We start from the raw sequence: 72,089 nt of genomic DNA, 5'->3' as shown, positions 1-72,089 counted from the left end.
AAAAATTTTGCAGATATTTTATCAGTGCCTCATTTCCTTTTTTCCAGGTGAGCAGTGCAAACTTTAAATAATCATATAGCTTCTTGAGAAGTGAAAACTGAATAATGTGTGCTTCTACCCAATATAAAATACCAAAATATATTTTTAGTGTAGTGATAACTTTATTATAAATGCTGGTGACAGTTACAATACTGAAAGAATGCTAAGTTATGGATGTGAAGTTATGCTTTCCAGATATTAAAATCAGTAATCATCTCAGGGAAATAAGTTCTGTTCTACCTCAAATTAATGGGTGCACCATTGTTTTCCCACTCCCAGTACACTTCCAAACACAGACACTATGTGTTTAATAACAAACAAATGGTCCCGGCATTGTGTATGAGAATTGCATCTGGTCCCAGGAGAAATCTAAACCTTTTTGTCAAAGTTTCTCTTTGATTTCACTGTTGCCAAGTTCTCCTTAAATAAATGAGGGGCTTCCTTACTGTCCAGAATGCCAAGGATAACTAAGTTAGAAACCCAAGGGATGTTTAACAAGTTCTTCCCTTGGGATACAAACTGCAGACTAAAGTGCTTGTAATTTCCTCTGTTCAATTATTTAATTAAAACTTTTTAATTGTTGTATTGTAGCTCTCTAACAAGTCCCCTGGCACACACAAGACAGAGGTTTAACTGGCAGGGATCCTGGCTCCTCTGGGAACTTACTAAAAAAAAACAAAACAAACAAACAAACAAAAAAACAAAGCTGCTTTCAATTCCCCACTCTCTCCTTCTTTTGTTTTCTGTGAGAGACAATTTAAATCTTTGCTAAGTCCCTGTGCTTTTCAAATGCCCCTATTTTAATTAAAAAAGCCTCACTGGCAGGCCAAGTGATGGATCAAGTTAGATAAACTAACCTACCTCAGGGGAATATCTCTGTGATGAATAGAACAAAGCTCTCACACTTTGAATTACCATTACTGAGTAATACTGATGCTTTTTCTATGTTCTCACAAAAATTTCTTTGTTTTTGTTGTTGCTGTTTTTCATATACACCTTAACTCACCTTTATGAAACAGAACAGAATACAACACAGAGTTCCCCATTAATAGAACAACTTCAGGAGAAAAGATGCTAACATTTATCTTTTTTTTTTTTTTTTGATGCTAACATTTATCAACCACCACTAGAAAACCCATTTTGATCTTATCTAATTCAAAAACGCATATTCCTCTTCTCTTTCATATCCTCCTCTTACCCACCCCCTCAAACAAACAAGGACTGGTTACTAGAGTCAGACTAAAATACTTAGTAACTGATTACTAGTCAGATCATGAATACAAATAGGATTTAACATCTGGCCAATCAGTGCACATGAAGAAATGATTGGTGTCTGCAACTTTATAACAGTCACAACACAGAGTGTTCCTTGTGATTATTGATATCTCTCTAGGGGTGTCTAAGTTTACCCTTTTTTTTTATAACCCCCATTTCCATTTGGTCTTTATATGTTGGTTTTGAGAATGTTATGTTTTTAAAAATCTATTTTTTTCATGATACACACACATATGATATGACTTATATATGTGTGTATATAATCAGAAGTAAAGGGCCAGCCCTGTGGCTCACTCAGGAGAGTGTGGTGCTGGGAGCGCCGAGGCTGCAGGTTCAGATCCTACATAGGGATGGCCAGTGCGCTCACTGCCTGAGCGTGGTGCAGACCACACTGTGCCAGGGTTGCCATCCCCTTACCGGTCCAAAAAAAAAAAAAAAAAAAAAAGAAAGAAGTAAAACTATTTCTTATTTGGACAGTTTTAGTGCACCGTGCTTCAATATTTTTAACTAAAAGTTGGTATCTTGCATTTCACCTTTCTTTTAGGTTCACAAGCAAGTCCAATTCTGAGACTTGCTTTCCATAGCTTATTTCTTCACTTGTTATTTATAAAATGTGATATTGTCATCACAATCATACTGGTTGTCTCCACCTGGATTAAAATATTTCATAATGTAGATCTTACATGAGCTGTTACTTCAAAGAAGGTAAAAAACACATATTTAAAAATAGTCATTACGGATAGAGATGCAAAGGCCAAAGGGACCTTTATCACCTCAAACTGTTTGAAATTGTTGGGGCTCAGAAAACAATACACCAAAGTACCCTGTAATATGCAGAAATATAACCTTATATCCTTTTAAATCTATTTGTATATTTATATATAATAAAATTTACATATATAACTAAAGTAATACATTATATATTTGTTACTTTTATTTATATATTATTTATATATGATTGGTCCGGAATTGCAGTCACATGACACGAGGCAGCATTGATGATAGAGGCATGTATTGCTATAGGCCTGCTCCTGCAATGAATTGATCTGACTGAAACCCCAGAAGGCCCTCATCAGTCCTAGCTGAGTGCATGTGAACACGGAGAAGAGCCTGAGAACCAGTGGGAAAATGACAAAGGGGTACAACATGGTGACAGTAGTTAATAAGAATGTATCATATTCTTGGAAATTGCTAGCAGAGTAGATTTTAAGTGTTCTCACCACAAAAACAAAACAAAACATAAGAATGTGAGATAACACATCTGCTAATTAACTCAATTCAGCCATTCCACAATGCATACATATTTCAAAACAACATGTTGTACATGACAAATACATACAACTTTTTATTTGTAAATTAAAATAAATAAATAAAATGTTAAAAAATGACAAGAGGAAGCACATTGCTGAATTGCTTATCATTTATTAAATCATGTAGTATTAAGTAACTAGATGGCCATCATATCCCATGATCTCAAGCAGGACTGCTTTGATTACAATCTCAGCAAAATATGATACTCATAAAAACTACATTCTTGGGCATTTTATCAAGGACTCCATGTGCTAACCCATGAGGGATCTCAAGTTAAGAAACGTGTGGAATTTAGATACCGCTATCCAAAAGGCTATTGATCAGTTAGAATTTTTTTAAGGGGAAAAAATGTGTCTCCAGTTCCTTAGCAAGGAGCAGCTTGAATAACTGAATTTGGTTTATATGGTCCGTTCACTTCTTACCTTACAAACGATGTAATTTGTGTAAACATTGTTTTAAAAGGCTATTTAAATAAATTTATTTTTACCTCAGTATTCTTTGGGACTACCATGGGGCATTCTATCCAAGTCTCTGAGAACAAACTCCACTATATTTATGCATCTAATCTTAACTTTAATAATCAATGCACAATGCCTGACAGATTTCAAATTTTAGTACCAGTAAATGACCATGATTAGAAAGCTGTTTCTGCCCCTAATATTTTATAAATATTATGAATATTATCACTTTTTATTTTACTTATTTGATGCTATTAATTTCTACATTTAAAAATATATACACTCTATAGAAATATAAACTATATCAGTTCTTCATAATTCTCTCCACTCTTCTTAGACCTTTGCCTTTCCTTAAGAATCTATTTCTCAATTAAAAAAAAAATGCTGAAATTTTGGTTAGGATGGCATTAAATCTATAGACAATTTGGATGGAGATTTCCGGTCTTCTGATATACAATTATGGTTCGTATTTCCATTTATCTTCTTGAATGTCTCTCAATTATATTTTCAAGTTTTCATTGTATACATTATTTGATGCAATTATAAATTATATTTTTAATCTCAGTTTTATTTTCTATTTATTTCTTTCTCACTTGTAGAAACAATTGATTTTGATTATATTGTATGCAGCAACCTTACTAAATTTGCTTATTAACCCTCATAGTTTATCTGTAGATTCTTTTAGAATTTCTGTATGTCAATTTGTGTTCTTGTTACCAACAGACCAGGCTCGGTTTGCCCTCTCGCATTAAACAAATGACTCTAAAGTCCAGATGTTGTGGCAAGAATTAGAAGGTTTATTCAGATAACCGGCATCTGGGGGATGACCAAGCTAAAGTCACCCACCTTCTGAGGCCTGTTCTCGGGTACATAAAGGGGAAGAAGTAGGAAGATGAGGTAAGGGTCTTTGTTCTAAGAAAAAGTGGAGGAAGGGTCTGGGAATAGCAGGTGGTTTGAGTCAAATGTTAGGATCCCATGATAGATCGGAAACTTCAGCATCACAGAGTCTGTGGTCAGCTTCCAGTCCTTGATGTCACCTCGAGTTTGGAGTCCTTATCTCCTAGGGAGAGCTCAAGGATAACAACCTTAGTCAGACATCATACAAATACCTGACTTGGATTTCTAATTAGCATGAATGCAGTTTTCCTTTAAGTAAGAGTGGGAGTTTACAGCCAGCTAGGCTGTCTGCCTCTCTCTTATTCTCCTTTTGGTAAGAAAAACAAGAAACCCAGTTTCAGTCCTTAATTGTAGGTGCAACCCTCCTCTGAAGAAAATAAACATAGTGATGTCATCTGCGGGCAGTCTCTCAATTCTTCTGCTAACCTCAAGGAATTGATAATTATCAGTTTCCAAGTTAAAGTCTGGCTAAAAATGTTCTGCGTGGTCTTAGTTATCCCAAAGATGCTTGTTTTTTTCTAGCCAAGGTCCCTTTCATTCTTTATAAATAGTAATGACTCATTTTCTTCCTTTTAAATTCTGAGCCCTTTTAGTTCTTATTCCTGCTTTACTGCAATTGCTTCAACCTCCAGCACATCTTGAATAAGATTAGAGGCAGTGGATATTTGCATTTTTTTTTCTTAAAGTTTGGGAGAAAATGTTAAAATATTTCAGCATAATCTATGTTAGCTCTAGGTTTTCTGAAGGTATTCTTTATATACTAGGAAGATTTCCATTACTTTGCTGTCCATCACTAATGAGTGTTCAGCTTTTGCATTATGCTCTTAAGAGATATTGGAGTATGATTTTACTTTCTTAAATATCTTTGTTAAGTTTGAATATTAGGGTTATTTTGGTTTTATAAAAAAAGCTGGAAATTATTCCCATATTTTTATATTCTTTCTATATGAAATAGAGATATCTTTCTTTCTTTGTGCTTGGAATAATTCATGAAGGACGCCATCTGGCCTTGGGATTTTAAAAAATTAATGGATTCACTATTTTATACAGCTATCAGAGAATTCAAATTTTCTATTACCTCTTTTATAGTTTTAATAATTTTTGTTTTTGAAAAATTGATCCATGTTATCTAAATTGTCAATTTTATTATCAGAGGGTTTTTAAATAACGTTTTTTCATTATGTTTTTGCTAACTATAAGTTCTTTAGTAATGTTCCTTTTTTTTGGTTGTGTTGTTACTTGGGTTTTTCTCTATCTTTGTTAACATTATTATTGAGTTTTATCAGTTCTATTAATATTCTAATGGAGTCCAACTCTGGTTTTGTTGACATTCTTTATTGTTAATCAGTGTTTTACTTATTTTTTCCTTTTCCTTTTTCTACTTTTTTGCATTCTTTAGGTTTGGTTTGCTATTCTTTTCTAGTTTCTGCTGCACCTCCTAAGTTAGAAGTTTTACATTGTTATAACAATTCAAGTAAATATATTTATGATTTTCCTTTTTTGATTTGGTGATTATTTGAAAGTATCTTGTGTAGTTTCCAAACAGTTGAATATTTAGAAGATTATTTTCTCACTTATTTCTAGCTTAATTTCATTGTGGTCATAAATATGCTTTCGGAAGTATTTTACATTTTGGAATGTGTTGAGGTGTGCTTTATGGCCCTATGGATTGTTCATTTTACACTTCAAAAAATTTTGGAATCAGTTCTTATTGGTTACAGTGTTCAATATGTATCAGTTAAGTCTATTTTCTTAATTAGCATGCAAATTTTATTTATCCTTATTGATTTCTTGTCTGTTTATTCTATCATATGTTTAAAAGTTTAATTCTCACATTATAACTGTAAATTTATTTTTTTAATTTCTTTTCTTAGCTGTCTTCATTTTTCTTTGATAGATTTGGAAGCTTTATTATGCACATACAAATTTAGTACTCTGATATCTTTTTGATAGAATGAGAATTAGTATAATTATGACATGTTCATTTTGCCTTAAAGACTTTTTCAGATAGTATTAAAGCCTTATATAGCACTTTTTTGCATAATATTTCTTTGGTCTGTCTTTCTCCATTCTTTGTTTCTTTTTAGTTCTATTTTATTTTTTATTGACACATAATAATTGTACATATTTATGAGGTACACTGTGATGTTTCAATATATGTATACATTGTATGATGACGAAATCAGGGTAATTAGTACTAGTATACTCATCAGCTCAAACATTTATTATTATATGTGGTAAGAACATTTAAAATCCTCTCTTTTAGCAATTTTAAAATGTGCCATACATTATTATTAACTATGGTCAGCCTTTGTTGCAATAAAACAGAGAACATATTCCTCCTACTCTAACATTTACCCATTGACCAACCTGTCACTCTTCTCCCTCCCTCCTACCCTCCTCAGCCTCTGGTATCCACTATTCTGCTCTTTATTTTTCTGAGATTAACTTTTTTAGATTCCACATATGAGTGAGAAAATATGGTATTTGTCCTTCTGTGCCTGGATTATTTCAATTAACCTAATGTCCACCACTTTCATCTATCTCATAGCGAATGGCAAAAATTCATTACTTTCCAACATGTATACTATTCTATTGTGTAGATATACAAAATTTTTAAATTTATTTATCTGTTGGACACATAAATTGATTTTGTATCTTGGCTTTTGTGAATAGTCTTGCAATAAACATGGGGTTGGAGATATCTCAAACTGATTTTCTTTCTTTGGGATACAAACCCAATTATGGAATTGCTAGATCATATGGTAGTTCTATTTTTAATTTTTTGAAGAACCCCCACACTGTTGTTTATAATGGCTTTACTAATTTACATTTCCACCAGTAGTATATAAGAATTCCCCTTTCTCCACATACTCACCAGTATTTATTATTATTATTATTATTTGGGGGGGGGGTCTTTTTGAAAATAGCCATTCTAACTATGGTGAGATATCTCAGTGTGGTTCTGATTTAAATTTTGCTGATGATTAGTGGTGTTGAACATTTGTCATATAACTGCTGGCCATTTCTTTGTCCTTTTTAAGAAATGTCTATTCACTTCTTTTACCCATTTTTTCATCAAATTCTTTGTGATTTTTTTGTTTGTTGGCTTTTGCTATTCAGTTGCTTGAATTCCTTATATATTGTGGATATTAACCCCATGTCAGATGCATAGTTTGCAAATATTTTCTACCATACTGTAGGACATCTCTTTGATCTGGTGATTGTTTTATTTGCACTGTAGACACTTTTTAGTTTGATGTAATCGCATTTGTCCATTTTTGCTTTTGTTGCCTGTGATTTTCGGTCTTATACAAAGAATCCTGGCCCAGAACAAGTCATGAATTATTTTCCCTATGTTTGCTTCTAGTAGTTTTATAGTTTCAGCTTTTTACATGACGGTTTAATCCACATTGAGCTTATGTGGTGAGGGATGGGGGGGTCTAGTTTTATTCTTTATTCTTCTTCATGTGGATATCCAGTTTCCTTACCAACATTTATTGAAGAGATTTTCCTTTCTGTAATGTCTTTTCTTGGTGCCTTGTCAAAAATCAGTTGGCTGGAAATATGTGGATTTATTTCTGAGTTCTCTATTTCATTCCACTTGTTCATGTGTCTGTTTTTATGCCAGTACCATGCTGTTTTAGTTATTATAACTCTGTAGTATATTTTTATTGGTTATGAATATTCATGGAAAAAGCTGATTGTCACCACCCATGCCCAAGATGTGATGGCCAGATTCATACTGGCAGCATGCCCATTACCACAAATTGTGATTATACCCCATGTCTCCCACCCCATTATCTCCAACCTCCCTCCCCATCCCCCTTTCTGCACTCCACTCTGTATCCCTAGGTATGCTTTCTCCCTCTGCAAGTCCAGTGCACCACCATGGTCTTTCTTTCCTTCCTTCTTTCTCTTTTAGCTCTCACTTATGAGTGAGTACATGCAGTATTTATCCCTCTGTGCTTTGCTTATTTCACTCAACATAAGTTTCTCCAAGCTCATTGTAGTATATTTTGAAGTCACGTAATATGAGGTCTCTAGCTTAGTTCTTTTTGGTCAAGATTGCTTTGGCTACTCAGGTTCCTTTGTGGTTCCACACAAATTTTAGGATTTCTTTTTCCTATTTTTGTGAAGAATGTTATTGGTATTTTGGTAGGGATTGAATTGAATCTGTAGATCACTTTGAATAGTATATGCATTTTCACAATATTAATTTTTCAGTCAATAAATATGGGATATCTTTTTCTTCATTTGTGTTTTCTTCCATTTCTTTTATTGATGTTTTATATTTTGTATTACAGAGATATTTTACCTTCTTGGTTAAATTTATTTAAATTATTTTTGTAGCCACTGTAAATGGGATTGTTTTCTTAATTTTTTTCAGATCATATGCTATTAGCAACATGGAAATGCTCCTAATTTTGTATGTTGATTTTGTATCCTGCAACTCTACTGAATTCATTTATTAGTTCTTATAGTTGTGTGTGTGTGTGTGTGTGTGTGTGTGTGTGTGTGTGTGTGTGTGTGTGTGTGTGTGTAGTTGTTAGGGTTTTTTTATATATAAGTTCATGTCATCTGCAAAAGAACAATTTGATTTCCACCTTTCCAAATTAGATGGCCTTCATTTCTTTCTCTTGCCTAATTATTCTGGCTATGACTTCTTCTACTCTGTTGAATGAAAGTGATGAAATTGGCATCCTTGTCTTGTTCCACATCTTAGTGGAAAAACTTTCAATGTTTCATCATTCAGTATAATGCTAGCTATAGGTTTCTTATACATGGCTTTTATTGTGTTGAGGAATTTTCTTTCTCTATGGAATTTGTTGAGAGTTTTTGTCATAAAAGGATGTTGAATTTTGTCAAATGTTTTTTTCGGAATCTATTAAAATGATCATATTACTTTTGTCCTTTATGCTGTTAATGTGATGTATCACATTTATTGATTGGTGCATGTTGAACTATTCTTGCATCCCTGGGATGAATCCTACTTGATCATGGTGAATGATTTTTCATGTGCTGTTGAATTTGCTTTGGTAGTATTTTTGTTGAGGATTTTTGCATCTATGTTCATCAAAGATATTGGCCTGTAGTTTTTTTGTTGTGTCATTTGGTTTTGGTATCAGGATAATGCTGGCCTCCAAGAAAGAGTTTAAAAGAATTCTTTCCCCTTCAATTTTTTAGAATAGTTTGAAAGTAATTGGTATTAGTTCTACTTAAAATGTCCTGTAGAACTTAACACTGAAGCCATCAGATCTTGGGGTTTTCTTTGTTGGAAGACTTTTTATTACTGTTTCAGTCTCGTTAATTGTTATTGGTCTGTTTAAGTTTTCTAGTTCTTCATGATTCAACCTTGGTAAGTTGTATGTGTCCAGAAATGTATCCATTTCTTCTAGGTTTTCCACTTTGTTCACATATAGTTGTTCATAGTAGTCTCTTATGGTCTTTTGTATTTCTGTGGTATCAGTTATAATGTCTGCTTTTGCATTTCTGATTTAACTTGAATCTTCTCTTTTTTTCTTAGTTAACTAAAGTTAGACAATTTTCTTTATCTTTTCAAAAAAACAACTCTTTGTTTCATTGATCTTTTGTATTTTATTTTTTTAATCTCTTTTTGCTCATTTCTACTCGGATCTTTATTTATTTTCCTGATACTAATTTTGGGTTTAGTTTCTTCCTGTATGTTTTTTTTTCCTTCAGGTTTTTAGAGGTGACATTTTAGGGGTTTTTTGAATTTTTAATTTTTTAAAAATATTATTATTAAATCATATTGATTATACACATCTGTGGGTACAGATTGAATATCAATACAAGTATACAATATGTGATTATCAAATCAGCATGATTAGCATATTCATCATAACAAAATAAATCATCTCTTCATGATAAGTATATTCAATATCGTCTCTTCTAGCTATTTGATAACATGCAGTAAATTATTGTTAAGTATAGATGACCAGCTGGACTATATAGCTATTTTGTTTCCATTAACCACCCTTTCACTACTCCACCTTCCCCACCCCATTCTTGCTTCTAGTAACTACAGTTCTGCTCACTTATCCTGAAATTTCAACTTATTATTATTATTATTATTATTATTATTATTATTATTATTATTATTATTATTATGTTTCTTTCTTAATTAGGTTATTTACTTGAGACCTTTCTCTTTTTTGATGCAGGACGTTATTACTATAAACTTTCCTCTTAGAACTGTTTTTGCTGTATTTCATAGATTTTGGTACTTCGTGCCTTAATTTTTATTTGTCTCAAGAAATGTTTTAATTTCCTTTTTAATTTTTTCAATGACCCATTTGTTGTTCGGGAGCATGTTTCTAATTTTCATGTGTTTGTGAATTTTTCTAGTTTCCTTGTGTTACTAATTTCTGGTTTTATACAATTATAGTCCAAAACAAACACTTGATAAGGTTTTGCTCTTCTCAAAGTTGTTAATACTTGTTTTTTGACCTAACATATAATCTGTCTTAGCGAATGTTCTATGTGCATTTCAAACAAATGTGTATTCTTCAGCTTTTGGATGAATGTTCTGTAAATATCTGTTAGGTCTAGACTGCAGTTTCAGATCAATGTTTCTCTGTTTATTTTCTATCTGAATGATTGGTCCATTGCTGTAAGTGGTATGTTGAAGCTCCTAAGTATTACTGTATTTCAGTCTGTCTCTCCCTTTAAATATTTTTTTCTCTTTCATTTTAAAAAAATTGAAACATAATTGATTGCACATATCTGTGGAGTACCATGTTGAATATCAATACCTGTGTGCAATATGTGATACTCAAATCAGGATAATAAGTATATTCAACCTTACACAATATAATAATTTTTTGTGGCCCTTTAACAATTTCTCACTAAACCCACCTCCACCTCCCCCTTTCCCACATCTGGTATCCTCAGTTCTGTACTCTCCTTTGGGAAGTTCAATGAATTATTGTGATTGTTGTATCTTTCCTTCTTTTTTATTTTATTTGTTTATTTGTTGACGTTTTTTATTGAAACATAATTGATCATACATATTTGTGGGGTGCAAATTTGAATATCAATGCCTGTGTACAATATATGGTGATCAAATCAGAATAATTAGTATACTCAGATTTACAAAATATAGTCAATCTTTGTGACTGTTAACCAATTTCTCAATAATCCACTCCCCATCCCCCATTTATTGAAAGTTCTAAGTATTATTTTGATTGTGCTTTCTTTCTCTCTCTCTCTTTCTTTCTTTTTTCAGCTCTCACTTATGAATGAGGACATGGCAGCATGTCTCTTTCAGTGCCTGACTTATTTTGCTTAACATAGTTTTCTCTAAGTTCATCCATATTGCTGTTATTTTTCATGGCAGAGTAGTATTTCATTGAATATGTACACTACATTTTTTTCTCTAGTGATCTGTCAGTGGACATTTATGTTGGTTCCGCATTTTGGCTTTTGTAAACACAGCCATGATGAACATGGGAATGCAGGTATCCCTTTGACATGATGATTTCCATTCTCTTTGTGTAGTACGGACATTTTCACAATTGTGATTCTTCCAGTCCAAGAGCATGGAATGCCTTTCTATCTTTTTGTGTACTCTTTAATTTGTTTCACTAGTAATTTTAGTTCTCTTTGTAGAGATCTTTCACCTCCTTGGTTAAATGTATCTCCAGGTAATTTTTGTTGTTGTTGTTGTTGGCTGTTATAAATGGGATTTTTCCCCATTCTAGTTCATTGTTGGAATATAAAAACACTACTGATTTTTGTGGGTTGATTTTTCATTGGGCAACTTTACAGAAATAATCTATCATCTCTAAGAGTTTTTTGGTAGAGTCTTTAGGTTTTTCTACATATAGTATCATGCTATCTGCAAACAGGGACAGTTTGACTTCATCTTTTTCAATCTGGATGCCCTTGATTTCTTTCTCTTGCATGATTGTTCTGGCTCGTACTTCCAATACTAGGTTAAATAGAAGTGGTGAGAGTGGGCAACCTTGTCTTGTCCCTGTTCTGAGAGAAAGGTTTTCAGCATTGCCTCATTCAGTATGATATTGGTGGAGGGTTTGTCATATCTGGCTTTTACTGTGTTGAGATATTTTCCTTCTATATCAAATTTGCTGGGAGTCTTTATTATGAAGGGATGTTGAATTTTGTCAAATATTTTTTCTACGTCTATTGAGATAATCTTATGATTTTATCCTTGATTTTGTTGATGTGGTATATCACATTTATTGACTTGCATATGTTCAACCACCCTTGCTTCGCTGGGATGAATCCCACTTGACCATGGTGTATAATTTTTTTAAGTGTTGCTGCATTCTGTTTTCTAATATTTTTTGAGGACTTTTGCATCCATGTTCATCAAAGATACTTGCCTGTATTCTATATTTGTTGTATTTTTGTCTGGTTTTGGTATCAGGGTGATGTTGGCTTCATAAAATGACTTTGGGAGGATGGCCTCTATTGCAAGTTTTCGGAATAGTGTGAAGAGAATATGTACTAATTCCTCTTTTAAAAATATATTTAGCAGTATAGCTATCTGGTTCTGGGCTTTACTTTGTTGGGAGACTACGGATTACTGCTTCATCTCATTGCTTGTTATTGATCTGTCCAGGTTTTCCATGTCATCTTGGTTCAGTCTTAGTAGTTCAAATGGGCTCAGAAATTTATCCATTTCCTCCAAATTTTCAAATGTTTTAGTGTGTAGTATTTTATAATATTATCTAATGATTCTTTGTATTTTGGTGGTATGAATTGTAATGTCTCCTCTTTCATTTCTGATTTTTGTTATTTGGGTCTTTTTTTTTTTAGTTGCAGTAGCTAATGGTTTGTTTATTTTGTTTATCTTCTCAAAAACTAACTTTTTGTTTCATTGATTGTGGGTATCATTTTTTGCATCTCTGTTTCCTTTAGTTCTGCACTGACCTCAATTATTTCTTTCTGTCTAGTAAACTTGAGATTGGATTGTTCTTGTTTTTCTAGTTCTTTGAGTTTAGTATTATGTTGTTTATTTGAAATCTATTTATTCTTTTGGTGGAAGCATTTATTGCAATAAACTTTTCTGTTAGTACTGCTTTTTCTGTATCCCACAACTGCGTTTCAAGAAATTTTCATTAGTTTATTATTTTATTTTCATAAGTTTCAAGAAATTTTTTGACTTCCTGTTTAATTTCTTCTTTGATCCCTAGGACATTCAGGAGCATGTTGTTTAATGTCTGTGTATTTGAATAGTTTCCAGAGTTTCACTTGTTACTGATTTCTAGTTTTAATCCATTGTCATCTGAGAAGATATTTGAAATGATTTCAATTATTTTTCAGTTTCTTGAGATTTGATTTGTGACCTAACTTGAGGTCTATCCTGGAGAATGTCCCCTGTGCTGATGAGAAGAATGTATATTCTGTGGCTGTTGGATGAAAAGTTCTGTAGTTACCTGCCAAGTCCAATTGGTCTGAAGTATAGTTTCAATCCTGTGTTTCTCTGTTGATTTGTTGCCTAGATGATCTGTCCAATGCTGAGAGAGATGTGTTCAGATCCCCAACTATTACTGTATTGGACTCTATCACTTTCTTTTGTTCTAATAGTGTTTGCTTCATATATCTGGGTGCTCTAGTGTTGGGTGCATGTATATTATGATTGTTAAATCTTCTTGCTGGATAAATCCCTTTATCATTAGTCAATGTCTTCTTTTACGGTCTTGGCTTAAAGTCCATGTTATCCAAGTAAGAATAGCTACTCTGCTAACTTTTGGTTTCCATTTGCATGGTCTATCTTTTTCCATTCTTTCACTTTCAGTCTGTGTGTCTTTACAGATGAGGTGAATCTGTCATAGACAGTATATGGTTGGACCTATTTTTTTAATCCAATCAGTCAGTCTGTGTCTTTTGAATGAGGAATTTAATCCATTTACCTTCAGATTTGCTGTTGAAAGATATTGTCTTAATCCTGACATTTGATTGCTTTTCTCACGGTTAATTAAATATCTTTTGTTCGTTTCTTTCCTTTTTGTGTTTTGTCTTTGTTGTTCTTTGGTTTTTTTGAAGTGGTATGGTATAGTTTCTTTCTCTTTCTCATTTGCATCTCTGCTGTACCAGTGGTGTTTGTTCTTTCTCATGTTTTCATGATGGTGATTATTGTGTTTGGTGTTCCACATGCAGGACTCCCTTAAGGATTTCCTGTACAGCTGGTCATATGGTAATGATTTCTCACAGCTTTTGTTTGTCTTAGAAACGCACTATTTCCCCTTCATTTCTGAAGGATAGCCTTGTTGTGTATGGTATTCTTGGCTGGCAGGGGTTTTTTTTATTTTAGTACTTTGAATATATCATCTCATTCTCTCTGGCCTGTAAGGTTTCTGCTGAGAAGTCTGCTGTTAGTCTGATGGGGACTCCCTTGTAAGTGACTTGATGCTTTTGCTGTTTTTAATATTCTCTTTTTGTCTTTGACTTTCAACAGTTTGACTACAGTGTGTCTTTGAGAGGACCTTGTTGGATTGAATCTGTTTGGGGATCTTTTGAGTCTCTTGGATCTGGAAATTCATCTCTCTACTAATATCTGGGATGTTTTCTGCTACTAATTCATTGAATATATTTTCAGTGCATTTTCTTTTCTCCTCCCCTTCTGGAACACCCATAATTCAGACCTATGTGTGCTTAAGGTGGTGTGCTAGCTCTCACAGATTTTCTTCATTTTTTAATTCTTTTTTCACTTCTTTCTTTTCCTTTTATTTCTTTTCTTTTCTCCCCCTTTTTATTTTTTATTTTTCTTTCCTTATTTTTTTGGTCTACTTGGATTATTTCAAAAAGATTGTCTTCAAGATAAGAAATTCATTCTTCCACTTGCTCCAGCCTAGTGCTTATGCTCTAAATTGTAGTTTTTATTTTGTTGAATGAGTCTTTCATTTCCAAGAGTACTGCTATATTTTTTTTATGGTATTTGTCTCTGCAAAATTTCTCCTTATTGTATCTTACTGAGTTTCTTTAAGATTGTTAATGGGAATTCCCTTTCAAACATATCAAGGATTTCCTGTTGTATCTGATCTGGTATGAGAGAATTATAGTTTTTCAATGGTAGTGTCATATTGTCTTGTTTTGTTTTGTTTTGTTATATTTATAGTATCCCTGCATTTATGACCAGTCATCTGGTGGTTGCTTTCTTTTTACTCTGAGGTGGCTTTTGAGGAGAGACACTACCTCCTGTAGATTTGTTGTATATTTCCAATTGCATAGGATGTTTTAGTTTTGGTTCTGGGTAGACTCGGTGTTTCTGGAGGATACCAGCAACTTTATTTGTGTCAGGGACTGTGCCCACAGCTGTGCCTGTGCAGGTAAGTGGGGACTGTGTTGGCAGCTGAGGTGGCTGGGGCAACACAAGAACCTTGATGGCTGGGCCCAGGCAAGTGGGTGGGGTTGCACAGTTGGCCAGATGGCAGGGCCCACACCAGCAGGTGGGGAAACATGGGTGGCTGGGCAGTTGGGATCACAGGGGCAGGTGGGGCTGTGTGGGTAGCTGGAATTCTGGGCCCAGGTGGGTGCATGGGATTGTGCTGGTGGCCAGGCTGTTGGGGTTATGTGGGCTGCCAGGGAAAAACAGGCAGCTGGAAGTCTCGAGCCATGCAGGTGGCTAGAAGGCATGAGCCACACAGGGTGCTGGAAAGCTGGAGCCATGCAGGTGCCTGGTGCTGCGAGGGTATGGGTCACATGGTGGGGTGCACTGTGCAGGATGAACTCCTGTGCAGGGAGAAGGGCCAGGGCTCTGGGACTAGGCAGTGGCACAGGCAACTTCAGCAATGGTAGGGGTGGGCTGCAACAGGAGCAAGATGAGGATTACTGCTCGGAAGTGCTCATGGCTGAGCAGACTCTTTCTGCAGCAAGGGAGAATTCCTTCTGGCTGATTCTGTTTTAGCAGATGTAGCAGTGGCTGAAGCTGTGTGCCCCTTTCTTCACCACCCTGCTTGGTTTTCATGTTCAACAGTGTCCTTACTAGGCTGCTGTTGCCCTCCCATCCCTCCCACCAATGCTCTCCCCCATAGTTAGTTATCCTTTCCTTGCTCTGGTCATTTTCTGTGGGATGATTATACACTGGTCACCTCCAGTCTACCACCTTGCCCTACCTCCCTCAAATCTTTTAATATCTGTTTTATATGTATACTTGTTCTGATGTTAGATGCATATACATTTATAATTGTTATATGTTTTCTTCTACATTGATACCTTTATTTTTTATATAATGACTTCTTTGACTGTTTTTACAGTGTTTGATTTAAAATATATTTTATCTGATATAAATATAGCTACTCCTGCTCTTTCATGACATTTATTTTTATGAACTATCTTTTTAATCTCTTCACTATTAACATATTTGTGTCCTTAAAGGTGAAGGGAGACTCTTGTAAGCAATATGTAGTTGAGTCTCTCTCTCTCTTTTTAAAATTTTTTTTTTAATTTTTGGTCACTTCAGGCACTCTATGTCTTTTAATTGAAGAATTTAATCCAGTTACATTCAAGGCAATTATTGACAGGTAAGAACTTACTATGCTATTTTGTTAAATGTTTTCTAGTTATTTTACATATTTCTTCTTCCTTTCTATCTGTCTTCCTTTTCTTTAAGTGATTTTCTGTAACAGTGTGTTTTGAATGCTTGCTTTCTATTTTTAGTGTACTTATTTTAGGTTTTTGCCTTATGGATACCAACCATGAGGCTTACAAAAAAATCATAAGATTATAACAGGTTATTTTAAGGTAACAATAACATAACTTTTATTGTGTAAAAAAAAACCCCTCTATGTTGTAACTTACTCCTCCCCACACATTTTGCATTTTTGATATCACAATTTACATCTTTTTGTGGTGTGTATCCCTTAACAAATTATTGGAGTTATTATTATTTTAATACTTTAGTATTTTAATCTTGATATTAAAGATATAAGTAGTTTACACACCACCATTACAGTATTGGATTATTCTGAATTTGACTCTACACTTACTTTTATCAGTAATATTTATACCTTCAGGTGTTTTTATGTTACTCATTTGAATCCTTTTTTTTTTTTTCAGCCTGAATAATTTCCTTTAGCATTTTTTGTAAAGCAGATATGTTGGTGATGTACTCCTTCAGCTTTTATATATCTACAAAAGTATTTATCATTCTTTTCTGAAAGATAGCTTTACTGGATACAGTATTACTGGTTTGCAGGGATATTTTTCTCCAGTACTTTGAATGCATATTATCCCACTCCCTACTGGCCAATAAGGATTTTGCAGAGAAATCTGCTAATAGGCATATTGGAACTCCCTAATATGCTATCTGCTTCTTTTCTCTTGCTTCTTTCAGAATCCTCTTTGTGTCTTTGACAATAATATGTATTGCAATACTCTTATTTGCATCAAATCTGCCTGGTGATATTCAAGCAATCTGTATCTGAGTATTTATATATATTTCATAGTTTGAATAATTTTCTGCTTTTAATTACATTAATAAGATTTTCACTCCACTGTCTTTCTCTACTAACTCTTTAACCCCAGTGACTCAAATATTTGCTTATTTCATGTTGTCCCATAAATCTCATAAGCTTTTTTGTTTCTTTACATTCTTTTTTTCTCCTCTACATGTATATTTTCAAATAGCCTGTCACTGGTTTGTTTCTCTGCTTGATACATTTTTCTGTTGATGCTCTGTCTTGCATTTTTCATTTTGTTCCTTTTTTATTTAGCTCCAAGATTTCTGTTTGATCTTTAAAATTTCTCCATTAAATTTCTGTGTTGTTTTGTTGTATTTTCTTGAAACTTCCTGAGCTACTGTAAAACAGCTGTTTTGAATTCTTTTTCAAGCAGATCATACATCTCTGTTTATTTAAGGTCAGTCATTGGGACCCAGCCCAGGCCAGTCCACACTGCCCAGAGAGACCCAAGAGCCACCAGGCACACAGGCCCTGAGCCACCCATGCAAGAACAGGCAGGTGCTGCCATTTGACTGCCAGCCCAGGCCAGTCTGTGCCACCCAGAGAGGCCCAAGAACTGCTGGGCAAACAGGGTCCCAAACCACCTGCACCAGAACAGGCAGGGGCAATGTCATGGGAACCCCAGCCCAGGCCAGTCCATGCCACCCAGAGAGGCTCAAGAGCTGCCAGGCCCACAGGCCTTGAGCCACCCATGCTGGACCAGGCAGGCTCTACCACAGGACTCCCAGCCCAGGCCAGTCCACATGGCCCAGAGAGGCCTGAGCCACCAACACACAATCTCTGAGGCAGCTGTGCCAGATTAGAAGTCCCTGCAGGATCCAAGCCAGACACTAGGGTCAAACAAGTAGACCATGAAATCCCTTGCCACAATGAATAAACACCAAAGGAAAGATACCAGAAATATGAAAAATCAAGAAAGTATGACACCACCAAAGGAAAATAACTTTCAAGCTCTAGATCTTATAGAGCAGGAAGAACTTGAAATGGATGACAAGGAATATCAAGCAGCAATTCTAAGAAAACTAAATGAGATACAAGATAACTCAAATAGACACCATCATGAAATGAGAAAAAGTATGAAGGACCTGAAAGAAGAAATGTACAAAGAATTCAATGCCCTGAAAAAGAATGTAACAGACCTTGTAGAGCTGAAGGATTCGTTCAATGAAATAAAAAACACAACAGAGGCTGGAAGAAAACCAGCAGGCTAGAAGAAGCAGAAGAGAGACCTTGAAGATGGGCTATTTGAAATAACACAGGCAAACAAAAAAAAAAAAGAAAAGAAAAGAAAAGAAAAAAGAATTTAGAAAATTGAAGAAAATCCAAGACAAATAACAGATAACCTTAAGCACTCAAATATCCAAATAATGGGTATTCCAGAAGGGGAGGAAAAGGAAACAGCATTGAAAACATATTCATAGAAACAATAGCAGAAAAATTCCCAGATATAGGGAAAGACACAAATCTTCAGATTCAGGAAGCTCAAAGATCCCCAAACATATTCACCCAAACAGGTCTTCTCCAAGACATGTTACAGTCACACGGGGAAAACTTAAAGACAAAGCGAGAATCTTAAAAGCTACAAGAGAGAAGTGTCAAGTCACCTATAAGGGAGGCCCAATCAGACTAACATCAGACTTTACATGTGAAACTTTAAAAGCCAGAAAAGAATGGGATGATATATTCAAAGTACTAAAAGACAAAAATTGCCGGCCAAGAATACTTTACCCATCAAGGCTATCCTTCCAAAATGAAGAACAAATAGTATGTTTCTCAGACAAACAAAAACTGCAGGAGTTCACTACCACACGACCAGCCTTACAAGAAATTCTAAAGAGAGTACTTGGTTTGTTACCTAAAAAACAACCATCACTGCCATAAACACTCAGGAAAGAACAAAACACACTAGTAAGATAAAAATGCTAAAAATAAAAAAAAATAGTTTATCTACTACCCCAATAAACCAACAAACACAGAAGACAAATGGTAAATCACAAAGAAAAGAAAAAAAAAACTTAAGACATCCAAACAAAAATCAATAAAATGCTAGGAGTAAATCAACACCTTTCAATAACAATTCTTAATGTAAAAGGATTAAATTCCCCCACTCAAAAGACACAGACTGACTGACTGGATTAAAAAGGTGGACCCAACTATATGCTGCCTTCAAGAGACTCACCTCACCCATAAAGAGACATACTCCTAACTGAAAGAATGGAAAAAGACATACCATTGCAAATAGAAATGAAAAACGAGCTGGAGTAGCTATTCCTATATCAGATAAAATGTACTGTAAACCAAAAACCATAAAAAGAGATAAAGAAGGCCACTATATAATGATAAAAAGATCTAACCATCAAGAAGATATGATTCATAAATATATGTTCAAACAATGTCGAAGCAGTCAGTTTTATCAAGCAAACACTACTAGACCTAAAGAATGAGATAGACACTAATACCATAATATCAGGAGACCTGAACACCCCACTCTCAATATTGGACAGATCATCTATGCATAAAATCAGCAGAGAGATACAAGATCTAAACAACACTTTAGACCAATTGGACTTGGAATATATCTACAGGCCATTTCATCCAACCACCTCAGAATATTCATTCTTCCAATCAGCACATGGAACATTCTCCAGGATAGACCACATGTTAGACCACAAATTAAGTCTCAAGAAATTCCAAAAAAATTTTTCAGATCATAATGGATTAAAATTAGAAATCCATAACAAAAGAAACTCTGGAAACTATACAAACACATAGAAATTAAAGAACATTCTACTTAATGACATATGGGTCCAAGAAGAAATTAAACACAAAATCAAAAAATTTATTGAAACTAACAAAAACAATGATACATCATACCAAAACCTGTGGGATACTGCAAAAGCAGTACTAAGGGGGAAATTTATCACATTAAACGCTTACTTCAGAAAAATGGAAAGATGGCAGATAAACAATCTAACACTTCACTTTAAAGAACTAGGTAATCAAGAACAATCCAAACCCAAAGTTAACAGATGAAAAGAAATCATCAAGATCAGAGCAGAACTTAATGAAATAGAAACCCAAAAACTGATACAAAAGATCAATGAAACAAAAAGTTAGTTTTTTGAAAAGTTAAATAAAATTGACAAACCAGTAGCAAGGCTAAATAAAAAAAGAAGAGAGAAGACCCAAATAACAAAAATTAGAAATGTAAAAGGTGATATTACAACTTATACCACAGAAACAAAAGGCAGCATTAGAGACTACTATAAACAACTATAAGCCAAGAAATTTGAAAATCTGGAGGAAATGGATAAATTTCTGGACACACACAAACTACCAAACTGAGCCAAGAAGGCATAAAAAAATCTGAACAGACCAATAACAATGAAAGAGATTGAAGCTGTTATCAGAAGTTTGCCAGGAAAAATGAAGCTCAGGACCAAATAGGTTCACTGAAGAATTTTACCAAGCCTTCACAGAGGAATTGATACCAATTATCTACAAAATATTCAAAAATCTTGAAACAGAGACCATTCTCCCAAACTCATGCTATGAAGCAGACATCACCCTGACACCAAAACCAGACAGAGATACAACAGAAGGAGAAAACTACATTCATCCTTGATGAATATAGATGCAAAAATCCTCAATAAAATACTAGTTAACAGAATACAGTGACATGTACACAAAATTATACACCCTGATCAAGTGGGATTCATCCCTGGCAGGAAAGGTTGGTTCAACATATGCAATCAATAAATGTCATACACCACATCAATAAAATCAAAGACAAAGAACTTATTATCATCTCTAAAGAGGCCAAAACAGCATTTGACAATATTCAACACTCATTGATGATAAAGACTGTCTAGAAGATAGGAATAGACAGAAAGTATCTCAACATGATTAAAGCTGTTATGATAAACCCACTGCCCATATCATCCTGAACAGGCTGAAAGTTTTCCCTAAAGAACAGGTACTAGTCAAGGTAGCCCACTCTCACCAGTCCTGTGCAACATAGTGTTGGAAGTACTAGCCAGAGCAGTGAGAGAAGGAAATAAAGGGTATACAGATTGGGAAAGATGAAGTCAAACTATCCCTGTTTGCAGATGACATGATCCTATATATGGAACAGCCTAAAGCCTCTACAAAAAAAATCTTGGAGTTGATAAATGATTTCAGCAAAGTTGCAGGATACAAAATCAACACACAAAAATCAGTAGCATTTCCATTCTCCTATAGTGAACATGCAGAAAGGGAAATCAAGAAAGCTTGCCCATTTACAACAGCCACCAAAAGAATAAAATGCTTACTAATAAAGTTAACATAGGATGTGGAAAATCTTTACAAGGAGAACTACAAACCACTGTTGAAAGAAATTAAAGAGGACACAAGAAGATGGAAATATATCCTATGCTCCTGGAATAGAGGAATTAACATTGTGAAAATGTCCATACTACCCAAAGTGATCTACAGATTAAATGCATTCCCCATGAAAATTCTGATGACATTTTTCCCTGAAATGGAAAAAACCATCCTATCTTTTATACAGAATAACAAAAGACCACACATAGCCAAAGCAATTCTGAGCAAAAAAATAAAATAAAATAAATAAAGCTGGAGGCATAACACTACCTGACTTTAAACTATACTACAAAGCTATAGTAACCAAAACAGCATGGTACTGGCATAAAAATAGACACATGGATCAATGGAATAGAATAGAGAACCCAGAATTCAACCCATACAGCTACAGCCATCTGATCTTTGACAAAGGCACCAAGTCTACATGCTGGGGAAGAGACTGCCTCTTCAGCAAGTGGTACTGGGAAAACTGGATATTCATACGCAGGAGAATGAAACTAGACCCATACCTCTCACCATATACCAAAATCGACTGAAAACTAATTAAAGAATTAAATATACACCCCAAAACAATAAAAATCTTTAAAGAAAACATAGGGGAAACACTCCAGGAAATAGGATTGGGTACAGACTCCATGAATATAAACCCCCAAAGCACAGGAAAACAAAGGAAAAATAAACAAATGTTATTATATCAAACTAAAAAGCTTCTGCACAGCAAAAGAAACAATTAACAGAGTGCAAAGACAACCAACAGAGTGGGAGAAAATATTGCAAAATATACATCTGACAAAGAATTAATATCCAGAATATAAAAGGAACTCAAACAACTTTACAACAAATAAACAAGTAACCCAATTTAAAAATGGGCAAAAGAGCTGAATAGATATTTCTCAAAGGAAGATATAGGAATGGCCAACAGAAACATGAAAGAATGCTCAATGCCACTCAGCATTTGGGAAATGCAAATCAAAACCACTTTGAGATACCATCTCACTCCAGTTAGGATGGCTAATATCCAAAAGACTGAGAATGATAAATGCTGGTGAGGTTGTGGAGAAAAAGGAACCCTTCTACACTGTTGGTGGGAATGTGAAATGGTGCAGCCTTTATGGAAAATGGTATGGAAGTTTCTCAAACAATTACAGATAGATCTTCCATATGACCCAGGTCTTCCACTGCTGGGAATATACCCAGAGGAATGGCAATCATCATGCCAAAGGGATACCTGTACTCCAGTGTTTATTGCAGCACTATTTACAGTAGCCAAGAGTTGCAATCAGCCCAGATGTCCATCATCAGATGAGCGGATAAGGAAACAATGGAATACTACTCTGCTATTAAAAAAATGAAATACTAACATTCTCAGCAACATAGATGGGCTTAGAAAAAATTATATTAAGTGAAATAAGTCAGGCACAGTAAGAGAAATACCACATGTTCTCACTTATTTGTGGGAACTAAAAATAAACAAATAAATAAATATAGAACAGATGGGGAGGGGTTGGAAAGAAGACACATCACATACCTTGAACTTGTTTAGACAAGTGAAAAGGTATGATGTTGTTGGGGAGGGAGTGGGAGAGGTAGGGGGTAAAAAAGGAATTGGTAAAGGGACATGAAAATCAACTACATTGTATATTGATAAATTAAAATAAAAAATAAAGTTTTTTAGTAGCCACAGTAAATAAATAAATAATAAATAAATAAATATAAATTCTTTTCAAGCAGATCATACATCTCTATTTAGGGCCAGTCATTGGTACCTCATTTTGTTTGTTTAGTGACATTACGTTTCCCTGATTATTCTTGAAGCTTCGAGGTTATTGTCAATGTCTGCACATTGAAGACATGGGTATTTATTACAGTCTTCACAGTCTGGCTTTTTCTTAAGTGTCCTTCTACAGTAGGTCTTTCTTGGAATTTGCAGCAGACTGTTTGTTGTTGTCCCTTAGATGTGATCATTGTAGCCATCGCTAAGATGCCTTTATAGGGCACCTTAGTAGGTGTCCTAAGCTCGAGTCCACTGTGGCCAAATAGTCTGGGCTGGAGTCCTTGAGGAGCTGGTGCTGTGTTAAGGGTCCATTTCATGATTCTCAGACAGCAAGCCTGTTCTCAGATGTGTCGATGGGCATGATTTTCTCCAGGTCTCTCCAAGGGCTTTTGTTAGATCACTGTATGGGTCCCTAGGCTGACTGTACTACTTGAATTCATGGCTGCTATGGGCTGGAACTGAGACATGAGATTTTTCTGGGTCCATTGTTAGACTGAGATCTTTAGCCTTGTTTCTAGGGTCACAGATATGAATGTTTCCTAATGAGTTTTGAGGAGAACTGGCCTGGTTTCAGACTGTGTTTGCAAAGGGTTTCTTTTAGCAAAAATGCTCCAGTTTAGTTTTATGATGCATGTGTTCACCAGACACCTCTGTGGGGTGTGTGTGTGTGGGGGGGTATACTTTCAAAGCCTTTGCAATGGTATTCGGATATGTCCTCATGTGCACTATCCAGTGCCACATTTGCACCTGCATGGGTCTATCTGTTAGTTCAATTCTCAGTATTCTATTCTAAGAAAGCCTTCAGTATTCTATTTAGTGTCACATTTACATTTTGGATATAAATCCTATGTCAGTCATGTATTGTTAATAATATCTCTCTCTCTCTCTCTCTCTCTCTCCCCCCTCTCCAATTGTATTTCTCCCCGGTGGTATATTTTGATGAACAGACGTTTTTAATTTTAATATAGCCCAGTTTGCTCATATTTTCCTTTATATTTGAAGCTATTCATTTAAAAAGCAAATTTCATATGCCAATATTATTTTTGTTTTCCAAAGTTATTTTTAGTCTTTCACATTTATATCCACAATTCACTTGGAATCAATTTATTTGTACAGTGTAAGGTAGTGTTATGAGGGTTTTTATTTCCTTCTTCTATAAATCTACAATTGTCTTAGTGCCATTTATTAAAAAAAAAAAACCTGGTACCTCTCCATAACTCTTGTTTCAACTTTGTCATAAATTATATGTCCACATACATGAGCATTGTTTCCATATGCTAGTATTTAATAGGCTATTTTCATATCCTTATTAAAATGACACATTCTCTTAATTACTGTATTGTTTAAGATATATTAAAAACTGGAGCATAAACTTTCAAACTTGGTCATCTTTTTAAATATTATCTTCGCTGTTTTTTTTTTCCACTCTGCAGTAAAATTAACTGTTGATTAAATTTGATCAAAAAGCTACTGCAAAATCAGTATTAAAACAGATTACTCATGTCCTATGCATAAAATATGAAATAAAGTCTTCAAAAAATTGTGCTATTAATAAGTTTAAACCAGTCTCCCTTCAATTTTACATCTACTTTAATTTAGCATTCATTCATATAGAATTAATCAAATATTTTTGTCTCATTTCAAATTAAATTATCCAAAATTATAAATTAGAGAAAAAAATTTAAGCAAATTATTATCAAACAATTTTAAATCCATTTTGGATGCAGAATTTTCACTTTGTTAAGATCATGATAAAATACTAACAAGTGTGCACTGTTTACTATCCCTAGTGTAGTATGTCCACTGCTTTCTAAGATAGTTCAGAATCCAATGAGATAAGAATAAATAGAAACGTTAAAAGTACATTATGTTTGTATTACATTTTGTATTGTTACCTGATGTACAATTAAGGTTTCAATTTACATTTAAAATTAATAAATATTAATTTTGATGTACTATTTATTGATCTTTCAATTCAAATCATTACTGACTTATTAATGTACTTCTATTGTTTATTGTTCAAATGCTGTCATAATGGTATTCCCATAAAACCAAAGTTCTACTTGAATACCTAACCCTCTTGACCACTTTTTCTTCTAGGCCTGGCTACTTCCTGTAAAATAAAGTTTTGCTCCTTTCTTCAGAGCAATTTGGACATCCTTGTTCCTCAGACTGTAAACAAATGAATTGAAAATGAGAATAAGCACCGTGTAAAGAAGTGAGAAAATCTTGTTCAGATTTAGTGTTGTTTCTGATGATGGTGTCATATACACCACAACCAGAGTACTGTAAAACACACTTACAACAATCAAGTGGGATGAACAGGTAGAGAAGGCTCTGTGCCTCCCTGTTGAAGAAGACATCCTTAAAATGGCAGATAGAATGAAACCATAAGACAATAAGGTCCAAAGAAAAGGGACAAGGACAGGAATGATGAAGCAAAGGCCACCTTCTCCACCATTGTAGTGTCCATGCAGGAGAGCTTCACCGGTGGGAAGAAGTCACAAAAAAAAAATGGTCGATGATGTGGGGACCACAGAAGGTTAACGTGGCAAACGAAATTAGCATGGCTCCCAAGAAGAGAAAACCACCAATCCATGATCCAAGTGCAAGCTTGACACAAGCCCTGTTGTTCATAAGTAATGAATATCTCAGTGGCCAACAGATGGCCAAATAGCAATCATAGAACATGACAGCTGGTAGAAAGCACTCCACAGTGAGCAGGGCACCGGCAACATACGGTTGCACTACACAGGCAGTCAAGGAGATCATAACACCACCAGCCAAGACCTCCCACAGAAGCTGGGGGAAGTGCTGCTTGTGTATCCAACATCCACAAAGGATAAATGGCACAAGAAAAAACACATTGGGGTATGAAGGTGTGGGCTTGTGTGGATGGCAAGGATCATCAACAGGTCACCACACAGTGTGACCACATAAAGGCTGAGGAAGAAAGAGAAAAGAACAGTACCAACTGCCTTGAAGTCCCCAAAACCCAGCAAGATTACATAAGCAATAGAAGAGATATTTCCTCTCTGGTTCGCTTCCATCTGTGAACAGCAGACAAAAAAATATTATTGTAGAGTGAAATAATGTAAAATGTCTATTTCTACAGGAAACTGTTGTCACATAGTCATGGCTACAACATTGCTAAGTAAGCCCAGTGGTGTTTTTATTTCACAAAATCTGTACCAGATTTAAACTGCTATTCCATATAGTAACATGATGTCCTCACTTTTAAGGCAGCACATCTAGATTGCCAGGCCAGATTGGGTAAGGGGCAGAATGAGTGGGTATATGTTTTGGCAATATGACTTGTATTAATCCTCTGGGCACTTCTCTCATACTCTGTACTTAAAGCGCAAACGTGGTGATGTTCAAAAGTCTTTCTCATCTGTAGTACTCCCTTAGATGGTGCACATGAAAACAGTGTGAGACTGAGAGTAATGTCCCTGAGAAGGTTACACAATGAGAGCATGTAGCTCGGTCTCCCTCACATGTTCTTTTCCTATGACCTTTCCTCTCTGGTTTCATGACAGGTGCCACCACACTGGAGCACATTAGGAAGGGCTTTACTTTCACAGGTGGAAGTCAATCCTAACAATACTGCATGTGTGAAATGCTCCAGGATGTTGCACATAGCCCTGAACTTTCTCTGGGAGACATTTACTTTTAAGCAGTCTTGCACAAATGACATGCTTTCCCCCTAAGTCGATGGGAATGGTTTTCTAAGCTTAAAATTGTAAGCATTATAATAGGGCCTGAGCAGAGACTGGAGGACCTAGCGTCTTTTGAGAGATGTGGCTGTGTCTTGTGCCTCCTGTCACTGCCAGTGCCAGTCACTGCCTCTCCATCCTCCTTCCTATGCTCCTCCCTACACTTCTTATGCTCTTTCATAAATGATTCAGAACATCCCATTAACTTCCACACTTATACTATATGATTATCCAATCTCAGTCTTGAATCAATTGTATATGGAAGATGTCAAAATTATATTAAGGGACAAAAATAAAAGAAGTGAATGAATGAATTTATTTTTAGGAGAAATAGTACAATATAAATATTAAATCTTCCACTAATCATCATCATAATAAAATTTATATTTTTATTCAAACAAGATATTTTGAAAGTTTCTATAATTTTCTAAAGTTCATACAGAAAAATAAATAAGAACAATTAATAGTATTTTAAAAAGTTTAAAAAGAGGAGCATGTATTTACCAGATTGTAAAATATCTTAATATAATAATGTAGAGCTAGGGCTAGGGTCTGAAGCTCACAGACCCCTTGAGCACATTCACAAACCCTTCACATGCAGGTCTATGACCTAGGTAGCCAGCAAAAGGGTCCTTGGAGCCTTAGTTGAAGAAGGAATAGGCTTTGTTCAGCACACACACATCTAGGAGCTCAGCAGTACAAAGGAGAAACTCAGAAACTCAACAGCTACTGGCAAAGTTCAAAGAAAAAAACTGAAACTTAGTAGCTGCCAGCAGAGTAAATATGCTCTAGTGTTAGACACAAGCTCTCTGCCGCCAGCCTGCTTCACAAAACTGCAGAACACACAAAAGCAATAACTAGAAAGATACAAGGGCGCACATGCACACTAACTCCACCCACACAACTTGTTTACAAATGTGCTGCTCAACCCCCCAGCCAGACCTGAGCTGAGGGAGCCTGACTAAATTATCCTATTTACTCCACAATACACCCCTTCAGGATCCCTCATCTTACAATCTACATGTTAAAAATCTTCCCTGATGTACCCTTAGCAAGGATAAATGACTTTTTTATTTATACAACCTATTGTCTGTTAGATATGGCTTAAGGCTTGTCCTGTAGTTCTGTCCTTTAGTCGCACATGTCCAGTTAGTAGTCATTGGTGTGATTTTCCATGGGAATCTTGTAGTCATACTGATATGAAGTTCAGTGCATATTCAGTAGGTGATCATGCCAATATATGTTTGTACCCAGTCGACTCTGGTGCAGTGTCTGCAGCCAGAACACTATGGTCAAAAAGACAGAAGGGTTATTGGTACCAATAGGGGAAGTTCTCACCCCTCTGGTAAGATACATGCCAGTTTGCCATCCTGAGAAAGGATGGTTGCACGAATAGGTATCTTACCTGGTTTGGGGCCCCACAAGGCCATACAAACAGAAAACCAGTAACTCTCTGACTTTGGCAGTGGTTGCACAAGATCCACCTGCCACAGTGTCTGGGGCACTCTCACATGAGTTATCTGCCCATCAGTGGCACCCATCCGCTCATCAGGGGCATTTTTCTTGGGTTAATGTGGCACCCAGTGAGCCATTGACCACCCGACGTTGCAGCCAGCAAGTGTAGCCACCCAGCCACATCAGCTGCTGGAGCTCTGTCCAGTCATCTTACCTTAGCCAGCACATCAGTTTCCTCATTGCCAATTCAGCATGAGGCCTCCAGTCCTTGCCCACCCCCAAAAGATGAGCACCCTGGTCTGCTCCTCAATCGAAATGGAGCATTTCATCCACCTCCTCAGGAGCAATCAAAAAGTCCTTTAAATCCACTGAGCATACCTTGTTACCTGCTTCCGGACATTTAGTAAAATGCTGTTCAGGGCACAATTGATGCCACAAGGCAAACAGAACCACATTTGGTTGCAGGTCAGTTATCTTTTTATCAACCTCTGCTGCAAGCAAGTCAAGCCACATCTACTTACGGCTAGTCTAGCTATTTTATTTATTTTTTAAATTATTTTAAGTTTATTTATTAATATATATATATTATTTATATTCTATGATGTTGTTGCAGAGCACTTGGGAGAGGGGGAGATGGGAAGCAGGAGGGCAAAGGAGTCAGAGAAGGAGGAAGGAAGAGGGGTATGGTTGAGGCCTGCAGCAACCCCCTCATTCCTGCAGGGGAGACCAGGGGGCTTCCAGCTGTGGCTTGCTCATTGCTGGGCTGGATGCAGATGTCAGGAGGGTGTGACTGGGGCCCCCAGCCTCCCCCAACCCTGGCTTGGTAGCTCAGAGGACTTTTGGTCCATCTAGGTTTTACAGATGTTCTTTGGTGATGTGAGACCTTTACTAGGTAATATCAAACTTTGTCTCTATGGGTATTTTGTTCTTTCTTTCAGTTCTGCATTGGATTATTCACTGTTCCCACCACTTAAACTCTGCACTGGAACTAATTTATTGCCCTTTGCTTACTTCTAAAATGGGGGAACTTTCTGTGGAGACAAGTAGTTGAGCTTTATTGTTGAGCTAAATTTTTGCTTTCCTGCTGATTCCCTGGGGAAGCCTTTTTGTGCAGCTCAGGTTTTAATAGTTGACTTTATACGTACTTCCAGGTCTTGTGAGATCTGGTGCACCTGGGTTGTGTAGAAACTCTGGACTGGGCCTGAGTCTTTTCAGCAAACTTCACCCCCTGTGCTTCTATATTCCTGGCTAGTCTCCACTGAGTGATCCTGCACTGATTGGGGGGCAGATCAGCTGTCCTTGCTATGCCCCAGTGTTCTTCCATGGGCCTGCTTTGCCTACCACCCATGCCCCAAACACTTCCCATGGGATGGGCCATGGGCTGGTCCCTTGTGATGACTCATCAGCCTCTGAGCATCTTCTTTTTTCATTTGTAGTGGCTCCTTGCTCTCATTTGGTTCCACAGGAATCCTATTAGTAGTCTTGCTGTCCTGGGGGCCACCAAGGCCCTCTTGTCTCCTGCACCTTCAAGCAACTTCATCCAAAGGACACAGCTATGGATTTGCCAGCTCCAGCTCCATGCACTCACCAGCTCCAGGCTTGAAACAGTTGGAGCACTTCTTTCTTTCTCTCATCGTCACTCCTCCTACCTTCGTGCATTCTGTAAGTCACTCCTCCTCTTCCCCTGATCTCTAGTGGCCCTAGCTTGGCTATTGTTGCTTGTTAATCATTGTAAATTGGTTGATTTGTGGGAGAGAGTGACACTGGGGACAGTCTATTCTGCCGTCTTGACGAGAAGTCTCTTGTAAATTAGCTAGTTTAATTTTATTTTAAGGCACTAGAAAATGCACACATTTTGACATGTTGCAAAAACCCCAAGAATTCCACGATAAATTGAAAATAGATTCTGTAGAACATGCTATCAAGTTAATTCAATGAGGTGCACATCATATTCATAAATTACAAGCCTCTTTTCTTCCGGGACTAATACTGGAACAACCTGAAGAACTACTAAATACCATAATCATATGACTGGTGCTCTATTAATGGCCCTCTATTGACCAACAAAGAGCTGCTTGGTTTATGGTTGGCAGTTCCAAGGTTAATGGATATCATCCTATTTGGAAGTTCACCACAATGATTTATAAGTAAAACTAATTAGTTTGATGGACTGAATTATTTGTTTTTCCCCCATATTTGGGCTTTTGATGACTCATGAGCAGTGATAATACTCTGCTTGTATAGTTAGGCAGTGTAACGATGGAACCCTGGACTATTAAAGGAATACTTACAGAGGAAATCATGGGGTGTATTAAAGTAGGACATGCTAATGTCTATCAGGAGAACTCCTTTGCAGGATTGAAAACTAATTAGAATTGAAAAGTGGATGTTCTGATCCTCTCATTGGAGGTGGCCACCTGAGTTCATGAAATGAGTGGATCTGGGGAGCTTCAGCAATGGACAGGGAAACTGATTGTCAACATATTTCTCTTCCATTCTCTGAACACATGTGATCAATATTGTTTAGACTGCCAAGTAAGACAGATTCCTTGAGGAGAAGCCCTCACCCACACAAGTTGGACTGATGCCAATAGACACCAGAGACTGCAAATGGGTCTTGATATGAATAGAAATTACTCTGCAAATGCTCATAGTACTATAAAATACCTGGAACAGAAGATACTATACCAATATTGAGTCAGAGATATCACATCAAATAGACATGTTACATTGCATATCACTTTCAGATTATTGGCTTGACAGCAAATTGGAATAAGCAATTGAAACATTTGTTGTCTGACTTTGGGAGATAAAGACATGAGAGACTGGCTTATATACCTTCATGAATGTGTGCTCACACTCAACATGATTGGGGCCAAAGAATGGTCTCCACTAGATAGATCCCTTCACTTTTCTGGGAGATCTTAAGAAAGGCAGTGGGTATGATGCTGGTATTACAATAAAAATTCTTATCCACATCATCTCAACTTTGTTTCTGTCACTATCTCACGTCAACTCTCCTTATTTCCACCTGGTTTAGAGTCCCCAGAGCAGGAATGCAGCTATAGATGCTGGAAAGAGAGATGGTCTGTAAGCAAGAAACCATAACTATACCTTAAAATGTTAGGAACATGACTGATAGCCTAGGCCCAGCTCATGAGGTACTCAAGCAAAGAGGAGATGGGGAGCCTAAGGAGGATGGGTGGATGCCTGGAGCACTCCTCTTTGGACCTGCTCACCAGGGAGCTGGGATGTTGCTCCATGGTGCTCTTCTTCATGCCACCAATTCATCTTTTCTCTTCATCTTTTTTTTTTTTGCCATGTCCCAGACTTGGCATTGTGCCTTGGCCCAATGGCTGAAGCACTAGGACGATAGGACTTTCATTTTGGGGAAGATGAGTACAGCTAAGCAAAGGAAAACACCCATTCAGGTATTACACAAATATGACATAAATATCAAGAACATGCTGGTTTATAAATGTGAACATTTTTATTGCAATACCCACACATACCCACTTTCACCTTTGAAGTAACTGTTGGTGACATAATTTGCACAGTTTAAGGTACCAGTAAAAAGATTGCAAAATACAGAACTGCCGAGACTGCCATAAACATTTTGAAAACTAATGCAAATATTTGCTTTTCATTTCCCTTTCCCTTAATACCTGATCTTTCAAGCCTCCAAATAACCAGCTTAATCTTCTTGGCCATTCCTCATGGATGGAGACTTATTATGTACCCTTTCCCAGAAGGGAGGATCTCCTTATAAGAGAGACTATACTACAATTTGCAGGCTAGAGTTTATGTAAGCTGGAAAGAGGGAATCAAAAAACCAAGCCAAGTAAAACGCAGCTGAGAATTTTTTTGCTAAATTCAGTATTTCTTCAGAAAAAATACATTACCTTAAGAAATTACTAGCACATTATTTAGGAGGTACTGGGTATTCCTTGAGGAATTCTTCTGGCGAAAAGATCAACTTACTGAAAAAGAAGTCTCCTCCAGCCTTAAACCCTGATGCTTAGTGAAATCACTGAGGAAGAAGATTGGAATACAAAATATTTGGATATACAAGAATTGAGCACTGAGGAACAGTATTAATATCTTGCTAAACTGTCAACCAGTTCCATTGCAGTCTGTCATGGCTCTGAGAGCTCCTTTGGCAATGCACAAAGGGATGCAGTGACGCAGCTCACTATGCATTTCAATATTGAAAATAACAGCAGAAAGAAAGTTAACTGAGAGAAAACTATTCAGTGACATAAAAAGTACCCCTCTTATCCTTCCCAAGTAAAACATGTACTGTAATATTTGAGTATGTGTTTTATTTCAAAATCTCATTTTCATCAACACTCCAAAGATAATTATCTCCTAGTTGTTATTAAACTCTTTCAGTAGCTTCAACTTTGTATTAGTAAACAACATCTAAAATCTTCACATCATGCAACGGAGTATATCACCTGTTTTACAACGCCATGCACATTGGCATGGAGAACAAAATTGCATGATAGCTTATGATGATAATAATAATGGTAAAATAAATCACTGCTAACAACCACAGTCTTTCTTACTGGTGCTTAAACTCTTTTTTTGTGCAAGGCTTTGTAAAGAGAATTTAAAGGAAGCTCTGTAAATTTAGGGTGTCGAGGGACATCACAAACAAGTTTTTGTTAAATGTGATTGTCAAATAGAAAATATGATTTGTCTGCTGTGTGCTTGAGTCCATGTGACAGAGAGCTGTTGGTATAATGTGGTTCTCCTCATTTTATTAAATAGGTACTAACTTGACTGTGGCCCCCATTCCTTTTAGCTATTCTTGCGAGTATCATTTTAATGTAAATATTCTGTTATTTACATATCTCTAATTTACTTCCAATAGTCAAAAGTAAAAGACCTATGACCTCTCACAGCACCTTTGGCTGGCTCCAGGTTGTACCCAGCATCTGTAGTTCTTGACCACCACCAGCCCAGGTTTTGCTATCTTCTAGCCTCCCACAGAGCCTCAGGTGAGCAGCAGCAATTTCCTGGGCATGGGCCTGGACCTGGGCCCAAGCCCTTCTAGCACTGACTTGGCACTGTCCACCCACTGTGGTTGACAAGCTGTCATTCCAGAGTCCTCTCCAAGTTTCCAAGAACAACAACTAGAAATGAATACATCTCCAGTGGTGAACTAGAGGTGCCCAGCATGTGATCCTCCCACTGAAGGGGTCTAGAGAAAGGAATGGACTGCTAGGATTGGTACAGGATGAATTTTCTCCTGTGGTGAGAAGGATGTACTCATCTTTGAGCACTTCCCAGTGGTAAATCTACTCTTGCTTATGCCCCAGCCCATCCTCACCACCACCATGGTCACCTGTGCCACTGTCTAGTCCCAGGGTGTAGTCTGTCTTCCCCCACAGGAGTTTGTCTCACTCTCTACAGCAGCCACTGTTCACCCCACTGCGGCCATAGTCCCAACCACTGAAGCCCCACACTAGGTGGATCTAGCCATAGACACTGAATGATACGTGGCCTTAGGCACTGGAGACCCACCACATGCTGCCACAGCAGCTGGCATTCCACATAGTGCAAACCTGATTATGACCATTGCGTGGTACCTAGCCTCAGTTGCAGGAGCCCTGCCATATGTATCCACAGCCACCAGTACACTGCCCCATCTGGACACAGCCATTGGAAACCCATGCCACTTGCACTTAGCTCCCAGAGCCTCCCTCTGTGAAGCCATAGCCATTGGGGCCTTGCCCTGTGTCACCAAAGCTGCCAGAGCCCCTGTTCTGAGCCTCCAGGGCCCCATGCCAAGCATTAATGGCATCCAAAGCCCTGTGCTCCCTGGCCCCAGCCTCCAGAGCCCTGTGTGTGGCCACTGGAGCCCTGTCCCATGGGATCACAGCTACCAGAGCCCAGCAAAACCAGCCACAGCCTCAGGAGCCCTGATCCACATAGCACAGTGTCTGGAGTCCCATGCTACCTGGTCACAGCTTCCAGAGCCCCATTACACCTGGCTATAGCCTTCAGAGCACCACACCACTGGCCACAGCCTCTGGAACCCCACATGTGGCTGCCAGAGACCCACACTGTACAACACCTGGCCACAGCTTCCAGATCCTGCACCACCTGACAATGACCTCTAGAGACCTCTGAGGCCAGCTACAGCTTTTGGAGCCCCACATGTGGACACCAGAGCCCTGTACCATACAATCCTGGCCCCAGCTACCACATGGCCTTGGCACCAACCACTGTATGGCCCAGACCTCAGCCACTGTAGCCCTGCACTGCTACCCCAGCTACCTACAGCCAAAGCCATACCTACCTAGGCCCCCCACTATGTGATTCCAGCCACCCTCAGCCAGTACTATACCAGCCAGTGTCCTCCAGAACTACTGAGTCTACCCAGAACAACTGATTCTACTCAGAACTACTGAAACTATAGAGTCTACTTGGAACTCATTGCTCCAATCAAAGTGTCCTCCAAGTTCGGTCCTTTCCCACCCACCAGGCCAGAGGATACACTTCTGGCCACGTTTGGCAAATTGACTTTACTCACTTGCCTCCCCACAAAAGGACACGCTGTCTTCTAACCTTAGCTGATACCTTTTCAGGTTGGATTGAGGCTTTTCCCTGCACTTCAGAGGATGGTAGAGCGGTAATGCATGCTCTCACCTCAGAAATCTTCCCTTGTTTTGGCTTGCCCACCAGCCTCCAGTCTGATAACAGCCTGGCATTCATTTCTGAGATTACTCAACTCACAGCACAGGCATTATATGTCAAATAGGATTTACATATACCATATTGGCCTCAGTTATCAAGCAAAGTAGAAAAAATCCAATCACCTCATAAAAACACACCTCACCAAGCTGTCCATGGAACTTCACCTCCCCTGGATCCAACTTCTCCCTCTAGCACTCATTCACTTGCAAGATGCCCCCCACAAATCCACTAGCCTCAGCCCCTTCGAACTTATGTATGGTAGACCCTTACTTCTAACACCTCTGCCTTCCAGCTCATCGCCTTTAGGCCAGTATCTCCCTACTCTTTCATTTATTAGGGATCTTCTTCTGGAATGGACCAACCTTCTAGCACCTCATCCTTTCCCCACCACCCCCTCAGACTTTAAACTGAGCCTGAGACAGCAAGTGTATATTAAAACACAAATCCAAAAGCCCCTCTCACCATGTTGGGAAGGGCCCTATACAGTATTTCTCACCATCCCCCTGGCAGTAAAAGTACTAGGAAAGGCGCCTTGGTACCACTAATCCTTGTTAAAACTAGCACCTGAGACTATACTGAAAGAATCAGTTAACACCAAGCCAGAGGGGTCCCTCTACTCAACCCACAACCCAACATCTCCTCACACTTTGTCCATTTCAGGACCCACAAAAATGAAAATCTCCAGGACCTCCACTCTTCCCCCAATCCCAGAAGAAGGATGATCTTCCCCCCAGCAATTATCCTCTCACTTCTGCAGGCCTGCTTATGTCCTTCACACAAGAACTGCTCCAAGACTGGTCCCAACCCATCACCTCCAGTGTTGAAGACATCCTTGAGTGGGTAACTGAATTAGCCTGGCAGGATGCCCTCTGCAGTTACACCCCCAATGAGGTTACCCTCTACTCCTTTTTCCTACTATGCACCCTCTCAACCTCTGAACATATGCCTTTTCTCTTCCTCCTGCTTCTTTTCCTAACAGAGACATATGCCACACCCTGTTCACAATGCATAACCAAGGTTTTGGGGGTGGAAGGACACTTTCCAACCTCCCAGGTCTGCTACCCAGAATCCTTGGGGGAACCCTACAGGACACATTCACATCCCTGACATATGTTCCTACAACATGCTATGACCAGACAACTGCCACATCATGTTCTTATGGGAGTAAAACTACTAGATAGCTCTTTCCAAAGGGGATTCTGCTGGAGCCAAGTGCCCCCTCTGACAAAAACATTTCTGCTTCACCCAAACCACTCACCTAGGCTATAGCGATGGGGGAGGACTTCAGGATAAAACACATCAGACCCCTGACCATGACGGGACTTATCCTTCTTGGTCTCTGCCTCTTTCAGTATTTCTCTAGTTTCTTACAGGAATGTATGCAGGCTTTCACCAACCAAAAAGTTGCCAAATTCTTCATGGGAGGAGGATATCAGCCCCTCAGAATCAGTTATTCTTCCCCAGAAGAATACAGCCTCCCTACATGAAACCAATATCCCAACACCTGATTGTTTTACCCACCAATATAAATCACCCATATCCAGCAGGAAGTAGCTTCAGAAGAATGGGTATGCCCCCAGTATGAATCTGGCCCTCACATCATGGGCAGGAGGGGGGACAATCAGCTTTGTATCTCATGAATATTCTTAATAAATAAATAATAATTATTTTTAAAAAAAGAAGAATGAGAACTTCTCCCTTTTTCCCTCCTCCCTATACTTAAAAGGAGGGAATGATGGATCTTGGGCATGACTGGCACCATTTTGCACACAATAAGCACAAAATAGCTGCCAGCCTTTCCCTTATGAGAAACTTCGTGGTTTCTGAGAAATAGAAACTCCTCTACTTCCCCATGGGTGCAAACTTCCACCTGATTGCATCTACCAGCCTTATCTTCCACGTCAGCACCAAACCCTTCCCTGATTATGTCAGCCTTCCTTGCGGCATATAAGCTCTCCCACCCCAACGATGGTTGCTGCCCTCCATTTTAGTGCAGCCCAGCAGATTTTCTCCCTTTAAAATCATTCCAAGTATCTTTTCTGTCCAAAATGGATTAAAACTGAAAATCAATTATAAGCAGAACTCTAGAAACTATATAAATGCATGGAAACTAAACAGGCTTCAGAATGACATATGGGCCCAAGAAGAAATTAAATAAGAAATCAAAAAATATCTTCAAACTAATCAAAATAAAAGTGTATTATACCAAAACCTGTGGGATACTACAAAAACACTACTAAAAGGGGAATTTCTTGCAATAAACACTTCCATCAAAAGAACAGAAAGACTTCAAATAAACAGCCTAACGCTACACCCCAAAGAACTAGAAAAACAACCACCATCCAATCCTAAAAGTAGTAGACTTACAGAAATAATTAAGACCAGAGGAGAACTAAATGAAATAGTGACCCAAAATATGATACAAAAGATCAATGAAACAAAAAGTTGGTTTTTGAGAAGGTAAACAAAGTAGAAAAACCATTAGCTAGGTTAACAGAAAAAAGAAAAAAGGAAGAAGACAGAAGACCCAAATAAAAATCAGAAATGAAAAGGGAGACATTACAAGTGACACCACAGAAATATGAACAATCATTAGAGATTATTATAAACAACTGTATGCCAACAACTATAGAAGCCTGAGGGAAGTGGATAAATTTCTGGACACATACAAATAATCAAGACTGAAGCAAGAAGAAATATAAAACCTAAATAGACCAATAACAAGCAATGAGATTGAAGCAGTAATCAGCAATCTTCCAGCAAAGAAAAGCCCGGGACCAGAAGGCTTTACAGCTGAATTCTATCAAACCTTTAAAGAAGAATTAATACCAATTCCCTTCAAACTTTTCCAAAATCCTTGATGAACATAGGTACAAAAATACTCAATAAAATATTAGCGATCAGAATACAGCAATACATCAAAAAAGTCATACATCCTGATCACGTGGGATTCATCCCAGGGATGCAAGAGTGCTTCCACATATGCAAGACAATAAATGTGATACACCATATCTATAGGTTTTTATTCTCTATTTGATTTATTTCTTCTCTGTTTTTATTATTTTCTTCCTTAAGCTAAAATTGAGGGTTTTTTGTTTTTTCTAGTTCCTTGAGTTATCATGTTAGATTGTTTATTTGAGATTTTTTCTTTTTAATGTAGGCATTTATTACTATAAATTTTCCTATTAGAACTATTGTTGTTGCATCACATAAATATTGTTGTGTTGTGTTGTCATTTTCATTTGTCTTAACATATTTTAAAATTTTATCTATATTTTTTCTGTCACCCATTGGTTTCTCAGTAACATGTATAATTTCCATGTATTTTTGTATTTTCACTTTTCCTCCTGTTATTGATTTCTAATCTAATGCAATTGGTTGGAAAACACACTTTACATTATTTCAAACATTTTTCACCATTTATTTATTTTGTAGCCTTACATCTGCTGGACAATGTTTCATGCACATGTGAAGAGAACGTGTATTTTGATACTATTTGGTGGAATGTTCTATGCATGTCTCTAAGGTTTATTTGGCCTAAAGTGTAGTTCAGGTTCAAAGTTTTCTTACTCATTCTCTCTCTGGATGATCTATCCATTGTTGATAATAAAGTATCAAAAACCCTTTGTATTAGTGTATTATTGTCTATTTCTTCATTCAGATTTGTTAATATTTGTTTCATATGTTTTGGTCCTCTAATGTTGGGCACATACAGATTTACAATTGTTAAATCTACTTGATGAATTGACCCATTAATCATTATACAATGACCTTCTTTGTCTCTTCTGACAGATTTTGGCTAAAAGTCTATCTTGTCTAAGTATAGTTATCCCTAATCTTTTTTGATTTGCATTTACATAGAATATATTTTTTTATCCCTTTTAGTCTGGTTTGTGTTCTTAAAAGTGAAGAGAGTATCTAACAGGCATCAAATAGTTAAATCCTTTTTAAAAAAAATCCATTTAGGGGCCGGCCCCACGGCTCACTCGGGAGAGTGCAGCACTGGTAGTGCCAAAGCCACGGGTTCGAATCCTATGTAGGGATGGCCAGTGTGCTCACTGGCTGAGGGTCATGCAGACCATACCATGCCGAGGGTTGTGACCCCCTTACCGGTCACAAAAAAAAAAAATCCATTTAGCCAGTCTATGTCTTTTATTGTCAAAATTAGACCATTTACTTTCAAGTAATTATTGATACATAAGCATTTACTATTGACAGTTGGTTAGTTGTTTTATGACTGTTTTGTAGATCCTTTGTTCTTTTTTTTTCCTTTCTCACTGATTTTCTTTCTGAATTGGTGGTTTTACACAGTTGTATGGCTTGTTTCCTTTATCTTTTGTGTACCTAGTATAAGTTTTTGTTTTGTAGTTACCATGAGACTTACATAAAACATTATATTGTTATACCAGTTTATTTTATACTAATAAAACTTAACTTTCATTCCATACAAAAGCTCTGCATATTTACTCCCCTCCCCACATTTTGCTTTGGAAGTCACAGGTTACATCCTTTTATAATATGTATACATTAACATGTTAATATACCTATAGCTACTTTAATTTTTTAACGCTTTACTGTAGCTAAATATGATGTTTACATCACCATTACAGTATTAGAATATTTTAAATTTTACCATATGTTTACCTTTATCAATGAGTTTTTTATTTTCACGGGCTTTTATGTTATTAATTAGCAGACTTTTGTTTCAGCCTAAAGAACTTCCTTTAACATTTCTCATAAGGCAGCAGTCATGAATTCCCTCAGCTTAAGTTTTCTGGGAAAGTCTTTATTTTTCATCTCCTCTCAGAAGCACAGCTTTTCTGGATAAAGTATTCTTGGTTTCCAGGCTTTTTTTTCTTTTCTTTTAGCATGTTAAATATATCATCCCACTCTCTCCTGACCTAAAAGGATTTCCCTGAGAAATCCACTTATTGAAGTTCCCTTGTACGTCATATGCTGCTGTTGCTGCTGCTGCTGCTGCTTTTTTTTTCATCTTTTTCTCCTCCTCCTTTTTTTTTTTTTTTTTTGATTATTGCTCTCAAAATTATTTCTTTGCTTTTTAATTTTGACAGTTTAATTATAATGTGTCTTGGCGAACTCTTCTTTGGGTTAAATCTGATTGGAGATTTCTCAGCTGGGTAGTCATATCTTTCCCCAAGTTGTAAGGTCTTCAGCCATTATTTTTTAAGTAGGGTTTCTGTTCCTTTGTCTCTCTCTTCTGCTGCTGAATTTCCCATTATGTGAGTGCTGGTTCTCTCCATAGTATCCCATAGATCTTGCAGGTTTCTTTGTTCTTGTCTTTCCTTTTTCCTTTTTTCTCTACTGATTGAATAATTTCAAATAATCTGCCTTTAAGTTTGCATATTATTTCTATTTATTTTTCTTTCTAATGCTTAGTCTGGTCTGCTTTTGAAGCTCTCTATTGCATTCTTTATTTGAATCATTGGATACTTCAGCTCCGTATTTTCACTTAGTTCTTATTTATTATTTCAGTCTCTTTGCTGAGTTTATTTGTTCTTGTATTGTTTTCATGATATTGTTATTTTTTTAAAATCTATTTTTTCTTGTCATTCACTGGATGATTTTAGAACAATTATTTTGAATTCTTTTTTGGGCAATTTGTGGTTCTCCAATTCTTTAGGTCAGTGGCCAGAAGTTTAGTGTTTCTTTGATGTGTCATGTTTACTGAGTAGTATATTTGCCGATGTAGTATATGTGCTGATGTTTCTTGTGATGTTGCCCATGGGATGAAGGACTACCAGAGCTCTTTAACCTTCAGTTATCCCAAATATTTTAACACATTTCTTCATTACAATTTTCAGTACATCTCAGGAATTTGTCTATAATCTTTCATTACAAACCTTTCATGAGTCAACCATCAAGAACATCAGGAACTGTTCTAAGATTTAGATAAGAAACTTTCTTTGAGCCATAATAGACATTTTCCTTTTCTATTCTGTAGCTGCCAATTTTAAAATTTATTTTATAACCATTACCATTAACATGGGTGACTTTGAGGCTGTTTCAGAAACTTTGGGTTAATTTAGTTTAGGTATGACAGGTGAGTAGATTGGTTCTCTCTTGATTCACCTTATTTACATGCATTTTATTGATGCATTTATTTAATTATTGAGCCACCATTGACAGCAAAACCATCATTGGCACTTTCAAATTGAAAAAATCCTAAGGTTATCTGTAAAAAAAACCCAAAAAACTATTGATGGTCTAATTAATTTCAATGTACAACAAGGAGGAAGGACCTTCAGCTTTTCAGGAAGTTGTAACTACTTCATCTCTTGTGGCTTGTTAGAGATACAAGTAACAGGATGCCCTCAATAAAGAGATAACCAAGCAAAACAGAGAAGCCCAATGCATGTTTCTTTATATGGTTTGGAATAAAGTATACCTCTGGGATAGAGCTCTCTGGATAATGCTCAGTGAAGAGCACTAAAGGGTAATGGTACTGAGATGCATACCAGCATGTCTCTGTGAAAGTTACTGAAAGGCAGGAAGAGAGAATCTGTGTCTCATTCCTCAGGTACATCAATTATTTTTATCTTGTTTTCATTTTTTTATATAACTGTATTTTTATTTTTTAAATACCATAGGATAAAACTACATTTTCCAAGGTACAGTGATAGCTTATAATGTTATTAACATTTTGGTATTTTCTTATGTCCTGATTCTTTTTTTATATCAATTAATAAAAACTTTACATTGCATAACAACTATATACGAGGCATGCATCTTTAAATTCAGTAAAACAATTTACATCCAAGTTTGAATATTATATGAGGATAGTTTTGCTCTCTCCCCATTTTGTTTATAACATCATCTTGTCACTTTATCCACTTGCTATAGGTACCAGAGCATATAAGCAAAAATGGATAACCTCACCATCATTACAGAATTCCTCCTCATGAATATCTCAAACTCTCCGGAGCTCCAAGTCTTACAAGGTCTGCTGTTCTTAGTGATTTATCTGGGAGCCGTTGCTGGAAATCTAGTGACCATTACTGTCATAGTGAGGGACGCTCATCTTCACTTCCCAATGTACTTCTTTATAGGGAATTTATCCCTCATAGATTTTGGTTACATCACAGTTACTGTTCCTAAATCTGTGGTAAATTTTCTGACTGGCAGTAAATTGATTTCTCTTAAAGAATGTGCCACTCAGACTTTCCTATATATTTTCTTTGGATCTTCAGAGCTTTTTATCCTTGTAGTCATGTCTTATGACCGCTATGTTGCTATTTGCCACCCTCTGCACTATAGGATCACCATGACTTCTTGCCTGTGAACAAAGTTAGCTGGAGGATCTTGGACCAGTGGGCTGGTCTATTCTGCTATGCACACTGGGACCCTATTCAGATTTCCCTTCACAGAGTCCAATGTGATCCATCAATATTTCTGTGATGTATCTCAAATCATGAACATCTCATCCAGGGCTGTTCAGTTTTCAGAGTCTGTGGCCCTTGGTGTAAGTGCTTGCATTGTCTTACTCTGCTTTGTCATCTTAGTGACTTCATATGTTAAAATATTTTCAACTGTGCTCCACATGCATTCTGTGGAAGCCCAAAACAAAGCTCTCTCAACCTGCTCCCCACAGTTAGCTACTTTTATTCTATTTTCATTTTCTGGATTGTTTGCTATATTGGGCCCAGTTACAAATGCATCAACCATTCCAGCCCTCTTAACAGCCATGTTCTACTCCATGGTGCCCCCCTTTGTCAACCCCATCATCTTTAGCCTGAGGAACAGTGAAATTAAGAATGCTCTAGGCAGAATGTTTAATACATCTTTCCATTTGCCTAAAAGAGTTTTTGTTGTTTGATTGGGAATAATGAAAGTGATCAAAGTGATAAAATGTGAGCACATAAAAATACTACTGTTTACTGAGATTAAATTAAAATTTTAGTCATGTAGTTGTTTGCTAAAATAGGGTATCTATAAGGAAGATAGGACAGTTAATCATTTGAAGAAAAGCTTTGCTTGAATAAGATGAATTATTCTTTATTCCCACTCTTTTTGAATGCCAATTTCTATAGTAAACAACGAATTTTTGTGTTGTTTTGTCTTTCCCATATTGTTGTAAGTAAATAAAGGTCTAGAAACATTAATCATTTTCCACATGTACACTATTTGGCTGTTGAAGCTGGGATAAAAAATGCCTAACCAGCTACTTGCAAAATTATGCTGTAATGTATTTTTTTCAAAAGGTAACATAACTTTCATTGTATATACGCATATATGTGTATATATATTCATTTAAATGTACAACACAAAAATCTGCATATAAAATGAGACTATGTATTTATATTTTATATACAATGAACACAAAATCCGTGGTATTTCTAATTAGAGAAATACTTCCACATATAAATAGGTTACTCAATATCCATAACACAAATAAAATCTATTTCAGATTTTTCATAAATCATAAAACTATCAGTCAGTAGAAGAAGACAATTGGTATAACATACTAGGGAATCAGAAGTTACTGTTATGTAGCCATAAAAAAAAGTGGGGATAAAAAAATATAATAATGTCCAACATATGAAACAAATACAAGGACTTCTGGTAAAGTTTTAACTCAATATAAATATTAATTATTTAGAGAGAAAAAATAGCATTGCTGTGAGTTGACTAAATTCAGTCATTAACATTCCTGCACATGTGATGTGACGTGGATAGGATCTGATGGGGTGAGGTAAAAGGAATCCAAAAGTCCGGACAGTAGAAGCCAATGATGATTGCAGATAAATCAAGTACAAAGCTTAACATACACTCTATATTTTGTATCAGAGAGAAAATTCTTTTTTTCTAATTTCCTTAAAAACTCTCCATACTATTATTGTTTGTGTAATTACTATTTCAGTGTTTGGTTAAATAGTTGCAATCAAATAGAGGGGAATTTATACTTAGAATAAAAGACTTTGCTGTTTCCGAGATGTCCAGTATACAGATAACCTTGAACTTGTCTAACAATTAAATCTTGAAGTGAACAAACTATTACAGTCATCATTTGAGACCCTAACTGGGGAAAACCCACATGCATATCTACTTTAAATATAATGAATACATAAGGCTTATTTCATATTGAATGTGGTTATCTGTGTGTAGGTGTTTGTGCGTTCCATTAATTTTAATAAATATTGCTATAAAGTAAAGCTAATTTTCATTTGTTTTGTTTAACTCAAATGGTACAGCGACAGTATAATCATTTTCATTTTTTCTCAAAACTGCATTGCATCTCATAACAATCACTACATTTCCTGTATTAATTTCCGAATCCAGGAACACCTAAGCTGTTACAACTCCCAACTGATGAAATGGTATCATTTTCAAAAATATCTTTGTCTGTTCATACTACCATCAGCAAAGCATAAGCATGATGTTTACTTCATATCTTTGCTAAAGCATAGTCAAATCCAGGTTTCTAATTGTTGATATCTTATGTTTATTAAAGTGTGTCTCCTTTTTGTCTCAATTGCATTTTTCAGATAGCTAGTGAATTAAGTGTCATAATCAGTAGAAATAAGAAAATTATCTTACAGACATTCTAAAAGTATACTTTGTTTCATCTTTATTGGGTTTCTGGCCATATTTTTTAAATTTGAACTGCTGCGTGCACATTTATTAGCAATTATTAACTTTTTATCAAATTGGAGTAAGGGGAACTATTCCCTGTTTTTCCATTTAGTTAAAATTATAACCTTTGCCTATGTGTCCTTTGAAGAGATAGCTTTTACCTTAACACTAAAAATATTTTTCCTGCATCTTCCGGTATTATATGTTACAGAGAGTTTATAAACACACGAGATACAAAGATGTCCTTTTTTATACTACTTCTGTAGTTTTATCTTTTAAATATTGACATTATTCTAGCTATAGTCCACAATTTTAGAACAGAAAGGAAAGGATACAGGTGATTTTTCTTCTTCTGAGTTTATAGTTTTCCTGTCACCAAACAATCTAGACCCATTTTACTTTGGGAAAACCCTTTATGAAGGTAATAAATTTGCTTGAATTAATTCACCCACTTCTGAATGCTCTGTTTTTGGCCTTGATGTATTATTTTTTACATAAGTATTATAATGAGTAGTTTATTAAGCACTTTTTAGTATTTACATTAATATGCTATTGTCTTCATTTATTAGCTGCTTCTTTGGAACCACAAATATTTGTGTATTCTTATGACAGTTCAACATTCTCTTGATTATTTTTGTAGCAAATGTTTAAATTGGAAAGCGCACACCTCTAAAGTTTATTTATATTTTACAAGATGCTTTTGGCTATTCCTGGTTCCTAGAATTTCCATAAACAATTTAGAATTAGCTTTTTAATTTATGCAAAAAAGCAAGCTGGAATTTTGTAGAGATTGATTTGAATCTGTATATGAGTTTTATGGAATATTTATATCCTATCAGTATTAAGAATTCCAATCCACGAACACGAAATGTTTTTCCGATTATTTAGTGTATTATTTAGTGTATTTCAACAATATATTCTGGTTTTCGGGTATGTTTTGTATTTCTTTTGCTAAACTGTATATTTTATTATTTTCGATTCTCTTGACAATGGAATCGTTTCCTTATTTTCTTCCTTATTATTCATGTATTTGTGTAGAAATATAATTTATTTTATTATTTTTATTCAGTTTATAAATTTCCTTTTTTTGATTGAAAAATAGAAATCATATATTTGTTATATAGCATGATGCATTAATATATGTGTGTATTGTGAAATGGCTAAAACAAGTTAATTAACATATGCATTACCTCATATAATTGTCTTTTTTTATGTGTGGTGAGAACACAAAATCTACTGCCAATAATTTTCAAATATACAATATATGATTATTAAGTATAATCATGATGATGTACAATAGAATACTTGAAATTAGTCCAGACCTTCTGTGTAACTGAAATTTTCTATCCTTTGACCATCTTTCTAAGCCCCGCACCTCCAAGTCTCTGGTAACCACCATTCTATTCTCTATTTCCCCAAATTAGACTTTTTAAGATTTCACATATAATTAAAACGATGCATTATTTGTCTTTCTTCATTATCACATGATGTCCTGTATGTTTATCTATGTTGTCACAAATAGCAGGACTTTCTTCTTTTTGATGGATAAATAGTATTCCACTGTATAAATATGTAAGATTTTCTTTACCCATTTGTCCATCATTGTACACTTAGGTTGATTTTATGTCTTGGCTATTTTGAACACTGCTGAAATAAACATGAGAGTGCAAAAATCTCAAGATACTGATTTTACATACTTTGAATACGTACCCAGAATTGGAACTGTTTGATCATGTGGAAGTTATACTTTTAATTTTTTGAGAAAACTCGTTACTGTTGTTGATGGTGTCTGTACCTATTTATATTTCCACCAACCAGTGTACAAGGGTTCCCATGTCTTCATATGCTCATCAATACTCATTATTTTTTTTATAAAAACCATTTTACAGGTGTGAGGTGATATCTCACTGTGCTTTTAATTAGGATTTCCTCGATAATCAGCAATGTCAAATTTTTACGTATAAATAACTATTGGCCATTTGTATGTGTTCTTTAAAACGCGTCTAGTTATGTCCTTTCCCCATTTCTAATCGTGTTATTCGTTTTCTTATTGTTGAACCCTTATATATTTTGGATTAACCCCTTAGCAGACCCCTTATGGTTTGCAAATATTTTCTCTCCTTCCATAGGTTGTCTTTTTACTTTATTGATATTCCCTTACTGTGCAGAAACTTTAAATTCGATGCAATTATATTTGCTCATTTTGGCTTTTTTATGTACTTCTTTATTGGCAATTTATCCCTGAAAAAATTAGGTTATATCTCAGTTACTGTTCCCAAACCAATTCTGAATTTTCTTTTTTTTTTTTTAAAATTTTATTTTGTCGATATACATTGTGGCTGATTATTGCTCCGCATCACCAAAACCTCCCTCCCTTCTCCATCCCCCCCTCCCCCCCAATAGTGTCCTTTCTGTTTGCTTGTCGTATCAACTTCAAGTAATTGTGATTGTTATATCTTCTCCCCCCCCCCCGGTTTTGTGTGTGTGTGTGTGTGTGTGAATTTATATATTAATTTTTAGCTCCCACCAATAAGTGAGAACATGTGGTATTTCTCTTTCTGTGCCTGATAAAAACGAATGAAATACTGCCATTTGCAATTCTGAATTTTCTGACAGGCAGTAAATTGAATTCTCTCAAAGAGTGTGCCTTTCAGACTTTCCTGTTTATCTTCTTTGGATCCACAAAGTTCTTTATCATTGTAGTAGTGTCCTATGACTGCTATGTTGCCATTTGCCATCCTCTGCACTATGGGCTCACTGTGACCCTATACCTGTGCACACAGGTGGCTTGTGTCCCAGTGGGCTGGTCTATTTTTTTATTCACCTATTCACACAGAATCCAGACATTCCTTCACAGAGTTTAATGTGATCTAACAGTGTTTCTGTGATGTGTTTCAAGTCATGAGAATGTCATCCAAGCCCCTGCAGTTTTTGGAGTCTGTGGCTCTTGCTCTAAGCATTTGTATTGTCTTACTCTGCTTTGTCATCTTATAGACCTCATTTGTTAACATCTTCTCAACTGTGCTCAACATGCATTCTGAGGAAGTCTGGAAAAAAACCCTGTTCACACCACCTGTTCTCCCCAGATTACTACTTTTATTCTATTTCTAATTTCTAAACTTTTTGTTTGGGCTTCACTTCACAAAAATTGACCATTCAAACCCTCCTAATAGACATGCTACAATCTATGGTGCCTCCCCCCAACTTCCCGGTTAACCCTATCATCAATCCCTGAGGAACAGGGAAATTAAGAGTGCTCTGGAAAGAAAATGTTAAATAGATATTTTCAGTTCCTCAGAAGAGGATTTTTTTAATTAAAAATTAATATTGTAATAATCAATGTGGAAAAATGATTGTACAGACCATTTTGCCTCAAAATTGAGGTAAAGTTAAAATATTAGCCATTTGGTTATAATGATTAAAAATGAATAAAGATACTATATAAATTTGTAGTAATTGATATTTTAAACAAAACTTTGCTTTAATAAAACAAATTACTATTTCCTATACCAACTCTTTTTGAATGCTAATTGTGTGGTCTGCACTGACTTTTTGTGTTGAACTATGTCCATGATCTTGTAAGCAAATGAAGATCTAGAATTACAAATCTTTTGGCTATGTGCACACTGATTTGGTCAAAACCTGAAAAGAGAATTCATTTCTAGCTAACTGTAAAAATATGCCTGTATTATTTTCTAAAATGTCAACTATAATTTTTATTTTTTCCACCTCTCTTTTTTTCACTTTGAAGAAGACAGCTTTCATTTATTTTTTATTAATTTTGAAACATTGTACATACCTACGGGGTACAGTTACATTTCAATACATGTATACAATGTGTTTTTATCATTATTCATCATTAAGAAGGTTAATCATTTCTTTGTGATGTGAACATTTGATCTCTTCTCTTTTAGTCATTTAATAAGATTCAGTAAATCATTGTTAATTACAGATTCCTGGTTGACTGTACACCAGTAGAACTTATTTTTTTCTGTCTAGCTGGAATTTTGTGAAACTTGACTCTTTATGTCGTATTCTTCCATATTATATGAATGAACATATAGCCTATCATACAGACAGAAATACTTATATCTATAAACAAGTCCATCTATATCCATAAATATATACCACAGAAAATCTATTTCAGATTTGGTGTCTATCAGAGTTATCAATAAAGACAAAGAAATTAATTGATAGATACACTAGTGAAGCAGGTATTACTGTTTTGCAGCCATGAAAAAAAAATAGAAATGAACAATAAATAATAAATCCTAATATAGGAAACCAATAATTCTGATGATGTTTTAATGCTTAAAATAAACATTAGTCATTCAGAGAAGCAAAGACTAAGCACATGGCCATAAAGTAGCTGAATTCATTTTCTGACATTCTAGTACATGAGGCATGGATAAGATGTGATGGGATGAGGTACACGTTGTCCAAAGATTGGTACAGTGGCAGCTATTGATGATGGCAGATAGGAAAAGAAAATAGTTTACCACACACTGTATGATTCCTACCAGAAAGGAAATAAATATTGTTCTCAATATTTTAAAAAACTTTTTATGCAATTATTTATTTATTTATTCATTATTTTATTGGTTATGCATATTCATGGGGTGCAAAGCATCACCACTTGTGCCCAAGATGTGATGGCTGGATCAATAACATCAGTATGTTCACTAAAATGAATTGCAATTATTCCCTGTGTCCAGTCCCCAATTAATCCCCAACCACCCTCGTGCTCCCCCCACTCCACAACCCTAGATGTGCTCTCTCCCTCTGCAAGTGCAACACACAACTGTGGTCATTTTTTCCTTCCTTCTTTCACTCTTACCGTAAACTTATGAGTAAGGACATGTGGTATCTTTTCCTGTGTGCCTGACTTATTCAACTCAACATAATTTTCTCCAAGTTCATCCATGTTGCTGCGAATGGCAGAATTTCATTTTTTCATGGCAAAGTAGTTTTCCATTGTGTGTATATACTACATTTTCCTTATCCATTTGTCTGTTGATGGACACTTAAGTTGGTTCTGTATCTTGGCTATCATAAATAGATCTGTGATGAACAAGGATGTGCAGTTATCCCTTTTCAATGATGATTTCCATTCCTTTGAGTACATACCTGGAAGTGGGAGAGCTGGATCATATAGTAGTTTGACCTGTAGTTGTTTGAGAAACCTCCATAGTGTTTTCCATAGTGGTTGTACTAATTTACAGTGGCACCAACAGTGTAGGAGCATTCACTTCTTTACACATCCTCATCAGCATTCGTTATTCTCCATCATTTTTATTATAGCTAATTTAGCTGGGGTGAGGTGATGTCTCAATGTGGTTTTCATTTGGATTTTCCTGGTGATTAGTGATGTTCAGAATTGTTTTAAGTGCCTGTTGGCCATTTCTATGTGTTCCTTAGAAAAATATCTATTCAGCTCCTTTGCTCATTTTTACTTTGATGATGATGATGATGATGATGATTATTCTTATTATTAAATTATTATTATTATCTTTACTGTTTAACTGCTTGAGTTCCTTGTATATTCTGTATATTAACCCCTTGTTGAAAGTATAGTTTGCAAATATTTTCTCCCACTCTGTAGGGTGTCACTTCACTCTTCTGATTGTTTCCTTTGCCATGCAGAAGATTGTTAGTTTGATATAGTCCTATTTGTTCATTTTTTCTTCTGTCGCTTGTGTTTTTAGGCTCTTGTTCATTAAGTCTTTACATAATTCTAGTTCCTGAAGTGTTTCCCTTATATTTTCCCTTAATACTTTTAGAGTTTCAGGTCTTATACTTAACTCTTTAATCCATTTTGAGTTGATTTTAGCATATGGTGAGAGTTGCAGGTCCAGTTTCATTCTTCTGCATATGTATATCCAATTTTCTCAGCACCACTTATTGAAAGGCTGTCTTTTCCCCAAGGTATGTTTTTGTTGCCTCTGTCAAAGATCAGTTGGCTGTAAGTATGTGGGTTGTATTCTGGATTCGCTATTCCATTCCACTGGTCTGAGTGTCTATTTTTATGCTATTAACATGCTGATTTGGTTACTATATCGCACTGGTATAATTTGAAGTCAGGTAGTGTTATGCCTCCAGCTTTATTTATTTATTTATTTATTTTGCTCAAGATTGCTTTGGCTATTCAAGATCTTTTGCTGTTCCATATGAATGTTAGGATTGTTTTTTCTGTTTCTGTGAAGAATGTCATTGGAATCTGTAGATTGCTTTTGGTAGTTTGGACATTTTCACGATGTTAATTCTTCCAATCCAAGAGCATGGAATGTCTTTCCATCTTTTTGTGTCTTCTTTAATTTCTTTCAGTAGTAGGTTTTCATTCTCAATGTTGAGATCTTTCACCTCTTTGGTTAAATTGATTCCAAGGTATTTTATTTTTTTCTTGACTGCTGCAAATGGGCACACTTTCTTGATTTCTCTGTTAGCTCATTATGGGAGAATATAAATGCAACTGACTTTTTTCAGTGTTAATTTTGTGTCCTGGAACATTACTGTAATTATTAACCAGAACTGGTTTATACAGTCTTTAAGTTTTTCTCTATATAGGATCATGTCATCTTCAAATAGGGACAGTTCATAATCATCTTTTTTAAATTGGATATTCTTTATTTATTTCTCTTGCCTGATTGCTCTTGCTAGTACATTCAGTACTATGCTAAATAGTAGTTGTGAGAGTGGGCATCCTTGTCTTGTTCCTATTCTTAAGGGAAAAGCCTTCAGTTTTTCCCCATTCAGGATGATAATGGTGATGGGCTTGCCATAGATGGCTATTAGTTTGGTTGAGATACTTTCCTTCTTGCCTAATATGTTGATAGTCTTTATCATGAAGGGGTGTTGAACAGTGTCAAATGCTTTTTCTGAATTGGTTGAGATAATCATGTTTTATGTCCTTGATTTTGTTGATGTGATGTATCACCTTTATTGACTTGCATATTTTGAACCATCGTTGCATTTCTGGGATAAATTCCACTTGATCATAGTGTATAATTTTTTTGATGTGTTTCTGTATTCTGATTGCTAGTATATTATTGAGAATTTTTGCATCTATGTTCATCAGAGACACTGTTCTGTAGTTTTTTTGTTGCTGTTGTATCTATGGTTTTGGTATCAAGGTGATGCTTGAATGAGTTTGGGAGAGTGGCTTCTATTTCAATTTTTTGGAATAGTTTGAAAAGAATTGGTATTAATTCCTCTTTAAAGGTTTAGTAGAATTCAGCAGTAGAGCCATCTGGTCCTGGGGTTTTCTTTGTTGGGAGATTGCTGATTACTGCTTCAATCTCATTGCTTGTTGTTGGTCTGTTCAGGTTTTCTGTGTCTTCTTGGTTCGGTCTAGATAGCTTGTATGTGCCCAGAAATTTATCCATTTCCTTCAGGTTTTCAAATTTGTTGTTATATAGTTGTTTATAATAGTTTCTAATGATTCTTTGCATTTCTGTGGAATCAGTTGTAATGTCTCATTTTTCACTTCTGATTTTTTATATTTGGGTCTTCTCTCTTCTTTTTTCTGTTAACCTAGCTAATGCTTTTTCTCTTGTGTTTATCTTCTCAAAAAGACAAATTTTTATTTTATTGATCTTTTGTATTGTTTTATGGGTCTCTACATTATTTAGTTCTGCTCGAACCTTAACTATTTCTTTTCTTCTACTAACTTTGGGATTGAATTGTTCTTTTTTGTCTATTTCTTTTAGGTGTAGAGTTAAGTTGTTTACTTGAAATCTTTTTTTTAATGTAAGCACTTATTGCTATAAACTTTACTCTTAGTACTGCTTTTCAATATCCCACAGGTTTTGATATGATGTGTCCTCATTTGCATTGTTTTCTAGAAATTTTTAGGTTTCCTGTTTAATTTTTTTTTTGTACCCATAGGTCATTCAGAAACCTGTTGAATACTCTGTGTATTTGCGTAAAGTCCCAAGTTTCACTGTTATTAACTTTTAATTTTAATCCATTGTGGTCTGAAAAGATACTTGAGATGATTTTGATGATTTTAAAGTTATTGAGACTTGATTTGTTACCTAACATGTAGTCTTTATTGTCTAAACTTCTGTGTGCTGATGAGAAGAATGCATATTCTATAGTTGTTTGGTGAAATGTCCTGTAGATGCCTGCCATGTCCAATTGGTCTAAAGTGTAGGTTAAGTCCTGTGTTTCTCTGTTGATTTGCTGCCTGGATGATCTGCACTATGATCAGGGTGGATGTTCGGGTTGCTCACTATTATCCTATTGGGGTATATCTCTTTCTTTAGGTCTATTAGTGTTTGCTTAATATATCTAGATGTTCCAGTGTTGGGTAGAGGTACATTTATGATTGTTATGTCTTCTTGCTGCATTGATCCCTTTATCATTATATAGTGGCCTTCTTTGTCTCTTCTTGTGGATTTTGGTTTAAAGTCTATTTTACTTGATACAAGAATAGCTACTCTTGCTCATTTTTGGTTTCCATTTGCATGGTATATTTTTTCCATCCCTTCACTATTAGTCTGTGTGCATCTTTACTGGTGAGATGAGTCTCTTGAAGACAGCATGTAGTTGGGTCTTGCTTTTTGATCCAATTCATCATGTATGCAATTATTTATATAATGCTTATTTCATGGTACAGTTAAATAGTTTCATTCCAGGAGTGGAGGGGAATTTATACTTATGAAGAAATGGCTTTTGCTATTTCCATGATCTCCAGAATATGGATAAATCTGAACTAGTCCGAAAATTAAATCACAAATATCACAAATTATGACAGTTGAAATTTATGATCCTAATTAAGCAAAACCCACAAGCTGTTCTCCTTAAAATACAAATGCACATATGTCTGAATGCATATTGAATGTGGCTTTGTTTGTATGTTTGTGTGTTTTATTAATTTTAATATATGTTGCTAAAAAGTAAATCTTATTTTCTGTTTAGTTTTGTTTATATCAAATGGGTTACTTAAAGATGTCAAAAGTATTACTGTTTCAATTTTTTGATTGACTATATTGTAATTAACACTGATCCCATTTCATTTATTCATCATACAGATCTAATCTGTTAGGCCAGTCCATGCCACTCAGAGAGGCCCGAGAGCCACTGGGCCCATGGGCCCAGAGCCACCCATGCCAGAGCAGGTAGGCACCACTGCAGGACTCCCAGCCCAGGCCAGTTTGCACCACTCAGAGATACTTGAGAGCTGTCAGGCCCACAGGGCCCAGAACCACCCTGCTGGAGCAGGCACATGCCATGCCATGGAAACCCCAGCTGAGGCCAGTCCATGCTGCCCAGAGAGGCCCAAAGCTGCTGGGCCCACAGGCAGGAAGCCACCTGCACTGGAACAGGTAGGTGCCACTCCATAAGACTCCCAGCCTATCTGTCCACTCCTCAGAGAGGCCCGAGAACCTCTGGGCCCATAGTCCACAAGCCACCTGCCCCAGAACAGGCAAGCATCACTGTGGGACTCCCAGCCCAGGCTAGTCCCTATGGCCCAGAGAGGCCCAGCACCGGCCAACAGGCCAGAGCAATCATGCTGAATTGGAATTTCCTGCAGGGTCCCAGCCAGACACTAGGGTTGAACAAGTAGACCATGAAATCCCCTGCCACAATGACTAAACGCCAAAGGAAAGATACCAGAAATACGAAAAATCAAGAAAGTGCAACACCACCAAATGAAAATGATAACTCTCAACCTCTAGATCTACGGAACAGGAAGTACTTGCAATGACTAACGAGGGATTTCAAGCAACAATTTTGAGGAAATAAAATGAGAAACAAAAAACTCAGTTAGACAAAACAATGAAATGAGAAAAAGTATAAATAACCTGAAAGAAGAAATGTACAAAAAAATCAATGCCCTGAAAAGGAATATAGCAGAGCTTGCGGAGCTGAAGGATTCATTCAGAGAGATAAAAAAAACACAACAGAGAGTTTAACTAGCAGGCCAGAACAAGCAGAAGAGAGAATTTCTGACCTTGAAGACAGATTGTTTAAAATAACATTGGCAGAAAAAAAGAAAAAAGAATTTTAAAAATTGAAGAAAATCTAAGAGAGATAACAGACAGCCTTAATCGCTCAAATATCCAAATCATGGGTATTCCAGAGGGGAGGAAAAAGTAAATGACATTGAAAATATATTCAATGAAACAATAGCAGAAAAATTCCCAGGAATAGAGAAAGACACAGATCTTCAGATTCAGGAGGCTCAAAGATCCCCAAACATATTCAACCCAAAAAGGTCCTCTGCAAGACATGCTATAGTCAAATGGACAAAATTCAAACACAAATAGAGAATCTTAAAAGCTATAAGAGAGAAACATCAAGTCATCTATAAGTGAGCTCCAATCAGACTAATGTCAGACTTTTCATCAGAAACCCTAAAATCCAGAAAAGAATGGGATGATATATTCAAAATACTAAAAGAAAAAAAATGCCAGCAAAGATTACTTTACCTAGCAAGGCTATCTTTCCAAATGAAGGACAAATAGTATATTTCTCAGACAAACAAAAACTGCAGGAGTTCACTACCATATGACCAGCCTTACAAGAAATTCTCAAAGGAGTATTGGGCTTGGTGCCTGAACAACAACTATCACCACCATAAATACTCAAGAAAGAATAAAACCCACCAGTAAAAAAAAATTTCTAACAATAAAGAGAAAAAATAGTTTATCTTCCACCCCAAGAAATCAACACATAAAGAAGACAAACAGTAAATCAGAAAGAAAAGAGCAAAATATACTTAAGACATCTGAACAAAAATCACTAAAATGCTAGGAGTAAATTAACATCTTTTAATAACAACTCAATGTAAAAGGATTAAATTCCCTACTCAAAAGTCACAGACTGACTGACTGAATTAAAAAATGGACCCAACCATATGCTGCCTTAAAGAGACTTCCCTCACCTGTAAAGACACAAATTGGCTAAGAGTGAAAGGATGGAAAAAGATATAAAATGCAAATAGAAATGAAAAACTAGCTAGAGTAGCTGTTCTTATATCAGATAAAATAGACTTTAAACCAAAAACCTAAAAGGAGATAAAGAAGGCCACTATATAATGATAAAAAGGATCTATCCATCAAGAAGACATAAGAAACATAAAAAATATGCCACCAACATCAGAGCAGCCAGATTTATCAAGCAAACACTACTAGACCTAAAGAATGAGATAAGACGCTAATACTATAATCGCAGGCTACCTGAACACCCCACTGTCAATATTGGACAGATCATTTAGGCAAAAAATCAACAGAGAAACACAAGATCTAAACAACACTTTAGACCAATTAGACTTGGAAGACATCTACAGAACATTTCATCCAACAACCTCAGAATATTCATTCTTTTCATCAGCACATGGAACATTCTCCAGGAAAAACCATATGTTCGGTCACAAATCAAGTCTCAACAAATCCGAAAAAATCTTTTCAGATCATAATGTATTAAAATTAGAAATCAATAATAAATGAAACTCTGGAAACTATACAAACACATGGAAAGTAAACAATATTCTATTTAATGACATATGAGTCCAAGAAGAAATTAAACAGGAAATCAAAAAATTTATTGAAACTACTGAAAATAGTGATACATCCTAACAAAACATGTGAGATACTGAAAAAGCAGTACTAAGGGGGAATTTTATCACATTAAATGCTCACTTCAGGAAAATGGAAAGATGGCAAGTAAATAGCTTAACACTTCACCTCAAAGAACTAGGAAAACAAGAAAAGTCCAAACCCAAATTTAGCAGACGGAAAAAAGTAATTAGCATCAGAGCAGAACTTAATGAAATAGAAACCGAAAAAATGACACAAAAGATCAGTGAAACAAAAGGTTTGGTTTTTGAAAAAATAAATAAAATTGACAAACCAGTAGCATGGCTAAGTAAAAAAAAAAAGAAGAGAGAAGACCCAAATAACAAAAAATTGAAATGAAAAGGGTGATATTACAACTGATACCTCAGAAATACAAGAAATCATTAGAGACTACTATAGTCAACTCTATGCCTCAAATATGAAAATCTGGAGGATATGGATAAATTTCTGGACACACACAAACTTCCAAAACTGAATCAAGAAGATATAGAAAATCTGAACAGACCTATAACAATAAAAGAGATTGAAGCTGTTATCAGAAGGCTTCCAACAAAGAAAAGCCCAGGACCGCATGGCTTCACTGCAGATTTCTACCAATCCTTCAAAGAGGAATTGATACCACTTCTGTACAAACTATTCCAAAAGATTGAAACAGAGGCCATTCTCCCAAACTCATTCTATGAGGCAAACATCACACTGATACCAAAACCAGACAAAGTTACAACAAAAAAAAGAAAACTACAGGCCAATATCTTTGATGAATATAGATGCAAAAATCCTCAAAAAATTGCTAGCTAAAAGGATACAGCAACACATACACAAAATTATACAACATGATCAAGTGGGATTCATCCCTGGGATGCAAAGTTGGTTCAACATATGCAAATCCATAAATTGATACACCACATTGATAAAATCAAAGACAGAGACCATATGATCATCTCTATAGATGCTGAAAAAGCATTTGACAAAATTGAACATTCATTCATGTTAAAGGCTCTCTACAATTTAGGTATAGATGGAAAGTATCACAACATAATTAAAGCCATATACAATAAGCCCACTGCCAATATCATCCTGAATGGGGGAAAGCTTTCAGCTTTTCCCTTAAGGACAGAAAATAGACACTCTCACCACTCCTATTCGACATAGTGTTGGAAGTACTAGCCAGAGCAATCAGAGAAGAGAAGGAAATAAAGGGCATCCGGATTGGAAAGGATGAAGTCAAGCAGTTCCTGTTTGCAGATGATATGATCCTATATGTTGAACAGCCTAAAGCCTCTACAAAAAAATTCTTAGAGTTGATAAATGATTTCAGCAAAGTTGCAGGATAGAAAATCAACACACAAAAGTCAGTAGCATTTCTATACTCCAACAGTGAACATGCAGAAAAAGAAGTCAAGAAAGCTAGCCCATTTACAAGAGCCACCACAACAATAAAATACTTAGGAATAGAGTTAACCAAGGATGTGAAAAATCTCTATCTCTATGAAGAGAACTACAAACTACTGTTGAGAGAAATTAAAGAGGACAGAAGAAGATGGAAAGATATCCCATGATCTTGGATTGGAAGAACCAACGTTGTGAAAATGTCCATATTACCCAAAGTGATCTACAGATTCAATACAATCCCCAACAGAATTCCAATGACATTTTTACCTAAGATGGAAAAAGCTATCCAGACATTTATATGGAACAAGAAAAGACCACACATAGCCAAAGCAATGCTGAGCCAAAAAAATAAAGTTGGAGGCATAACACTACCTGACTTTAAACTATATTACAAAGCTATAATAACCAAAACAGCATGTTAATGGCATAAAAATAGATACACAGATCAATGGAATAGAATAGAGAACACAGATATCAATCCATATACCTACAGCCATCCGATCTTTGATATAGGCAGCAAATTTACATACTGGGGAAGAGACTGCCTTTTCAACAAGTGGTGCTGGGAAAATTGGATACAGACCTGTACCTTTCACCATATACCAAAATCAACTCAAAATGGATTGAAGAATTAAACATACATCCTGAAACAATAAAACTCTTTAAAGAAAACATATTTGAAACACTCCAAGAAGTAGGAGTGAGTACAGACTTCATGAATAGGACCCCAAAAGCACAGGCAGCTATAGGAAAAACAAACAAATGGGATTATATCAAACTAAAAATCTTCTTCAAAGCAAAAGAAACAATCAACAGAGTAAAAAGACAACCAAAAGAGGGGGAAAAAATATTTGCAAAATATACATCTGACAAAGGATTAATATACAGAATATGTAAGGAACTCAACCATCTTTACAGCAAAAAACCTAATAACCCAGTTAAAAAATGGTCAAGGGAGCTGAATAGGCATTTCTCAATGGAAGATATACGAATGGCCTACAGACACATGAAAAAATGATCAACCTCACTCAGCATCTGGGAAATGCAAATCCAGACTACTTTGAGATACCATCTCACTCCAGTTTTGATGGCTAACATCCAAAAGACTGAGAATGATAAGTGCTGGAGAGGTTGTGGAGAAAAATCAATGCTCATATACTGTTGGTGGGGCTGAGAAATGGTGCAGCCTTTATGGAAAATGGTACGGAGTTTCCTCAAACAATTACAGATAGATCTACCATAAGACACAGCTGTTCCACTGTTGGGAATATACCCAGAGGAATGGAAGTCATCATGCAGAAGGGATACCTATACCCCAATGTTTATTTCACCTCTTTTAACAATAGCCAAGAGTTGGAACCAGCCCAAATGTCCATCACTGGACGACCGGATATGGAAACTGTGGCATATCTACACAATGGATAACTACTCTGCTATAAAAAGTAATGAAATACTACCATTCACAACATGGATGGACTTAGAGAAAATTATACTAAGTGAAATAACTCAGGCACAGAAAAAGAAATACCACATGTTCTCAGTTATTTGTGGGAGCTAAAAATAAATAAGCAGACAAAAATATCAAGGGTTGGGAGGGAAGAAGACAGAATAACCACAAAAATTCCTTGAATTATTTGAGTCAAGTGAACAGATATGATGGGAAGGGGGATGGGAGGGGATGCAAAGGAATGGGTAAAGGGGCATGAAAATCAACTACAATGTATATTGAGAAGTAAACTTTTTAAAATCATAATTAAAAAATAAAACCAGTTGCATATGTAATATATATATATAAATAAACTATATTTGAAATTATGTTTTTCAATAGTTAAAGAAACCTCAAGGAGTATAATTTGGTAGTACTTTTACCACCATTTTTCTCTTTTGATAGCCATGTTTTCACTAAACTAAAAATACTAGAATTTATTAGTTGCTGTGACATCATTTTTCTTCTTATTTATCTCAAGTTCGCAAATCTGCTTGCTTATTTATGCATTTTGATAAAGTGTGAATTTTCCCTGTCAATCAGGGAGTTTGCAAAGTCTATCAATCTGAAAAATTATTCACAGTGTTTCTTTGTGCCCAGATATACATGTATAAAAATGAAACACATGAAACAGTGATGCAGTATAGGTAAAAATATTCTGGGGCTCTGTTGAGAGGTTCCCATTCTGGTGAAGCCCCAAATGTCCTGTAGGAAGCCAAGGGAGATTCATGATACTATTGTTAATTTTACCTTCTTACCTCTATTCAACAACTTTACAAGATTTCCTGTTGAGTTTCCTGGCTGTTTTGAAATTATGTAATAAGGATGTAAATACCTTGATTCTGAGTCTTTATTTTCTAGGCTTTCCTTTAGTTTTCTTAGCCTCTTCCTTTCTCTGGTTCTCTGAAGATTGAAAGCTACTAAGAAATTTCAAAATATTCACAAATTGTCTGCTTCCCTAATTGTTTCAAGGGTGTAGTACCTAACATCTGAGAAGTTCCCTGTGTGTCATAATTTTTGTCTTTTATTTTCTTTTCTCTAAAAACTCATTCAAAAATGTTTCCCATTGTATTACCCATTTCTGTTGCGTATAACAGAATACCTGACACTGAGAAGTTTATAAAGAAATGAAAATTGCTTCTTACAGTTTAGGAGGATGGGAAGTCCAAACAACACATCTGGTCAGGACTTTCTTCTAAGTGGTGACTCTCGGGCAGGGTTTCATATGGCAAGGGTTGCATGAGCAAGACAGCGAACCTTCTCACTTGCTCTCCTTATAATGCCATCATAACCATGCTAATGACAACCTATTATAGTATTAACCCAGGAGGTTCAAGGAAGCAGCCAAGGGCAGCCTCCACCACCCAGGAGAACACAAGAGAATCCCCATGGTCCTATGCAGGAGATGACAGAGCCCCCCTCATCCAGAGTGAGGGAGCACACTGAACACAACATGTCCACACAAGTGGTCCACCACACCCACAGTCAAAGCCACTGCCACTGTAGCACCAACAGCCATTGTGCAGGCAGCTTATTGCCCACTTGGCTTATTGACACGAGGAGATTCACCAGAAGAGACTGGAAAAGGAAGGAGATGTCTCTCTCCTCAAAGCCTGCTCCAGAGCAATAGAAGAAGCAACTGGTCTACCAGACGACCAGACATCAACATAGAGACACTAGAAATACAAAAATCCAGGAAAATACAACACCACTAAAGGAATACAGTAATTCTTAAGTACCAGACCCCATAGAGCAGAAAACCCTTGAAATGACTGAAAAGGAATTCAGATCAAGAATCTTAGGTAAACTCAATGAGATACAAGAAGACTCAGACAACACAATGAAATGAGAAAAAAAAAATCCAGGATATAAAGGAGAAAAGTTACAAAGAGGTTAATACCTTTAAAAAATTGTAGCAGAGGGCTCTGGTCAAGATTCAGGAATAGACGGTTCGCAGTGTCATTCTCTCCCACAAGTCAACCAATTTACAAATATTAAAAAGGCATGAGAGCCAAGCTGGGGTCACTAGAGATTAGGTGACGAGGAGGAGAGACCTACAGAGTGCATGAAGGTGGGAGAAGCCATGATGAGAGAAAGAAAAAACCTCTCTGACCATTTCAAGCCCTGGCCACTTCAAGGCTGGAGCTGATGAGTGCACAGAGGAGCTGGCAAAAGCTGCAGCTGTGCCCTTTGGATGAAGTTACTCAGATGCAGCAGGGGAGAAGAGATCTTTGGTGGCCCCCAGCCCAGCTAGACCACTAACAGAGTTCCCATGAACACACATAGGAGCAAGGAGCCACAACAACTGAAAAAAAAGGGGCCACAGGCTGGTGAGTCATTGCAAGGGACTGGCACATGGCCTGTCCCATGGGAAGTGTTTAGAGCCTGGACACTGGGAGAGAGTGGCCCACTGGGAGAAAATTGGGGCACAGCAAGGAAAGCTGATCTGCCTTCCATTTAGCACAGGACCACTCAGTGGAGACTGATCAGGAATATAGAACTGCAGGGGGTGCAGTTTGCTGAAAAGACTCAGGCTGAGACCAGAGTTTCTACAGAACCCAAGTGTACCGGATATCATGGGACCTGAACGTACGTAGAAAGTCAACCAATAAAACCTGAGCTACACAAAACCTTCCCCAAGGAATCTGCAGCAAAGCAACAATTTAGCTGAACCACAGAGCTCACGTGCTGTCCCCCATTTTAGAAGTAACCAAAGGACAATAAATTAGTTCCAATGCAGAGTTTAAATGGTGGGAACAGTGAATAATCCAACACAGAACTGGAATAAAAAGCAAAATGCCCACAGACCACAGGCAAAGTTTGATATTAACTAGTAAAGGTCTCACATCACCAGAGAACACCTGTAAAACCTAGAGGGACTGGAAGTTCCCTGGGCTACCAAGCCAGGGAAGGGGGGGCTGGAGACCCCAGTCATGCACCCTGACACCTGCAACCAGCCCAGCAATGACCACCAAGCCACCACAGGAACTGCCTGGGCTCTCCCAAGCCAGAATGGTGGGGGACTGAGGGCCTCAGCACACCCTCCAACACCCACAACAAGCCCAGTGATGACCACTGAGCTGCCACAGGAAGTGCCCCGGGCTCTCCCAAGCTGAGTGGTGGGGGGGCCAAGGGCTTCAGCAATGATCCCCTGACTCCCCTGACACCTGCAACCAGCTCTGCAATGACCACCAAGCCACCACAAGAAGCACCCTAGGTTCCCGAGCTGGGGTGTTATGGGTCTAGGGCTTCAGCCACACTCGCCAACACCTGCACCCAGCCCAGTGATGACCAAGCCACTGCTGGAAGCCCTCTGGTCTCCCCTGCAGGAATGAGGGGGGCACCACAGGCTTCAACCCTGCCCATCCTCCTTCCTCCTTCTGCCGTATTTCCTTCTCCCCCACTTCTCCCCCTTCCCCTGAACTGCTCTGCAATGACTTCATGGAATGTAAAACATAATATTAATAAATAAATAAACTTAAAAAAAAAAGAAAAAGAAAAAAATTGTAGCAGGGTCCCATTACTGATGGCAGCAGTACATCTAAAAACTCACCAACAGCAGCACTTCCTGTCACTACTACAGATGCCAGTGCTGAATGAATGAACCAGGACAGCCACTGCCACAGCAACTGCTGTGACAACGGTGGCTCATGGCCACACCAACAGCCATTGCTGCATTATAGGCAGCCCACTGACCATTCATCCACAATGACAGAAGAAGAGTCACCAGAGGAGCCTAGGGAGCAGATGAGTGAGCACAGACCCATGACCCAGTGGACCAACTGACAGGGAGAATTATGCTGCTATATGCAGTAGCACACAAGGGGTTGGGTGTTACATGCACAGCCCATAGGACTACCTTCATCTGAGAAGAGTCACATGTGGAGTCCTCTGAGAGTACAGAAACTCAGGATACAAAAAGTAAGGAAGAAAATTTCCAATCACCACCAAGCCATCTCCCAACAGACGGAAGCAAAGTCCCTGGAAGAGTCTTTGCCTATAGGAAAGAAGAAAGAGAACACCTGCCCCGGGCCACCCACTCAAACTGAGGGGCACTAGTATACCCCAATGCACACATCAGGGTCAGGGGGAGCTAGCCAGGGTGCCAACAGGCCCATCTAAGTCATCCACCACAACCAAAGAATTTGAGAGCTTGCCTGTGGCCTGGACTAACCAACATAGTGTTACCAACCTCAGCAAGGAATTACTAAATGCCCCAGGGACTAAGTTGCAGAAACGTTTGCATACAATTCCAACACTGAATTCGACTGAAGTATGAACACAGAGACTACAGTACTGTATCTACCTGGAACCAACACTAAAACACCCCACTCAATGGTCACTATAAAACACATCTACAAGAGCAACTCGCCCTCCTCAAAGCCCACTCCAAAGTACTAGAAAAAGCAACTGCTCTACCAGATGACTAGACACCAATGCAGAGATATCAGAAATATGAAAAAAAACTAGAAAATATGACACCACCAAAAGAATATAATGAGTCTCATGTACCACAGCAGGGAGCATTTGAAATAACTGAAAAGATATTTTGAGTAACATTCTAAAAGGAAGCTCAATGAGATGCAAATAGATTTAGATGACACAATAAAATGTGAAAAAGTATCCAGGATCTGAGGGAAGAAATGTACAAAGAGATTAATGCCTCAAAAAGAATGTATCAGAGCTCCTAGAGCTGAAGGATTCCCTCAGAAAAACAAACAAAATAAATATGGCAGAGAGCTTAAACAGCAGGCTAGAGCAAACAGAAGAAATAATTTCTGATCTTGAAGATGGTCTTTTCAAAATAATCAAGGCAGAAAAAACAAAACAAAACAAAAAAAAAACAAAAGAAAGAAGAAAAAGAAAAGAAAAGAAAAACGAATTTTTAAAAAATGAAGAAAATCCGAGAGAGCTAGCAGAGAACCTGAAGCACACAAACATCAAAATCCTGGGAGTTGCAGAAGAAGAAGAGAAAGGAAAAGGCGTGGGAGACATATTAAATGAAATAGTAGCGGAAAACTTCCCAAGTGTAGGGAGAGATGAACATTCAGATCCAGGATGCTCAAAGATTCCCATACAGATTCAATCCAAAAAGTCCTCTCCAAGACACATTTTAGTCAAATTGGCAAAGCTTAAAGAAAAAGAGAGAATTTTGAAAGCAGCAAGAGAAAAGAATCAAGTCACCTATAAGTGAACCCCCATCAGACTAACAGCAGTTTCTCAACAGAAACCCTAAAGGCCAAAAGAGAATGGGATGATATATTGAAAACGTTAAAAGAAAAAAATCACCAGCCAAGACTATTACACCCAGCAAGGCTGCCCTTTAGAAACGAGGAAGAAATAGTATGTTTCCCAGACAAACAAAAACGGTGGGAATTCACCACCACATGACTAGCCATACAAGAAATCCTCAACTGCATACTGCATCAGGACTCTGAAAAGCAATAATCACTACCATGAATACACAAGACAGAACAAAACCCACTAGTAAAATGAAAACATAAAAGAAAAAGAGAAAGAAACTTTATCTAACCACCTCAAAGAACCAACAAACATGAAAGACAAACAATGGAATGAAAGATATTTAAAACTTCCAGACAAAAATAGATAAAAGGTCAAGAGTAAGTCAATACCATTCAGTAATAACCCTCAATATAAATAGATAAATTCCCCACTCAAAAGACACAGACTGATTGACTGGATTAAAAAGCTAAGCCAACTATATGCTGTCTTCAAGAGACTCACCTCACCTGTAAAGACACACACAAAGAGTTAAATGATTGAAAAAGATATACCTTGAGAATAGAATCCAAAAATGAGTAGGATTAGCTATTCTTAAATCAGATAAAAGATACTATAAACCAAAGACCATAAAAAGAGACTAAGAAAGCCACTATATAATTGTAAAGGAATGTATCCTGCAAGAAGACATAAAATCATAAATATATATGCACCCAATATTGGAGTACCCAGACATATAAAGCAATCACTAGAGACATCAAAATATGATAATAGTTGGGGACCTGAACATACCTCTCTCAATATTGGACAGATCATCTATGCAAAATATCGACAGAAACACAGGATTTAAAACATAGTTTAGACCAACTAGACATCCACCATGAAATACATTTCATCCAGCACCACAGAATATACATTCTCCTCACCAGCACATGGAACATCCTCCTAGACCACGTATTAGATCATAGATCAAGTCCCCACAAACTTCCAAGAATTGAAATTATTTTAAACATATTTTCAGACCACAAAGTATTCAAAGTAGAAATCAATAACAAGCAAAACTCTGCAAACTACAGAAACACATGGAAATTAAACAACATGTTCCTGAATGACCTATGGATCGAAGAAGAATTAAGAGGATATCAAAAAATTTCTTGAAAATAGAGGCACATCACACCAAAACTTGTGGGATACTGCAAAAGCAGTACTAAGAGAGAATTATATCACAATACTTTCATCAAAATAATAGAAACATTTTAAAGAAACAACCTAATACTACCCCTCAAAGAGCTACAAAAACAAGAAAAATCCAATCCGAAAGTTAGTAGATGGAAAGAAATAATTAAGATCAAAGCAGAACTAAATGAAATGGAAACCCCCACAAAATTATACAAAAGGTCAATGAAACAAAAAATTGTTTTTTTTCAGGAGATAAACAAAATAGACAAACCATTAGCTAGGCTAAATAAAAAATAAAGAAAAGAAGAGAGAAGATCCAAATGAGAAATGAAAAAGGAGACATTACAGCCAATACCACAGAAACACAAAGAATCACTGGAGAATATTACAAATAATTATATGCCAACTAATTTGAAAACCTGGAAGAAATGGATAAATTTTTGGACACATTCATACTACCCAGACAGAACCAAGAAGTAATAGAAAACCTGACCAGACCAATAATAAGCAATGAGATTGAAGCACTAACCACCAGTCTCCCAACAAAGAGAAGCCTAGGACTGAATGACTTTTCTGCTGAATTCTACCAAACCTTTAAATAAGAATTAATTCCAGTTTTCTTCAAACTGTTCCAAAATATTGAATTAGATGCCATTCTCCCAAACTCACATTCTATGAGGCCAACATCACCCTGATACCAAAACCAGACAAAGATACAACAATGAAAAGTACAGGCCAATATCTCTGGTGAACATAGAGGCAAAACATCCTCAACAAAATAGTAGCAATAAGAATACAACAAAACTTCAAAAAAAATTATACACCACTATCAAGTGGGATTTATCCCAGGGATGCAAGGATATTTTAACACACAAAAGTGAATAAATGTTGATACACCACATCGACAAAAGCAAGGACAAAAACATGATTATCTCAATAGATGCAGAAAATTCATTTGACAAAATTCAACCTCCCTTCATGATAAAGACTCAGTATATAGGTGTAGAAGGAAAGTATCTCAACATGATAAAAGCCATCTAAACAAACCCATTCTCAATATCACCCTAAATGATAAGAGCTTTCATCTTTTCCTAAAAGAACAGGAACATGACAAGGATACCCTCTCTCACCACTCATATTTAACATAATATTAGAAGTACTAGACATAGTAACCAGGAAAGAGAAAGAAATAATGGACATCCAGATTGGAGAAGACAAAGTCAAATTGTCCCTATTAGCAGATTATACAATCCTATTCATAAAAATACCTAAAGACTCTACCAAAAATCTCTTACACCTAATAAATGATTTCAGTAACATTGCACAATACAAAATCAATGTGCAAAAATTAGTAGCATATTTATAATTCAATAATGAACCAGCAGAAAAAGAAATCAAGAAAGTAAGAACACTTATAATAGCAACCAAAAAAAAAAAAATTCCCTAGCAATCAATTTAACCAAAGAGGTGAAGGATCTGTAAAATGAGAACTACAAATCACAGCTGAAAGAAACTAAAGAGGACACAAAAACACGGAAAGAAATACCATGCTCTTGGATTGGAAGGATTACTATTGTGAAAATGTTTATACTACCAAAAGCAATCAGATTAAATGAAACCCCCATCAACATACCTACAACATTCTTCACAGAAATAGAAAGAACAAACCTAATATTCACAAAGAACAACAGAAGACCTTGAATAGCCACAGCCCTGGAGGGGGGGGAAGTGAAGCCAGAAGCATAACACTACCTGACTTTAAATTATACAACAAAGCTATAGTAATCAAAACAGTATGGTACTGGCATAAAAATAGACACTCAGAGCAATGGAACCCAATAGAGAACCCAGAAATCAACCCACATGCTTTCAGCCAACTGATACTTGACAAGGGCAATAGGGGCATACATTATAGAACTCCCTCTTCTCTCAGTGGTGCTGGGAAAACCGAGCGTCCATATGCAGGTGAATAAAACTAGACATGTATCTCTGGCCAGATACCAAAATCAACTCAAAATGGATTAAAGACATATATAAACTATAAAACTCCTAAAAGAAAACATAAGGGAAACACTTCAGGAAGTAGTACTGGGCAAGGACTTTATGAACAACATCACAAAAGCACAGGTAACAAATTAAAAAATAAACAAATAAGATTATATCAAACTAAGAAGCTTCTGCACAGCAAAAGAAACAGTTAACAGAGCAAAAAGACTACCTACAGAATGGGAGAAAATATTCACAAACTATACATTCAACAAGGGATTAATATCCAGAATATTCAAGGAACTCAAACAACAGTAAAAACAATAAGTAACCCAATTAAGAAATGTGCAAAGGATTTGGACTATAAGTTAGTGCACCATTATGGAAAATGGTATGCAGTTTCCTCAAACAACTACAGATATAACTACCATATGATCCAGCAATCCCACTGCTGGGTGTATACCCAAAGGAATGGAAATCATCATGTCAAAGGAATACCTGTGCTCCCATGTTTATTGCAGCTCTGTTTACAGTAGCCAAGAGTGGGAATCAACCTAAATGTCCATTGTTGGGCAACTGTATAAGGAAAATGTGGTATATATACACAATAGAATGCCACTCTGCTATAAAAAATAATGAGATGCTGCCATTCACAGCAATGTGGATGAACTTAGAGAAAATTATATTAAATGAAATAAGCCAATCATAGAAAGAAAAATACAACATCTAGACTCATAAGTGGGAGATGAAAAAATAAACAAAATTTTTTAAAAAGGAAAGAAAGATACAACGATCAGAATAATATGATGAACTTTCAAAAGGAGAGAATGAGACTAGACCCCCAGAGGTAGGAAGGGGAACTGGTGAGGGAGGTTAGTGAGAAATTGGTAAAGGGCCACAAAAAAATGATTATGTTACATAATGATAGAAAAAAAATTTTAAAACAAAGAAACTATTTTTAATAAGAAAAAAATTTTAAAAAAACATCAACCCATTACTCCACAGATAGATTAATCCATTCACAATGGCACAGTCCTCTTGATCCAATAACCTCTTAAAGGCTCCACCTTCACCACCATTTGTGGGGTTAAATTCTAACATGAGCTTGGAGAGACGTTCAAACCACAGCACCCATTTTTTCACTTATTTACTTGCTGCTCATTGATTGTGAATATTTAAGCCTTTTAAAAGTTAATTTTCAATCTTACATACTTTTCCTTTATACCATAATTTGGGTCCAAACCCTTAAGAAAATACAATTTTATTAGAAATTACATAATTTCATAGATTTACTATAATGCAAATAAATTATTTTTATAGTCAGACATTAATTTGAAATTTTATTCAATTGTATTCGACCTAAGAAACATTTTTGAGTACTTCTCTTTTGTTAAATGTCACAAAAAATTCTTTGCTGATTTTACTGCTATGACACATTATTACATTTTAACTAATCTCTGGAATATTGTCAGAAACTATTTACTAACCAGGAATTGGAGGAAAGCTGGCCTCCAGAGGTTGAAATTACCAGTTCCATAGCCTTACTAGAAGTATGGCCTGTATACGTGCTTCCTAAAGAATGACATGGCTTATAAAGAATCCGGGAGAAGAAATGTTCATGTGATTTAGGGTAAGCATGAAACTCTCTCAAAATTAGCATCATAAATTTTACACACTTAAGAAAGGCAGAAACACAGATTTTGTCAAGTCTCTTTAAATTGTACAAAAGTAATATTCTTATTAGGGAAGGTAAACTCATTATTTCACTTCTCAGGTGTTTTTGTGTGTCTTAATTTATGTATTTATTTAAAGTTATTAATGAATAATTTACTAAAATGGTTGTGATATGTCTAAAGATTATACATACTTTATTATTTCTGCCACATTTAATAAATATATTTTCATTGAATAGGCTACATATTTCTGATTCTAATGTTTATTTTATGTAATTAGTTTTTAAAAACAGTATCTGATCATCTGTGACAAACAGTCTGGGTCAAAGGATTGAAACTATAATGACACAAAGGTTCCCTTGGAACTGAAATTCTGTAGATATAATGAATGAAACAATCTTGGACTAGATTGTAAAGGATAACTCTGATCTCTACGTGCATTTCATAGAAATGGTAATGTAAGCAAGAATACTATTTAAAATGTTGAAAGAAATGTCAAAATAGCCAGTATAGTTATTACCATAAACAATTTGTGATATTTCTTACGTATTATCATTCAGAGATACTGTATGCTGATCATTTTAATAGGTTATTTTATAGCAATCAACAAAAAAATAGCTACACCACTCATACTATTGCTCATTACACCTAAAAATTATGAAGTAAATAATTTCTAAATATTACTAAGAAATAAGGAGTGAAGGAGTAGAGAAATATTCTGAACTTTCTCGTAGGCCCAAGAGAATGAATTTTCAATTTAACCACCAGGATGCATTCTAAAGAAGATGCAAAATAACTTTAGCATGGGGAAACTCGAGAATTTATGTAGGCAGAGGTAAAAAAAAAAAAAAAAAAAAAAAAAAAAAAAAAATCTGAAGAGATGGAGCATGAGAATGAGATTTTTAATGACCAAAACATAATGTGTGGTTTTGATAAAGCAAATTAAACAAATAATCCAATTTTTAAAATGGGCAAAGGAGCTGAACAGACATTTCTCAAAGGAAGAAATACAAATGGCCAACAGGTATGTGAAAAAATGCTCAGCATCATTAGTCATCAGGGAAAAGCAAATTATTATTATTATTATTTTTTAAATTTTATTTTGTCGATATACATTGTGGCTGATTATTGCTCCCCATCACCAAAACCTCCCTCCCTTCTCCCTCCCCCGCTTCCCCCCAACAATGTCCTTTCTGTTTGCTTGTTGTATCAACTTCGAGTAATTGTGGTTGTTATATCTTCTTCCCCCCCCCCCCCGGTTTCGTGTCTGTGTGTGTGTGTGTGTGTGTGTATGTGTGTATGTGTGTGTGTGAATTTATTTATTATTTTTTAGCTCCCACCAATAAGTGAGAACATGTGGTATTTCTCTTTCTGTGCCTGACTTTTTTCACTTAATATAATTCTCTCAAGGTCCATCCATGTTGTTGCAAATGGCAGTATTTCATTCGTTTTTATAGCTGAGTAGTATTCCATTGTGTAGATGTACCACATTTTCCGTATCCACTCATCTGATGATGGGCATTTGGGCTGGTTCCAACTCTTGGCTATTGTAAAGAGTGCTGTGATGAACATTGGGGAACAAGTATACCTTCAACTTGATGATTTCCATTCCTCTGGGTATATTCCCAACACTGGGATGGCTGGGTCGTATGGTAGGTCTATCTGCAATTGTTTGAGGAACCTCCATACCATTTTCCATAGAGGCTGCACCATTTTGCAGTCCCACCAACAATGTATGAGAGTTCCTTTTTCTCCGCAACCTCACCAGCATTTATCGTTCAGAGTCTTTTGGATTTTAGCCATCCTAACTGGGGTAAGATGGTATCTCAATGTGGTTTTGATTTGCATTTCCCAGATGCTGAGTGATGCTGAGCATTTTTTCATATGTCTGTTGGCCACTTGTATATCTTCCTTAGAGAAATGCCTCCTTAGCTCTTTTGCCCATTTTTTAATTGGGTTGCTTGTTTTCTTCTTGTAAAGTTGTTTGAGTTCCTTATATATTTCTGGATATTAATCCTTTGTCAGATGTATATTTTGCAAATATTTTCTCCCACTCTGTTGGTTGTCTTTTAACTCTGTTAATTCTTTCTTTTGTTGCAGCTTTTTTAACCCCTCTTTTAGGCCACCCAGGAGAGCTTCTTGGTATCACTTGAACATCCATAGGCCCTGACCTGTGTTGGGGTCCCAGTGTGGATCCTCATCAAGAAAATACATCTGGGCACACACTCAGGCATTTAGTGCCTTGAAAGGGGCATGACCTTGGAACCATTTCTGAGCCACCTGGCTGATATAGCATTGCTCTCCTGTATCAAAGAGAGTCATTAGGAGCTGCCTGCAGTCTAAACAGGTGGGCCAGTGAGTCTGGATTATGGACTGGACCAGGTAAAACATGGCTTGGGGCTTCTTGGTATAGGAGGGCATATGATATTTCCAATTCAGAAGGTTTCATTGTGAACAGCTGATAGATGAAGGTGGGGTTTCCTCCCTGTAGATACCCATCCTGATCATAGTAT

General features: G+C 36.4%; 1 pseudogene; it reads left to right on the top strand.

The window, feature by feature from the left end:
• Nucleotides 1-32,061: 32,061 nt before the first annotated feature.
• LOC134375937 (interferon-inducible double-stranded RNA-dependent protein kinase activator A-like) lies at nucleotides 32,062-32,980 on the top strand (annotated as a pseudogene).
• Nucleotides 32,981-72,089: the final 39,109 nt, after the last annotated feature.

Source organism: Cynocephalus volans, chromosome 4 (assembly GCF_027409185.1).
Source record: "Cynocephalus volans isolate mCynVol1 chromosome 4, mCynVol1.pri, whole genome shotgun sequence".
NCBI lineage: Eukaryota > Metazoa > Chordata > Mammalia > Dermoptera > Cynocephalidae > Cynocephalus > Cynocephalus volans.
This window is presented reverse-complemented; position numbering and strand designations above follow the sequence as displayed.